At 43.5% G+C, this 72,089-nt stretch overlaps 1 protein-coding gene and 1 long non-coding RNA gene across 5 annotated transcripts; one reads left to right on the forward strand and one right to left on the reverse strand.

Moving 5' to 3' along the window:
• Window positions 1–4,730: 4,730 nt before the first annotated feature.
• On the reverse strand, window positions 4,731–40,885 carry LOC134479836 (ubiquitin-conjugating enzyme E2 R2-like). Of its 4 annotated transcripts, none has more exons than XM_063264533.1 (6): window positions 40,714–40,885; window positions 34,945–35,075; window positions 30,098–30,184; window positions 16,995–17,092; window positions 7,586–7,720; window positions 4,731–6,180 (listed from the first exon to the last, which is right to left on the reverse strand). In XM_063264533.1, exons 2-6 carry the CDS (start codon window positions 34,966–34,968, stop codon window positions 5,961–5,963), a joined length of 564 nt encoding a protein of 187 aa, XP_063120603.1. In that variant the 5' UTR covers window positions 34,969–35,075; window positions 40,714–40,885; the 3' UTR covers window positions 4,731–5,960. The 4 variants fall into 4 exon arrangements, with proteins under 4 accessions (XP_063120603.1, XP_063120602.1, XP_063120605.1 ...); XM_063264532.1 differs by having other exon boundaries at window positions 34,945–35,080; window positions 40,714–40,865; XM_063264535.1 differs by lacking the exon at window positions 34,945–35,075 and having other exon boundaries at window positions 40,675–40,865.
• Window positions 40,886–40,933: 48 nt separating this feature from the next.
• On the forward strand, window positions 40,934–54,788 carry LOC134479839 (uncharacterized). Its single transcript, XR_010053635.1, has 2 exons — window positions 40,934–41,220; window positions 53,256–54,788. It is a non-coding gene; the product is annotated as an uncharacterized LOC134479839 (long non-coding RNA).
• The last annotated feature ends 17,301 nt before the right edge of the window (window positions 54,789–72,089 follow it).

A 72,089-nucleotide genomic window follows, 5' to 3' on the forward strand; every position in this document is an offset into this window, starting at 1 on the left:
CTCTTAGTAAACACGTTTACCTGTTAGCCCCCTCCCCACAAGTCCATCTACATCTATTCTGATCCCCATGTCCTCCTGATGTGGCCCCTCTAGGTGTGGCAGTGCCTGGTGTAGCAGTCTGTGGGCAGTTGCAGGCCCTGTTTTGTATCCTTACAGGAAATTGTACTAGAGAGTCAGCTTCTTCACAGCCTTCTGAAGAAGTCCTGAGATTTTTTCTGGCTGATCAATTTAGGTCCCATGATTCCCCCCAATTAATAGCCAGGGTATGGGGTGGGAGTGAAAGGTGGGGATAGAATGTACTCTGTATCTTAAGCCATCTAGGCACTCTTTGGAATTGAGGGAGACGCTGTGGGGGAAGGGTAGATTCAGGATTGAATATCAAACAGACTCATTGGGAAAGAAAGGAATAGACTATGTCCCCGCTCAATCTCAATATTCTGCTGAATTTGGCATTTAATGGTCTAACAAACATCTCTCCTGCAATCCTTGTCTTTTAGTTTTACTCTGTGATCATTGAATATACATGATTTAAGTAGAGCTTATGAAATTCCCGTGCTTAAATCACCTTAGTAAAACTTCAACTTGAAGATAAGGCAGAATTTTTTTTAAATTTGGTTTATACGGTCAGCAGGTTATTTGTTAGTTATTTTTATATTAAGCCATTTTATTATGTTTTATATTAAAATATTTTTATTATATGCATAAGGGGTGTTTTGCCTGCATGTATGTCTGGGCCCTATGTGCATGCCTGATTCTTTCAGAGGCCAGAAGAAGGTGTCAGATTTCCTAGAACTGGAGTTACAAATGGTTCTGAGTCACCATATGGGTACTGAGAATTGAACCCAGATCCTCTAGAAGAGCAGTCAGTGCTCTTAACCAAGTAACCATCTCTCCAGCCCAATTGTTATTTTATTTTATTTGTGAGTGTGCAAGTGTGTGTGTGGGTGGGGGGAAGAAGTGGTGGGTGTGCATGTATAGACAGAGATAGAGAGAAAACAAAAGGGAAGAAGTGTGTGAGTGTGTGTTGTGTGTGTGAGTGTGTGTGTGTGTGTATGTGTAGACAGAGATAGAGAGAAAAGGGAAGAAATGTGTATGTGAGTATGTCAGTGTGTGTGTGAGTGTGTCAGTGTGTGTGTGTGCATGTGTGTGTGTATGTATCTGTAGACAGAGATAGAAAACAAAAGGGAAGAAGTGTGTGTATGTGTGTGTGTGTGTGTGTGAGAGAGAGAGAGAGAGAGAGAGAGAGAGAGGAGAGAGAGAGAGAGAGAGAGAGAGAGAGAGAGAGGAGAGAGATCAGCATCCTGTGTGCGAGAAACCTATTCCAGCATCAGCTTTTTAAATCTCCTGATACATTTTACACTGCCGAAGCTTCAGGAGACTTGAGCTGTTTCCAGTTTGACTGCGGTAAGACGGATGTGACTCCAACTGGGGAGAGCTGTAGGTTAGACAAGTGTTCAATTCCCAGCACCCCACAAGGCAGCTGACAACTGTCCCTAACTCCAGTTCTGGGGAATCCAACACTCTCACACAGAAACACATGTAGGCAAAACAACAACACACTTAAAAATAAATAAATGTGTGTGTGTGTGTGTGTGTGTGTGTGTGTGTGTGTGTGTGTGTGTGTGTGTTTTAAAAGAACAGCCTGTGAGGTCTGATAGGAATTATTTGCAAATGATTTGCATGGAGAGTGGTACAGGCAGACTATGAGGCCCGTGTAAGAAGAAGCATACACGTTTGGTGATGACACAGAAGGCTTTGGGAGGTAAAAGTATTCTGTATTGGTTGTCCAATATGGTCTCACACACCTATTATCCCGGCACTTGGGAGGTTGCAGCCGAGAGAATCGGGAGTTCAAGGTCATCTTTTGAACTATAGAGCAAGCTGAAGGCTTGCCTGGACTAAATGAGAATGTTTCAAAAAACAACAAAAATTCTACATTTTTATTGTGATTATACTTCTTAAAGCTTAAAATTGAGACACATCATCTGATAATGAGATGAAATATTCTAAGTTGTAGTTATTTGAATTTTATGAGTATGAGTGCCCTGTTTGTATGTAGTATGTGTGTGTGCCACATGTATGCCTGGTACCTGTAGGGGCAAGAAGAGGGCCTCAGATGCTCTGGAACTGGAGTTATAAATATTTGTAAGCTGCCATGTGGTTGCTGAGAATAGATTCTGGGTCCCCTGCAAGAGCAGCATGTGCTCTACCCACTGAGCCACCTCTCTAGTCTGAAAGGAGACGCTTTAAATCAGAACACTTAACCACCATGCGTGCTTGACAGTTAATATAATATTTCCCCAATATGCTCCTTGTTTGTAATTGCTTCTATTATTGTGTATTCAGCAACTTTGGCCTTAATCAAACAATTCCACTAAGGGGCGAATCAATGAAATGAATAATGAATGTTTGTAGATCTGCAGGCTATCTGGGAGTGAAAGACCCCCAAACTTGGGGAGACTCTCGCTCCAGTCACCGGTTGGGGTACACCCAGGAAACACGAGTAGCCAGTCTTGATGTAATGAGCAAGAGGCAGTTTTATTTACGAGATCTCGGGCTGACACGTATCCCACACAGGAGATTGAGTCAAGCCCCGAGCCTCTCTAGGCAGGAGCTTATATAGGGAGAACCAGGGGTTTCGTGTGGATACACATAATTGGCTTGTACAAAGGGTGCACAGTTACTTTTGGCACGGAGTTACATCAACAAAGCATACGTGTAATCTAGCATCTCAGCAAAGTGGGCAGGGCAACTCATCTCACTGCAGCAGGGGGATGACCCATCCTCAGGGAGTGAAGGAAGGGGATGGGGTGGCTCCAGATGGCCAGTGTCCTTGGGAGCTGATAGTGGGGCTGGTGAGCCCTATCTCAAATTCTCTCAGGCATGCCTGGACTTTGTTTGAGACTAACTTTTTGAAATTTAACACTTCAGGAGCAAAAGCTGGAAGTGTCTCTTTGCTGTGGCCCTGTTCAGCACAGCAGCTGTGGTCCTGAGTCAGGAGACTTGGGTACAGACAGTGGAGATTATTTCTTTAAATTTCAATGCTCACGTGTTCAACAGTAAACATTCTCATTTAGTAACAGATGAAACTTAAGAGGCCAGGAACTGCTGAGAAATCGCATTCATTGAGCAGTTTGAAGAGAGAATGAAAAAACCCTGAGATCAGAAAGGAAGGGGAACCATGGAAGGAGGAAGCATAGTTTACTTATGGAGGGTCAGGCCTTTCCAGTTCCCTTCTGCCCTTTGGTTCTTTCTGAGCTGTGATCTGAGGATAAGGAAGGACCCTGGCACACAAGAATCTCAACCCCCTATCCTTCTGGAAGTCTGGTTTCACAGTTGCTAAACAAAACTCTCTTTAAAGGCTGGGATGAAGCTGCAGGAAGCCACATGATTGACACCTGGGAACAAAGCCCAAGTGCCAGGAGCCCAGGGAAGCTCCATAAACCACCTCTGCTTGCACTCCTTGGCCCAAGTACATTGAAAGGAGCAGGAAGTCCAGACCATATCCAATGAGGAAGACAACCATTCCCAAGTTGCACACATCCACAATTATCACTATCAAGATGAGCAGCTCAATGAAAACCAAAATCTTAACACATGCACCCAGGATTAATACTGAATAATTAAAGGTGGCTACTTAAATAAAAACCTGGGATCCACCCTCTCCCAACAGCGGCCACCAGCAGTCCTCATTCTTCCCCATCAGAGCCATCAACCAACACTGGGATAGTTCTGTTTTCAGAACTAGAAATTCACACACACTAACTTCCACCACCACTCCCGGCCCCACCTTCTGGTGGAAAAAGTTATCCTACCTTTAAAATAAATAGCAACCAAGTGCTCAGTTCTATGTAAAGTATGAATATTTATTTCAGGCTTTAGATCCCAATCCATTCCAAAAAGCAAAATCTGATATCTCCTCAGAGTAGCTGCAGCCTCCATGTTGGATGGTCGCACAGAGGCAGCACATTTCATCAGACTTAGCGAGAGTAAGTCCCTGATGCCCACCTCAGCCCAGACTTAGGAAGGGAAAGAAACAAAACTCACCACCACGGGGCTGAAAAATGCACACGCACTAATGTAAAGGAGCAGCTAAACCTTGGCAAATTGGCTTTTTTTTAAGTTTGTTTTGTGGGTTTTTTTTATTTTATTTTATTTTATTTTTAGGTTTTGTTTTTTTTTCTTTTTTCCCCCATTTTCTTTTGCTACCCAATATATGCAGCACTTGTGGACTCCCAGTGGGCTCCCAGCTTTAAACACAATGTCTTAAACAGACTAATTCTTCAAGAATCTAGAAACAGACAAAGGTGTTTTGCTGTGAACACTCTGCAGAGATGGGGTTTTGAGGGGTGGTGGCTGTTGGTTCAGAGCTAAACAAAGAATTCACAGCAGAGGAATGCCGAACAGCTGAGAAACACCTAAAGAAATGTTCAACATCTTTAGTCATAAGGGAAATGCAAATCAAAACAACCCTGAGATTTCACCTCACACCAGTGAGAATGGCTAAGATCAAAAACACAGGGTACAGCAAATGCTGGCGAGGATGTGGGGAAAGAGGAACACTCCTCCATTGTTGGTGGGATTGCATACTGGTACAACCATTCTGGAAATCAGTCTGGAGGTTCCTAAGTAAATTGGACATTGCACTACCTGAGGACCCAGCTATATCTCTCTTGGGCATATACCCAAAAGATGCCCCAACATATAAAAAAGACACGTGCTCCACTATGTTCATCGCAGCCGTATTTATAATAGCCAGAAGCTGGAAACTACCCAGATGCCCTTCAACAGAGGAATGGATACAGAAAATGTGGTACATCTACACAATGGAATATTACACAGCTATCAAAAGCAATGACATTATGAAATTCATAGGCAAATGGATGGAACTGGAAAATATCATCCTGAGTGAGGTAACCTAATCACAGAAAAACATAAACATACATGGTATGCACTCATTGATAAGTGGCTATTAGCCCAAATGCTTGAATTGCCCTAGATGCACAGAACGCATGAAACTAAAGACAGATGATCAAAATGCAAATGCTTCACTCCTTCTTTAAAAGGGGAACAAGAATACCCTTGGCAGGGAATAGGGCAGCAAAGATTAAAACAGAGGCGGAAGGAACACCCATTCAGAGCCTGCCCCACATGTGGCCCATACATATACAGCAACCCAATTAGGCACGATGGATGAAGCAAAGAAGTGCAGGCCGACAGTTACCATATGTATATCTCTCCTGAGAGACACAGCCAGAATACAGCAAATACATAGGCAAATGTCAGCAGCAATCCACTGGACTGAGATCGGGACCCCTGTTGAAGGAATCAGAGAAAGGTCTCGAGGAGCTTGAAGGGGCTTGAGACCTCATATGAACAACAATGCCAAGCAACCAGAGCTTCCAGGGACTAAGTAACTACCCAAAGACTATACATAGACTGACCCTGGACTCCAACCTCATAGGTAGCAATGAATAGCCTAGTAAGAGCACCAGTGGAAGGGGAAGCCCTTGGTCCTGCCAAGACTGAACCCCCAGTGAACGTGATTGTTGGGGCGAGGGTGGTAATGGGGGGAGGATGGGAAGGGGAACAAGAATATAGAAGGGGAGGGGGAGGGATTAGGGGGATGTTGGCCTGGAAACCAAGAAAGGGAATAACAATCGAAATGTAAATAAGAAATACGCAAGTTGATATAGATAAAAAAAGTTAAAAAAAAAAAGAATCAATACAGTGATGGAGGGAAGAATGCAAGGATTCAGACATTCTGTGGAGGGAACTTCCTCTCCAGTAAGGTCCATAAAAAGGAGCAAACTGAGATCTGCAAGAGGAGTGAGTCATCAGGGGCTGTTTGCTTCCCACCCCATGAGTAAGTTTTTGCTGAGTGGCCACTGTAGATCCCCACTTGCTTCCCTCCCTTTGGCCTGAGATGTCAGGGCAGTACAGGGAACTGAAGGAACATGTCACGACTCCTCATTTCCAGAATCATCATCATCATAACAGTTGGCATCTTCTTCTTCCTCGTCTTCGTTATCAATGTCGTCGTCATACAGGTTGTCATAAAGCAAATCTGAGCTGTTGTCATTGGAAGGCACTTTAGTTTTGATGCAGTATTCTGCCAGGGTTGTTCGGACCTTCACTCCATCCTGTTCTGCTTCAGCTTTCATGGCTGAGACCTGTTTTCTGGACAGAGGACAACATAGGAACATTTGTAGAGGTCTGTCTATCTAGAGAGGGTCTCAGGCTAACCCACGTGGCTTCGCCTCTATAATCCTCCAGCCCTTGGATGGGAGTGCTGGATTATTAGGGAAAGCCAGCACACTTGTATTAGGTGAGTCTTATAACTGTGCATAACCAAGACTCCCTGTCACTCACATGTCTCAGGCCACACAGAGCAGACATCTTGCATCACGCCAAGGCTCTCAACCATCAGGCACCTTCGTGTCATGGAGAGTCTTTGCCCTAACACTTCAGCCTTGTTTGCAGCAAGGTCTCCTTCGTTTGCTGCTGCAGAGATCAGGCTAGCTCGAGAGCATTTCAAAGCTCTGTCCTCTGCCTCCCATCTCCTGCTAAGGGTTGGGGATTGTGGACACATGTGCACTACTGGCTCTATATGCGGGTTCTGAACTCCTGCACACGTGAGCCAGAGGCCCAGCATGCTTAGTGCCTTGCATTCATGCAGCTGATTACTAGGCCAGACTTTCCCCTCACCCTCTAGGTTCCCCCAGTCACTGAGTCTCCCTGTGTCTGGAGTGGCAGGGCCGAATGCTAGGTAAGAGGTCCTGCATCAGAGCCATGCCCTGCATCTGTGAAATGTGCAGGGCTGTGGGCACCACCTGACCTTCACCCTTTTCCTGCTGGGTTCTGTTTTCCATTGTCCTGTGAGGGCTTGGCAGGTAACAGTTCTGCCACAAAATGCTGCCTGCCTAAGTGTAAATAGCTTCTCTGCCTACGTGTAAATAGCTTCTCGCCTAAAGTACAAAAACAGCCATTGAGACTGGGGAGGCATGGCTACTGGAGAAACTGAAAAGAACACCACTTTCTAGAAACTTCAATTTGTTGCCAGGCCTTGAACATGGATGTTCTTGTAGCTCCTACAGGCCTTTACAGTTTACACTAAATACCTTCGATTCTTGATATGACTCACTCACCCCAGTGGCTGACCACTAAACACAAGCAGGGCACAGGGATGGACACTGTAATCCCACTACTTGGGAGGCAGAGGCCAGATCTCTGTGTTCAAGGCCAGGCTGGTTTAAACTGCCTCGCACCCATGCATGTACACACACACACACACACACACACACACACACACACACACACACACAGAGAGAGAGAGAGAGAGAGAGAGAGAGAGAGAGAGAGAGATACACACACAACCAAAACAAGCCCAGAAGTTCTATACTCCTGTCCAGTGAGTTCTCTTTACTTATTTTTTTTTTTTTTACTGTGCTTTGTTTCTGTTTTGGGTTCTCTTTCAATAGCTAAATTCATCAGGTTACTACTCCATAAATACAACTGAGAATTGTTCTAAAGTACTCAGAATATTGAAGTTTGAACTTAACCCCTTAGATCCAGAATGCCTTACCTAATGATCTCAGCGTACTCCTTGTCCTTTCCTTTGCTGTCCCTCCATTTCCTGAACATGACTGAAGCATCCACATTGGCTGGGGAAAAGGTGTTGGGCTCATTAAGCAGGGAGATTACACTCAGCACGATAGTCCTGAGAAGGAAAGAAGAACCCACAGTGAAGCTCCACGTCCATCATATCCACAAGCACAGTTTTTAAGAAACTACAGTTTTAAAGTTTTTCCCCTTAAAAAATTTCTGATGCAAATTTGAGGTCATAATATTTGATGACTTATGAAAAGTGGATTATGCAATTTTGTTTTCAGGGGCCAGTGAGATGGCCCAGCAGGTAAAGGAACTTGCCACCAAGCCTGCTGCTCTGCGTGGATCATTGAGTGAAAAGGACAGAGGACGAGAATGCCCCACAAGCTGCTTTATACTCCACGCCACAACATGCAAATATAAATACACACAGTAAATGTCATTTCTTTTCTTAGGACCAGAAGCCACTTCAACCACCAGAACTCCAGGTAGGCCACCCACACAGGACTACTCTGTGTCCCCAGAACCTCCCTGCTGGATCAGAGGCTCGAGAACTCAGCCCTGAACTCTAGTGGAGACCCCCCAGTTCAACGCAGGCCACAAATAACAGAAACCAAGAAACAAAATACCCATCCAACAAAGACAAACTCAGAAATCAAATGCTGTGCTCTAAGTGGACGTCTGCATAGAAGAATGAATATAGGTCCATAGCTACCACCCTGCACAGACCAAAGTCTAAGTGGATCAAAGACCTCAGCATGAAGTCAAATGCACTGAACCTGACAGAGGGGACAGTGGGGAGAGCCTTAGGAGACAACTTCCTCAACACAGCACCAATAGCATGGGTGCTGAGATCGACAATTAGTAAATGGGACCTCATGAATCTGAAATTTTTCTGTAAGAAAAGGGACACTTTCAATAGGACAAGACGGCAGCCTACAGGAATAGAAAAGATTTTCACTAACTCCACATCCAACAGCGGGCCAATATCCAAAATTATATAAAGAACTCAAGAAACTGGACATCAACAAACCATATAATCCAACTCTGGGACACAGAGGTAAGCAGGATTCTCAATAGAAGAATCCCAAATGGCTGAGACACACCTAAAGAAATGTTCCAGCATCTCAGCCATCGGAGAGATGCAAATCAAAATGGCCCTGAGAGTTCACCTCACACCTGTCAGAATGGCCGAGATCAAAACCACAAGGGATAGATGGCTCAGGCTGGTGAAGATGAGGAGCAAGGGGAGCGCTCCTCCATTGCTGGGGGGAGTGTAAACATGTATGACAGTTCCTCAGAAACTGGGACTAGATCTACCTCAAGACCCAGCTATACCACTCTTGGGGATCCATCCTTCCAAAAGGACACATGCTCAACTATGTACACAGCTTTATTCATAATAGCCAGAAGTGGGAAACAACCCAGATGTCCCTGAATTGAGGAATAAATAAAGAAAATGTGATACCTTTATATAATGGAGTATTACTCAGCTGTTAAGAAAATGATATCATGGAATTTGCAGGCAAATGAATGGAACTAGAAAAGATAATCCCAAGTGGGGTAACCCAGACCCAGAAAGACATCGTGGAACGTACTCGTCAGGAAGTGCATATGAGCTGTCAAGGGCAAATGCTAAAGTCCACAGACCCAGGAGGCTGGCTACATAACAAGTAGGGCTCTCCCTAGGAAGGGAAATAGGAAGGGAGTAGATTCTGCTGAGGAGGGAAATAGAGGGATCAGGGCACGGTGGGGGACACAGAGAGCACAAGGAGAGACTGCAGGAACTGGAGAGCATTTATGGGGTGATGTGGCAACCTAGTGTAGTGCAAGCTCCCCGGAACCCACGAAGATGACTTTAGGGAGGACTCCTAGTAACGGAGGATATGGAGCCTGAACAGATTGTCTTCTGTAACCAAGTGGTGGGCCTAGGACACCAACCCAGCCACAAGACCTTCCACCTACAATCTGTTCTTCCTGCAGATGCACCTGGGTAAAGGTGGCACAGAACTGGTGGGAGTGGCCAACCAATGACTGGTCTTCTTTGAGGCCCACCCCACAAGAGGAAGCCTATGCCTGACACTAACTGGACAGCCCAGAGACCTATGATGGGAAAACAAAACAAAAAACAAATGATTCCTAATGATGCCTCACCTACTTGTCATCAAAGAGGCTTCTTGGCAGCAGAGGGGACTGATACAGAGGCTCATGGCCAGACACTAAGGGGAGTGCTAGTCCAGGCTGGAGGTCTCCATCAGGCTCCTCCCTCACGAACCCCATAGAAATGGGGGAGAAGGAAATATGGGAGCCAGATGGGTCAAGGACATCAGGAGAACACAGCCCACAGAAACATACATAGAGGCTCAGAGAGGGAAGTGACAATTACAGTCTGCGTGTGTATGTGCCAGGTTGTCTGTATGTTATGGTTGTGTAGCTCAGTGTTCTTGTGGGTCTCATCTCTGACTCTCTTGCCTGCTCCTGGACTGTGATCCTCCCACTGGGCTGCAAGGAGGGTTTGTGCCTGGTCTCAGCCGTTATACTTGGGAGGTCTGGTCTTACTCTGAGGAGAGAGGTGTCTGTGTGTGTGTGTATGTGTGTGTGTGTGTGTGTGTGTGTGTGTGTGTGTCTGTGAGAGAGAGAGAGAGAGAGACAGAGACAGAGACAGAGACAGAGACAGAGAGACCGAGACAGAGAGAGGGTTGTGTGTGCGTGTGTGTGTGAGAGAGAGACAGAGAGAGACAGAGACAGAGAGAGGGGTGTGTTTGTGTGTGTATGAGAGAGAGAGAGAGACAGAGAGAGGGGTTTGTGTGTGTGTGAGAGAGAGAGAGAAACAGAGACAGAGAGACAGAGTGACAGAGAGACAGAGAGAGGGGTGTGTGTATGTGTGTGTGTGTGTGAGAGAGAGAGACAGAGACAGAGACAGAGAGAGACAGAGAGTGAGAATAAATTAAAAAAAGAAATTCTCAAATATGTTTCGGGGATAGAGAGAGGACTCAGTGGCTAAGAGCAAGTACTGTTGTTCTATACCCAAATCTGCTATGTAGCACCCAACACACACAATCCCACATCAGGCATTCACACAGTCGCTAACTCCAGCTCCTAAGGATCTGAACCTCTAGTCTCTTTGGTCACATGCATATACCCACAGACAGATACACAAATGCATAATTAAAAATCAAATAGATTTTTTAAAAAAACTGTTTTCCAGCAACCATCTGGCTAAGCCACCTAGAAGGCAGGGAGGAGTCGATGTGTGCAATCTCAGCACACCTGAGGTGCAGGAGCCAGAGCGAGAGCCTGGCTCTCACAGAAACCAAGGGAGTCACAAGGGAGAGAGGGAATGGCATGTCTGCTTTGAGGCCAGCCTGGTCTACACAGCAAGTTCTTAGACAGTCAAGGCCATATAGTGAGATCTTGTTTCTAAATAAATATTTAAATACATAAGTAAGCGAGTGAACTAAAGAAATAAACAGAAAACAGCCTGGCCTTGTGTTTCCCTCCCCAGGCCATACCCACCCACCCCGAAGAGCATTGAGAAAGCAAAAAGAACTCGTTCTTAAAAACCTGAGCGTAACCCAGGGATTGGTGGATGGGGTTTACAGGTTTAGTATAATCTGTCAGAGGTAAACTCCACACAGTGCTGCTGTCACTGACATCAGCTCTATATTCTACCCTGACTCTGCTAATTAGAAGGATCTTTGAAAAGGCAGACAGTAATACCAAAAGATAACCCAGTTAATACTGTCCTTATTGTATACTTCAACATGGAAAAGATATTTAGAGAGGACATCAGGGAAAGAATCCAGTTCTAACTGGAAGCAACACATGGTAAAAAAAAAAGTAGTTACAATGGTTGACATATTGGGTCTTTCTCTTTATGCTGCTAAAGCAACTGTGACATTTTAATGGTGTCGGCTGAGCAGTGCTGGGATGCTGTTGCTGATGTTCCCAGGACATAATGCAAAAACAAGGATTCCCTGGTGAACTGCACAAAAGTACAAAGTCTAAAAACTAAGACTGAAAGGCCAGCCTGGTCTACATAGTAAGTTCTAGGATAGCCAGAGCTATGTAGAAAGACCCTGTCTCAGAAACATCAGCAGCAGCAACCACAAAAGCCCCCTAAGATTGGGGAGGCATGCCTCTGGAGATCAAACAGCTCTCACGAAAGACAGGTAAGCAAAAAAGTAACTTAAAAATTTTGCATGAGTGTATGAAGTGTTGTGTGCATGTGTGTGCACACACGTCACATAGGTATAAAGGTGTCTATGTGAAACCAGTCTTCTCCTTCCACCTTTCCGTGGGTGCTGGGGATGGAACTCAGACCTCCAGGTTTATAAGGCAGGGCCTTTACTCACGGAGCTAAGCACGGTGGTGACACACACCAAGCAGTTGGAGGAAGAAGGCAGGACAATAAGGAGCGCAAACTTCAAAGTTGACATGAGCTACACAGACATAGCAACCTGAACAAACTACCCTGTCTCTCCAAAAACAAAACAAAACCCCTTCACTGTGCCCATTTTGCTGACAAATGCTTGCAGCAGACCCTGGATCTCTCCCTTTCAACAGGTTGTAGAAGACCAGACAAGAAACTCATACCCGCATCTGTGGCTGCTGGACTGGGTCCCCCCATTCACACCTACCAAGACCACTTTTCCACCCTTTAGGAAAAGGAGAGATGACAGGTACTTCTGGAGAGGACCTCAGAGAAAGCAGCTGTCAGGTCAGGCCACGGCAAGAACTAGAGTCGGTTTCTGGCCGTTTCCCACAAACAGGAGACAAAGGACCACTCACCAGCATTGTCCTCATGGGGTTCCTGGACTTCAATCCTTCAGAGATGGCAAAACCATCAAACTTCAGTAGATAACAACTGGATTTTTTTTCTTGTTTATTGCTCTACTCAATTCCCACAACCGTATGGACTCCAGCTCTTAAAAGGTTCCACATACTCTTTAGGTGACAAAAACCCACCCACTCACATGCGAACAGTCACAGATGTGAGCAAAACTAGACCGGATTCAGAGTTTACTGACAGTGCCTCGGTCAGGCAGGCTGCTAAACGTTGACAGTTCAGCAGCAGTGCTGATTGGAAGATCACCTGTCCATCTGACTATCTTTCACAGGTGGCATCATTACACCTGCTGAACATTTGGGAGGCAGAGGCAGCAAATACATGGCAAAGCAGTCTGCAGAACAAATGCTTGGCCAGCCAGAGCTACACAGGGGACATAGCACTTCCACAAGTAACCCTCAAACAAATCTAGCAATTTACCATCTTTAGAAAGAACCTCCAGGGCTGGAGAGATGGCTCAGTGGTTAAGAGCACTGACTGCTCTTCCAGAGGTCCTGAGTTGAAATCCCAGCAACCCACATGGTGGCTCACAACCATCTGTAATGAGATCTGATGCCCTCTTCTGGTGAGTCTGAAGTACAGCTATAATGTACTCATACATAAAATAAATCTTTAAAAAACCTTTAAAAGAGAGAACCTCCAAAGCGTGCTGGTGCGTGCCTGTAATCCCAGCATGCAGGAGATGGAGGCCCGAGATCAAGGTCAGCTAGGCTAACAGTAAATCCCTGGGTTTTTTTTTAAACAAACAAAACAAACAACAACAAAACAAAACCTTTGTCTCAACAAAAAACAGAAACAAAAAGAGAGAGAGAGAGAGAGAGAGAGAGAGAGAGAGAGAGAGAGAGAAAGATTCGCCATTGTTGCGAATCATGAGTGGACACGTTCCTGACTTGGCTCCCAAAGACCACCAGGTAGTGCCAAGCAGACAAGGCGGTTTCAGACTGAAGTAACAACCAACATCATGCAGCACAGAGACACAAGACCCAAGAGAGTAACCAGCTCTAAAGCAAAGGGACAAAGGCCGCAAGCACCCTAGGGTGTGACTCCAGAGCCGCCCAACAACAAAACAGCCTGGTGAGAGCAGAACACACCTCCCTGTTAGGATAAAGAGCTCTCCTCCCCTCTCTCCCTTCTCTCCAGAGAGGATCTTACTGTAGTCTTATCTTCATTGTGTAGACTGGGCTGGCCTTGAACTCACAATCTACAATCTCTACCTCTTGAGGCCTACGATTAAAAGTTTGTGCCACCACAAGTAACCAAGGAAAAATAGTGTGACTTCCTGGTAAACAGGAGGAATACAGCAGCATCCAGGAAGGGATGTAATGATTAAAAATCTCGTTCCAGGCTTTCTATCAGGGCAGAGGCTTATTCCCCAAAGTAAAGAATCAGAGACATGGAGTCAACACTCAGCCTCTAAAAAGAAGCACCACCAATACAGGGAGACCACTTCCTCAAAGCCAGGGTGTGCACCAGCCCTGCCTGAGTAATAAGCACCACACTCACACTTCAAGGGATAACCAGGATGGGGGTGTGTGACCAACTTTAAATGAACTCTTAAAAACTTATCCTCAGGATACCTCAAACTCCACAGGACCAGACTGGAAATGTAACAGCGACCTACAGTGTTCATCCCTACACTAAGTGCGGGAAACACAACAGAAGCAGGCATGGCCGCATCCCTGTAATCCCAGCACTGGGGGGCAGAGGCAGGTGGATGTGTGTGAGTTCAGGGCCATCTGGTTTATAGCATCACTTCTGCTGGGGAGTCCCTGCAGGTATCACAGCTGGTGGAAACTGAACCTCAAAGAGATGAGGATGAAAACTCACTACAACCTTACTTAGTCAGTGATGCTGGACCAAAACTTCCACAAAGTCTGATCCTGTGGCTTAATCTTCTTACACAGTTGAACACAGTAAAACCTGATGTAAACCAGGGGTTGGGGTGTGGTCTCCACATGACAAGTCTCACAGCAAAGCCTTGGGGACAGCTACATAAAAACTCCTTTACGGATGCCCGACCTCGGCAGAGCACCTGAGACCTTCAGTCTGAGGATCAAGGCTACCGACTGGGAACAGGACACGGGGCCCAGAGAGGATTCATAATAACCATAGGGTGGATTCTCATGATGGAGAACGCAGGGTACTTGGGTTTCTTTCGTAAGGATGAGTCCTCCTCACTGAAGGCAAAGCCCAGGATTAGAGCCGAACACACTCTGAGGATTTGGGTGGAGGCTGGCTCCTAACAGGATAGCAGGGGCCTCTGTTTCTCTCACTCCAAGATTCTGGGTAACCAGCCATCGTCCTTCTGTCCTCTGAGGAAAGCAGGCCTGTGCGCTCCACCGGCCTGGTTCCTGCAACGCTTCCTTTAAGCTTTGCCTCCTAACTACCCTTGCACTGGGGCCAAGGAGAACAAAGTGATGCTGGCCTGGTGAGGACAACAGCTGCTAAGTGACTAAGGGGTGTGCAACCCACAGTCAGAACACAAGCGGGGAGCACAATTTCAAACTTGTAAGCTGTTTGTTGCTAGACTTTCTCAATCCTTTCAGACCACAGCTGACCATGGGAAACAAAGTACACTGTCTGCTCACCTGCAGCTCACAGTAGCCTGGGAAGCAGAACAGGGCCCTCTCAGGCTGCCTCCTAGACACTTGATGACCTTAGAGTGGAATAAATGAAACTTTCCCTACTTAGTCTGTTACCATAGTCCCTATTCAAAGCCTTTGCTATACAGGGTTCTTCTCAAAGCAAAGAAGTAGAATGCATTTAAACAAAATGTTTAAAATATTTTTCATGTACTCAGCATTCAGATTAGATGTGCCATGTGGAGTGGACTGGGGCGACACACGCATGCAGCTGGCAGCTATTCTGCCCTCTGGCAGGGGAAGCAAATCGTCATCTCCCACCTGACAGCACACAGGGCCCCAGGCAGCTCCCTGACAGGTGCTGTGGAGCCGCTTTGCTTCCTCACTGACTCACGACTTTCAGCACCAGGGGAGCATAACAGAGACTGCACCTCACAGAAGCAACAAGTCTTTACCTTCTCTTTGTCTGCACCCCACCCCCCAAGACAAGCTCTTCCTGTGTGGTGCTGGCTGCACATGTATTATGCACAACAAGTTGGCCTCAAACTCACCGAGATCATCCTGCCTCTACCTCCAGAATGCTGGGGTTAAAGGTGTGTACCACGACACTGTCCACGAAGTATATTTCTTACTACATCAAAACCATAACTAGTTGGGCTGCCTAAGCTCCTCAGAATCACCCAGGTGGGGTTGGGATGTTGGCTGGAAAAAAGGAGCCTGCTACCTAATGAACAGAATTGGTTCTTGATGGACAGAGAGAACTGATTTCCATAGCTCTGGCCTCGGACCTCAGTACCTGAGGTCGGTCTGTCTGTCTGTCTGTCTGTCTGTCTGTCTGTCTGTCTGTCTCTCCCTCCCTTTATATATACATAACACAATTTAAACACAAAAGTTAAGGGATCTAATAAGGAGTAAATTCTAATGTAAGAAGAAGAAGCAGGGGCTAGACAGATGGCTCAGTGGTTAAGAGCACTGATTGCTCTTCCAGAGATCCTGAGTTCAAATCCCAGCAACCACGTGTTGCCTCACAACCATCTGTAATGAGATCTGATGCCCTCTTCTGGTGTGTCTGAAGTACAGTTACAGTGTACTTATATATAATAAATAAATAAATCTAAAAAACAAAATAAATAAATAAATAAATAAATAAATAAATAAATAAATAAGCAGATGAGGAAAATCAGTTCCCAACCAGCACTGCTCAGGGAGTCAACACTTCAGACTGATGCAGGTGCATGTGTCAGTCAACTAGGAACTGTACACATTCCAGAATCAGGTGCTCCTCTATCCCAACTCCATCTTCAGTTACCGTCACTACAGGCCGATGTGATGAGTCCACTGCCAGCACTGTGCACATCCTCCCTACGCCCATGCCCCATGCCCTCCTATAAACCTGAGCCGTCACAGCTGCTCTCTCTCTTATCCCCACTCAAAGGCCATCACCTTTCACATCCCCCAACTCTCCAATAAATCTGTTGTGTGAGGTCTGTTGCATGATGTGAATTCTGCAGTATTCCTTAGCATGCTGGTCACCAGGATACACTTTTACCTTGAAAGCCGTCCAACACACCCTCATGCAATAGCAAGAGAGAAAGTCACAAACGCAGGAAAGATTCTGTTCACAGTTTCAAACAGAATGAGACACACCACATATACGCCCAAACGAAGATTCAAGGAGCAGATGTCTGTACTCCCTGTGTATGCGGGAGGTTGAAGTAAGAGATTTACTTGAGTCCAGGAATTTGAGGCTGGTCTCAAAAAATAGCCAGGTTAGTGGTGGAACACACTTTTAATCCCAGCACTGAGGTGGCAGAGGCAGGTGGGATCTCTGAGTTCCAGGACAGCCACAGGGCTACAGAGAGAAAGAAACCCTGTCTCAAAAAATGAGCCCACCAACTAACCAACAAATAAATGAAAGCAAAACACAACACAGTTCACTCCATAGAACATCTTACCTCACATTCTGAGGAGGATTCCACCTTTCAGAGGGCAGCTCTCCACTCTGTGGGTCATCTACAGGCAGATGAAGGATTGAAATGCATACATCTCCTTTCTACAAGACAATGATACAATGTTCAGTAAAATATAAGAGACTGATACAAGCAAGGTGCAACCCCACACATCTGCAACCCAGGCGGAGGCAGAGGCCCAGCTGGGATACTATACAGTCTCTCTCTCTCTCTCTCTCTCTCTCTCTCTCTCTCTCTCTCTCCCTCTCCCTCTCCCTCTCTCTCTCTCTTACACACACACACACACACACACACACACACATACACACATGTGTGTGATTTAACCCATGCCTTGGTAGATATGAGAGTTTGAGGCCAGCCTGGGCTATACAGCAAATTCCAAACCAGCTAGGGCTACAGGTAAGAATCTGACTCTAATAAAACAGAACCAAAAACCCAAAAATGTGATGAAGTTTTTTATTAAAATTTCTCCATGCTCAATTTCTAAGTTGAAGAAGAATTAAATATTATAAAATTTTATTTGGACCGGGTATGGTGGCACATGTCAGCACTCAAGGAGACAAGAGGCAGGATGGTCACTCCAAGTTTGAGACAGCCTGATCTATATACATATTATGTTCCAGGCCACCTAGGGCTATTATTCCTCAAGCAGAACAAAACATATGGGGTAGTCTCCTAGATAATATTATCCCTATTTAGACCTGTTTCCCCTGGTTGACTCATGGCACATGTTGTCTAGAATGACTCCATCTGAATTACCACTTTTAAGCCAACTTTCTGTTACCAATGTTACAATTTTTTAACCATATCCAATAACTTAAGAGCCAATAGTCTGTAACCAAGGCATGCAGAGCATATTTATACTTTTAAAACCAATCAGAAACAAAAATGAAGTGGCTACACATATCTTTAATATTAAAATCAAACACCATTTTTACTTTTTCTAGCTGTAACTTTAAGAGAAGCACCCTGTCATCTGCTAAGTCCAATAATCAGTCATGGATTTTTCTGAGAGAAACAACCATCTGCTCCCTTACCATGGAAGGTGAGGAGCTGCTGGTGCCTTTAAGACTGACTCATGCGGTCTTCCTGGTTGCTGCCGCTGCAGAGAGCCCCTGGGCAGCACCCCACGAGCGAACCTGAGCCTCGGGACCACAGGTAAGACCAAAATTTCTGCTGCACGAAAGCTGCCTGGTGAGCTTGGGACACACGGAAGCAGAATTTCTCTAGGACCGGGCACGTTCTGTGTTTAGCGGAAGTCCCACACCCGCGGATCCCGGCCCGCAGCAGCTCTCTGCTCCCAGACCCGGTAAGAGAGAGACCCAATCACCTGGTCAGGTGGGCACTCCGGAGGCTGCAGAGCGGAAGAGACCACCAACACTGCTCACCCCTGCCCACATCCCTGGCCCAAGAGGAAACTGTATAAGGCCTCTGGGCTCCCGTGGTGGAGGGCCCAGGAGCGGCAGGACCCCTGCGCCTGAGACACCGCCAGAACCTGAAAGAAACAGACTGGATAAACAGTTCTCTGCACCCAAATCCCGTGTGAGGGAGAGCTAAACCTTCAGAGAGGCAGACAAGCCTGGGAAACCAGAAGAGACTGCTCCCTGCACACACATCTCGGACGCCAGAGGAAAAAGCCAAAGACCATCTGGAACCCTGGTGCACTGAAGCTCCCGGAAGGGGCGGCACAGGTCTTCCTGGTTGCTGCCGCTGCAGAGAGCCCCTGGACAGCACCCCACGAGCAAACCTGAGCCTCGGGACCACAGGTAAGACCAAATTTTCTGCTGCAAGAAAGCTGCCTGGTGAACTCAAGACACAGGCCCACAGGAACAGCTGAAGACCTGTAGAGAGGAAAAACTACACGCCCGAAAGCAGAACACTCTGTCCCCATAACTGACTGAAAGAGAGGAAAACAGGTCTACAGCACTCCTGACACACAGGCTTATAGGACAGTCTAGCCACTGCCAGAAATAGCAGAACAAAGTAACACTAGAGATAATCTGATGGCGAGAGGCAAGCGCAGGAACCCAAGCAACAGAAACCAAGACTACATGCCATCATCGGAGCCCAATTCTCCCACCAAAACAAACATGGAATATCCAAACACACCAGAAAAGCAAGATCTAGTTTCAAAATCATATTTGATCATGATGCTGGAGGACTTCAAGAAAGACATGAACACACTTAGGGAAGCACAGGAAAACATTAATAAACAAGTAAAAGCCTACAGAGAGGAATCGCAAAAATCCCTGAAAGAATTCCAGGAAAACACAATCAAACAGTTGAAGGAATTAAAAATGGAAATAGAAGCAATCAAGAAAGAACACATGGAAACAACCCTGGATATAGAAAACCAAAAGAAGAGACAAGGAGCTGTAGATACAAGCTTCACCAACAGAATACAAGAGATGGAAGAGAGAATCTCAGGAGCAGAAGATTCCATAGAAATCATTGACTCAACTGTCAAAGATAATGTAAAGCGGAAAAAGCTACTGGTCCAAAACATACAGGAAATCCAGGACTCAATGAGAAGATCAAACCTAAGGATAATAGGTATAGAAGAGAGTGAAGACTCCCAGCTCAAAGGACCAGTAAATATCTTCAACAAAATCATAGAAGAAAACTTCCCTAACCTAAAAAAAGAGATACCCATAGACATACAAGAAGCCTACAGAACTCCAAATAGATTGGACCAGAAAAGAAACACCTCCCGTCACATAATTGTCAAAACACCAAACGCACAAAATAAAGAAAGAATATTAAAAGCAGTAAGGGAAAAAGGTCAAGTAACATATAAAGGGAGACCTATCAGAATCACACCAGACTTCTCGCCAGAAACTATGAAGGCCAGAAGATCCTGGACTGATGTCATACAGACCCTAAGAGAACACAAATGCCAGCCCAGGTTACTGTATCCAGCAAAACTCTCAATTAACATTGATGGAGAAACCAAGATATTCCATGACAAAACCAAATTTACACAATATCTTTCTACAAATCCAGCACTACAAAGGATAATAAATGGTAAAGCCCAACATAAAGAGGCAAGCTATACCCTAGAAGAAGCAAGAAACTAATCGTCTTGGCAACAAAACAAAGAGAATGAAAGCACACAAACATAACCTCACATCCAAATATGAATATAACGGGAAGCAATAATCACTATTCCTTAATATCTCTCAATATCAATGGCCTCAACTCCCCAATAAAAAGACATAGATTAACAAACTGGATACGCAACGAGGACCCTGCATTCTGCTGCCTACAGGAAACACACCTCAGAGACAGGGACAGACACTACCTCAGAGTGAAAGGCTGGAAAACAACTTTCCAAGCAAATGGTCAGAAGAAGCAAGCTGGAGTAGCCATTCTAATATCAAATAAAATCAATTTCCAACTAAAAGTCATCAAAAAAGATAAGGAAGGACACTTCATATTCATCAAAGGAAAAATCAACCAAGATGAACTCTCAATCCTAAATATCTATGCCCCAAATACAAGGGCACCTACATACGGAAAAGAAACCTTACTAAAGCTCAAAACACACATTGCACCTCACACAATAATAGTGGGAGATTTCAACACCCCACTCTCATCAATGGACAGATCATGGAAACAGAAATTAAACAGTGATGTCGACAGACTAAGAGAAGTCATGAGCCAAATGGACTTAACGGATATTTATAGAACATTCTATCCTAAAGCAAAAGGATATACCTTCTTCTCAGCTCCTCATGGTACTTTCTCCAAAATTGACCATATAATTGGTCAAAAAACGGGCCTCAACAGGTACAGAAAGATAGAAATAATCCCATGCGTGCTATCGGACCAGCACGGCCTAAAACTGGTCTTCAATAACAATAAGGGAAGAATGCCCACATATACGTGGAAATTGAACAATGCTCTACTCAATGATAACCTGGTCAAGGAAGAAATAAAGAAAGAAATTAAAAACTTTTTAGAATTTAATGAAAATGAAGATACAACATACTCAAACTTATGGGACACAATGAAAGCTGTGCTAAGAGGAAAACTCATAGCGCTGAGTGCCTGCAGAAAGAAACAGGAAAGAGCATATGTCAGCAGCTTGACAGCACACCTAAAAGCTCTAGAACAAAAAGAAGCAAATACACCAAGGAGGAGTAGAAGGCAGGAAATAATCAAACTCAGAGCTGAAATCAACCAAGTAGAAACAAAAAGGACCATAGAAAGAATCAACAGAACCAAAAGTTGGTTCTTTGAGAAAATAAACAAGATAGATAAACCCTTAGACAGACTAACGAGAGGACACAGAGAGTGCGTCCAAATTAACAAAATCAGAAATGAAAAGGGAGACATAACTACAGATTCAGAGGAAATTCAAAAAATCATCAGATCTTACTATAAAAACCTATATTCAACAAAATTTGAAAATCTTCAGGAAATGGACAATTTCCTAGACAGATACCAGGTATCGAAGTTAAATCAAGAACAGATAAACCAGTTAAACAACCCCATAACTCCTAAGGAAATAGAAGCAGTCATTAAAGGTCTCCCAACCAAAAAGAGCCCAGGTCCAGACGGGTTTAGTGCAGAATTCTATCAAACCTTCATAGAAGACCTCATACCAATATTATCCAAACTATTCCACAAAATTGAAACAGATGGAGCTCTACCGAATTCCTTCTACGAAGCCACAATTACTCTTATACCTAAACCACACAAAGACACAACAAAGAAAGAGAACTTCAGACCAATTTCCCTTATGAATATCGACGCAAAAATACTCAATAAAATTCTGGCCAACCCGAATTCAAGAGCACATCAAAACAATCATCCACCATGATCAAGTAGGCTTCATCCCAGGCATGCAGGGATGGTTTAATATACGGAAAACCATCAAGTGATCCATTATATAAACAAACTGAAAGAACAGAACCACATGATCATTTCATTAGATGCTGAGAAAGCATTTGACAAAATTCAACACCCCTTCATGATAAAAGTCCTGGAAAGAATAGGAATTCAAGGCCCATACCTAAACATAGTAAAAGCCATATACAGCAAACCAGTTGCTAACATTAAACTAAATGGAGAGAAACTTGAAGCAATCCCACTAAAATCAGGGACTAGACAAGGCTGCCCACTCTCTCCCTACTTATTCAATATAGTTCTTGAAGTTCTAGCCAGAGCAATCAGACAACAAAAAGAGATCAAAGGGATACAGATTGGAAAAGAAGAGGTCAAAATATCACTATTTGCAGATGACATGATAGTATATTTAAGTGATCCCAAAAGTTCCACCAGAGAACTACTAAAGCTGATAAACAACTTCAGCAAAGTGGCTGGGTATAAAATTAACTCAAATAAATCAGTTGCCTTCCTCTATACAAAAGAGAAACAAGCCGAGAAAGAAATTAGGGAAACGACACCCTTCATAATAGACCCAAATAATATAAAGTACCTCGGTGTGACTTTAACCAAGCAAGTAAAAGATTTGTACAATAAGAACTTCAAGACACTGAGGAAAGAAATTGAAGAAGACCTCAGAAGATGGAAAGATCTCCCATGCTCATGGATTGGCAGGATTAATATAGTAAAAATGGCCATTTTACCAAAAGCAATCTACAGATTCAATGCAATCCCCATCAAAATACCAATCCAATTCTTCAAAGAGTTAGACAGAACAATTTGCAAATTCATCTGGAATAACAAAAAACCCAGGATAGCTAAAGCTATCCTCAACAATAAAAGGACTTCAGGGGGAATCACTATCCCTGAACTCAAGCAGTATTACAGAGCAATAGTGATAAAAACTGCATGGTATTGGTACAGAGACAGACAGATAGACCAATGGAATAGAATTGAAGACCGAGAAATGAACCCACACACCTATGGTCACTTGATTTTTGACAAAGGAGCCAAAACCATCCAATGGAAAAAAGATAGCATTTTCAGCAAATGGTGCTGGTTCAACTGGAGGGCAACATGTAGAAGAATGCAGATCGATCCATGCTTATCACCCTGTACAAAGCTTAAGTCCAAGTGGATCAAGGACCTCCACATCAAACCAGACACACTCAAACTAATAGAAGAAAAACTAGGGAAGCATCTGGAACACATGGGCACTGGAAAAAATTTCCTGAACAAAACACCAATGGCTTATGCTCTAAGATCAAGAATCGACAAATGAGATCTCATAAAACTGCAAAGCTTCTGTAAGGCAAAGGACACTGTGGTTAGGACAAAACGGCAACCAACAGAATGGGAAAAGATCTTTACCAATTCTACAACAGATAGAGGCCTTATATCCAAAATATACAAAGAACTCAAGAAGTTAGACCGCAGGGAAACAAATAACCCTATTAAAAAATGGGGTTCAGAGCTAAACAAAGAATTCACAGCTGAGGAATGCCGAACGGCTGAGAAACACCTAAAGAAATGTTCAACATCTTTAGTCATAAGGGAAATGCAAATCAAAACAACCCTGAGATTTCACCTCACACCAGTGCAATTGGCTAAGATCAAAAACTCAGGTGACAGCAGATGCTGGCGAGGATGTGGAGAAAGAGGAACACTCCTCCATTGTTGGTGGGATTGCAGACTGGTAAAACCATTCTGGAAATCAGTCTGGAGATTCCTCAGAAAATTGGACATTGAACTGCCTGAGGATCCAGCTATACCTCTCTTGGGCATATACCCAAAAGATGCCTCAACATATAAAAGAGACACGTGCTCCACTATGTTCATCGCAGCCTTATTTATAATAGCCAGAAAATGGAAAGAACCCAGATGCCCTTCAACAGAGGAATGGATACAGAAAATGTGGTACATCTACACAATGGAATATTACTCAGCTATCAAAAACAACGAGTTTATGAAATTCGTAGGCAAATGGTTGGAACTGGAAAATATCATCCTGAGTGAGCTAACCCAATCACAGAAAGACATACATGGTATGCACTCATTGATAAGTGGCTATTAGCCCAAATGCTTGAATTACCCTAGATCCCTAGAACAAACGAAATTCAAGACGGATGATCAAAATGTGAATGCTTCACTCCTTCTTTAAATGAGGAAAAAGAATACCCTTGGCAGGGAAGGGAGAGGCAAAGATTAAATCAGAGACTTAAGGAACACCCATTCAGAGCCTGCCCCACATGTGGCCCATACATATACAGCCACCCAATTAGACAAGATGGATGAAGCAAAGGAGTGCAGACCGACAGGAGCCGGATGTAGATCGCTCCTGAGAGACACAGCCAGAATACAGCAAATACAGAGGCGAATGCCAGCAGCAAACCACTGAACTGAGAATAGGTCCCCTATTGAAGGAATCAGAGAAAGAACTGGAAGAGCTTGAAGGGGCTCGAGACCCCAAAAGTACAACAATGCCAAGCAACCAGAGCTTCCAGGGACTAAGCCACTACCTAAAGACTATACATGGACTGACCCTGGACTCTGACCCCAAAGGTAGCAATGAATATCCTAGTAAGAGCACCAGTGGAAGGGGAAGCCCTGGGTCCTGCTAAGACTGAACCCCCAGTGAACTAGTCTATGGGGGGAGGGCGGCAATGGGGGGAGGGTTGGGAGGGGAACACCCATAAGGAAGGGGAGGGGGGAGGGGGATGTTTGCCCGGAAACCGGGAAAGGGAATAACACTCGAAATGTATATAAGAAATACTCAAGTTAATAAAAAAAAAATGTACATGTATGGGGCTACAGATATCTCTTGGTAGTTTAGAATGTTTGATGTGGAGCTGGAGAGATGGCGCCACAGTTAAAAGAGCACTGACTGCTCTTCCATAAATCCTGAGTTTAACCCCAGCCACCACATGGTGGCTCACAACCAACTACGATGTGAGCTGATGCCCTCTTCTGGCACACAGGGGTACATGCAGATAGAACACTTATGTAAAATGAATAAATAAATCTTTACCAAAATAAGGGAAAAAATGAATACTTAATGCCAGTTACTGTAGAAGACCTGAGTTTCTCTCACAACACACACAAAGTGCCTCACACCTCTCTGGTTTTAGGGGATCTGATGCCCTAACATGTCTGCACGAACACGGTCTATAAGCATATATGCAGGCAAAACACTCACATACATAAAATAAAAATGACCCAAGGCAGGGTCTCTGTTTGGTCCTGGACATCCTGGTACTCTCTTGGTAGAGTAGACTGATCTCAAACTCAGATCCACCTGACTCCTGAGTGCTGGAAACTAAAGAGATAAGAGATGCACTATCGCTCTCCAGCTAAAATAGAATTTTAAAATGTGTATTAGAAGGATACCATTTGTCCCTTTGAAGAAAGAAAAAAGCTTGTCTGAGCCAGGAATCCCAGCCCTCAGAAGTCAGAGCCAGGCAGATCTCTGTGAGATTGAGGCCAACCTGGTCTACAAAACGAGTTCCAGGACAGCCAGGGCTACACAGAGAAACAAGGACAACAACAGTGCACAGTTCTCCGTCCATGGCGGTACTCATGTGTATGAGTGTTTCCTGTCCGTTTGCTGGGTGTGCAGCCGGTGCTTGCGGAAGACGTAAGTGTATTGTATCTCCTGAAGCTTGAGTTACAGATGGATGCTGGGAATCAGACCAGAGGCCTCTGCAAGAGCAGTCGGTGCTCTTAGCTGCAGAGCCAGCTCTCCAGCCTTTTATGGTCCTTGTTAAAGGCCAGAGAGTAAAATGAACACAAGATAAATGTCAGCCTCCTTGGACAACAGAGTGAGCTACAGACCTGCAGCCCCACAGCTGAGAGTTCTCCCATCACAGGGAGCTGCACCCACAAACCCTCAAACTGTGACTCATCTGTAGATTCTTCTGTAAAGTATTTTGTTTACAGCAATATAGAAAGCAACTAGCTTGGGCAGTGATGACAATTTTTGGGGGGAAATAAAATAATAAATAGGGCGAGGAATGTAGTACACAAGTGTAAGCCAGCCACTGGGGAGCTGAAGCAGGACTGCCCTGAATGGAAGCTGCCTAAGCCTAAGTGTACATGTGTGTGTGTGAGTGTGCATGTGTGTGTGTGTGTTTGTGTGTGCGTATGTGTGTGATGCGTGTTTGTGAACATGTGTGTGCTGAGTGTGTGCATATGTGTGTATGTGTGCAATGAGTGTGTGTGATGAGTGTGTGTGCGTGTGTGTGATGAGTGTTTGTGATGAGTGTGTAATGAGTGTGTGTGCATGTGTGTGTGATTGTGTGTGTGTGTGCATGTGTGTGTGATGAGTATGTGCATGTGTGTGTGATGAGTATGTGTGCAGGTGTGTGAGTGTGTGTGTGATGAGTACGTGTGCAGGTGTGTGAGTGTGTGTGTGTGATGAGTGTTTGTGATGAGTGTGTGTGAGTGTATGTGTGTGTGATGAGTGTTTGTGATGAGTGTTTGTGATGAGTGTGTGTGTGTGTGTGAATATACATGTGCATGAGCGTGCACAGGGTGACGCAGGATAATGAAAACAGCATTAAGGGTCTACAGGGAGCTCTTTCAACAGCCATTCTCAAAACAAGGCCAAGAAGCCTCAGCCCTTAAGCACTGGCTGCTCTTCAGAAAACCCTGGTTCATTACCAATACCGCACGGCAGCTCAAGGGACCTCACACCTTTTTTCTGGCTCCACAGGCATTGCACATATGTGGTACACAGTCGTCCACACAGGCTGACGTCCATAAACATAAAAAGATAAAAAACCAAGATCCACAGCCGAGTACAGTGCTCTCACCTACGAATTCTCAGGATCTGGAAGGCAGAAAGAACAGGCAGAGGCAGGACTACAGTGACTTCACACCAACCTGGGCTACTGTGACCCTGTCTCAGTCTTACTCTCCCCAAACCCGGAGCACCAAACAAAAGGGGTATGTGAGGATACAGCATTGGGGTACATACTTTAACTCCCACCACTGGGAAAGACTAAGCCAGGACTCGAGGGTGTGCATTACCCAGGGCGATGCAGTGAGACACTGCCTCAAAATATCCAAAGTGTCAACTGTTTCTGAAACCTCTTTATCCTTTAAACTTTGTGTATGAGTGTTTGACTTCCTGTGTATCTGTGGTGCACATGTGTGCTTGGTGTCCATAATGCCAGAAGAGGGCACTGGATCCCCGGGAACTGGAGTTACAGACAGATGGCTGTGAGACACTGTGTTGGTGCTGGAAACTAAACCTGGATCTTCTGCAAGAGCAACAAATGCTCCTAACCATTCAGCTATCTCTCTAGCCCCATGTAACCTTTTTAAAATCTAAAGTTGCTGCAAAAATCATTTTTAAAAGTTTATGTCAGTGGCTTTTAATGTGGCTAAAACATTTCGACAATGAGAACAAAACATACAAATAGTGCACCAAATCTTAATTTTTTTAAGAATTTTATATTTAGAATGTCCATGAGTTTAACAACAATGAGATAGTTAATAACGTCTCTGGTTTATAAGGTCATAAAACTGCCACAGTATAACCTGTGTATGAAATCCTAGTGCATTATCTTTAGACTTGTCAGTTGATTCCTAGTTAGGATAAATCATTAAAGCTAGTATTACAGAAATTACAAGTTCTATAAGATAGTGGATATTTCTATCTTCCACACAGAGAATAACTCGATTTAGTAAAACCAACATAGTGAACAAGAACAATCAAGAAGTGAAGCAGAAAAGTGATTCCGTCTGTCTCACGGTCGAAGCTTTGCTGCCCCAATAACACCTAGCAAAGGCTGGGCCCAGGGATGTGCCCACTGTTGCTGGGATAGGATGTCCAAGTCCAGCACTGGCAATGTAACAGTGGAGAGAAAGGGAGAGGGAATGGAAAAGTTAACACAAATGACTTGCCAGTTCCAGGATTCAAATATATGTCTTTTCCAATTATATCTCACTACTATCAGACAGCAAATGCCTGGCTTGTTTTGTCCAAGCTAGCCTTTAGGTCCTGGGCTCAGGCTCTCATGATAGCAGGCTTTCCCATGCACTGTAAGCTGAGGTTCTAGGGTGGGGTAGGGTGAGGATGGTAATGAATATTTTATTTAAGTCATCCTATGTATAAGGTTTGTAGTCATTTGCATAAAGACAACAGTCCAAGTAGATTCCAGTTGAATGCTTTTGAGCACAGGAAAAATGTAACTAGAAAACTACTTAATAAAAAAAAAAGAAAAAAAAAAAGAGTCTCACTATCTAGCCCTATCTGGCCTGGAACTCTCTAAGCAAACCAGGCTAACTTTAAATTCACAGAGATTCACCTGCCCTCCAAGTGCTAGGATTATACTGTACAGCAGCATATCCTGCAGCCAATACATTTCTTAACTGTAAATAACAGTACAAAATGGAAAGGAATCTTTTTTTTCCCTCCAGAAGAGAGCAATACAGATGGTTGTGAGCCATCATGTGGTTGCTGGGAATTGAACTCAGGACCTCTGGAAGAGCAGACAGTGCTCTTAACCTCTGAGTCATCTCTCCAGCCCTATGCAGAAAGGAATCATACTGGGTAGTATAATTACTGATGGCAAACCCACATTGAATTTATTTTGTATTTAAAGATCCATCTTTAACCCTGCAGATAGAGGAATTGGTTCTAAGCATGAGATTGCCGGTGTTACAGACATTGCAGTATCCACCCCTGGAGATTCGAACACCGAACGAGAACAACAGGAACTCCACCTGGATCCTCTCCAAAAGCCGGGTGCACTCTTAACCGCTGACTCATCTCTAGGGCTCCAACTAAATTTCTTTTTGTTCTGTGTTTCTGCCTCATTTTTATAACTTTCATAAACATAGTATTTTTAAAAGAATTAAATTCACAATTATTACAGTAAAGTTTACAGCCTTTTTGGCCATAACAGTACTTAATAAACTATAATCAAAGTTTGATCCTCACACACCCCCATACAGGGTTTCTCTGTGTATCCCTGACTATCCCAAAGCTCTCTCTCTAGACAAGACTGGTCTCCAATTGAGATCCACCTGCCTCTTCTAGGATTAAGTGTGTGTGTTTGTGGGGGGTACCACAATTCGAACTCCATCTTTTGCTGTTTGACACGTCTGGATTTATTGGGGGAGAGGTGCCATGGTGTGTGTAGACCAGAGGACAACTCTGAAGAGTCAGTTCTCTCCCTCCACCATGCAGCTTCTGGAAACTAACTCAAGCTGCCAGGCTTGGTGGCAGGCGCCTGTTCTGGTTGAGCCTTCATGCAGTGCCTTAGTGTTATGATTATGTTAAATACTAAGAGAATATCACAGGCGCTGTTTCTGGAGAGGTAACCACACATCACTGTTGTCATGTGTATTCTAGCTAGAAAAACAAAAACAAAACTGTGCATGCCCAGAACCCACTTGGGAAGCCCCGAGGACAATGAAAGACAGCCTGAAATCCATCAGGAAAGTTGTGTCAAACCCAAATTAACCAGGAAGTGCAATGAAGACACCTCACAGGAGAGGGTAATGCACAGATTACTCAAGTACTGTCAGGATGCAGCCCGAAGCTAAGTATGTTTCATGTTTCAACCACCAGTTCTCCTAGAAATGCTGTCTTCAGGACATTAGCTTGTTCTCAGAAGATTTATTCCAAGAGGCTCGAATGCTCAGCTGTAACCCCTGACAGGAAGCCAGTCCAAATCAAGTGGATAAGTTCTCCGCCCCAAAAGCCCAGTCGTGCACAGCAACAGGTAACCCTCATTATGAGGGCTAGGGACACACACACAAATACATTTATATGACTTTATTAAACTTTTAAAATGCAAATGTTAACACACGAGCATTATAATCTTAGTAAGCTGCTAAGGCTTAATCTTTAACTGGATTATAATTACTACATATTATAATTAAACCAGACACTACAAAGTAGGAGTGCAAAAATCATGAATATTTCCCTGTAGTTAGAGCAAAACACACTTTTCTGAGATATCCAATCTACTTTAGAGGTGGGCGGGGGCTGTGCTGTTCTGACTGGGCCCAGATCCTTGTGCATGCTAAGCAGATGCTCTACCACTAAGCCCCCCTCTCTAGTCCAAACCACTTCTTTTCTGTGTGCTGATGATCAGACTCAGGGCCCTGACTGGTAAAGCCCTAACCTCTTGTTAAAGAACTAATCTGAAAAAACAAAACCAGACAGTTATGACAATGTCTCTTACATCATAGATGTTGGGGTGCCACATTTTGGTCAAGAATCTGAAGGTAGGTGGTGAATATAGGTAGTCAATCGGAAATTTAATACGTGCCTGAAAGAGAAAGACGATATGCTAATAAACAAGGCATTATTCGTTTGCCTAATAATTCATTCTTTTCCAAATAAACAAAATTCCTTTCTAATAAGAATAAAGTATGTCATAGTTATTAGCATGTTCTTTTAGCATCTCATCAAATACTGATATTAAATTCCCCAACCCAGAAGAATGAAAGGTAGGCTGTGCCCAGTGCTGAGGCTGCTGCTGCCAGGCAAGGAGGGACCCAGACCACGGCATACAAACGTGCACTCTGCAGCCACACCCGTCCTCATCCTCTGGCTACTGTTCTTATGCCAGACAAAACAACTGATACGGTTTTCTAGTAAAGATTACAGAATCAATACATTTTCTTTTTATTGCCATCATGCAAACATTATCCCCCCAATCAGAAACAATGCTGCTGCCCCCTTTGGACATCCTTTCCTTCCAGGGGTTTTCATTACACACTTCCCCTCCCACACTGAGCCTCGAGACTCCAGTTTACCTTCCAAAGCTCATAGTTCAAGCTCATACGCATCTCCCAGCACTAAATAAAGGTTTTAAAACTTACATGTAAATGTGTTATCTATGTACTGGATGTTTGTGTGTACACGTACCATGTGAGCCTGGTAGCTGTGGAGGTCAGAGAGGGAGAGTAGGCCCTGGAACTGGAGTTATGAATGGCTGTGAGCCACCTCATGGGAACTGGGAACCAAGCCTAGGTCTTCTGCAGGAGCAACGAGTGCTTTTAACCATGAGCCGGCTGAGTAGCTGGCTACTCTTAACACTTTCTTTAAACAGGCTCTGAATGCAGCTCAGTAATGAACACTTCCCTAGCATTCACTCCCTAGCCCTAAGTTCAATTTGAAGAACTGACAAAAAGAAAATTTTGAAATGTGGGTAATAGAGAGGCAAAAACCAACAAGGTATAACAATGTATGTACCACAATGTGTGCATTTATGTTAACAAAAGATGACTCAAAAGGAAATTTTAGCATGTAGACATATGAAATTCTATATTGCTTTTGCCTGTATCACATCATAAACATTTTTTAATTATAAAATATTCTTATGCTGGGCCAGCCTGGGCTACTTAAGATTGTCTCAAAACAGAAAGGGGGTGCAAAAAAAGATTGTCTCAAAACCACAAAAAGCTAGCCCAGGTGGGATACATCTGTAACTTGAGCATTTGGCACAGTGAGTTGAAGCCAGCCTGGTGCTGCTTTAGACTCTACAGAAAAGTAAGCACTTGTTTGGGCAGTGATTACTTAATAAAACTGGAACTGTGCATAGATTAATGTGGCCCCTTTCCAAAAAGATACCCAGTTTATGATGTAGTCCATATCTTATAACAAATAGAGCAATGTTCTGAGTGTGGTTATCAATGTTAAAATAACCTGATTATCGGCAACCAACAGATTGGGAAAAGATCTTTACCAATCCTACAACAGATAGAGGCCTTATATCCAAAATATACAAAGAACTCAAGAAGTTAGACCGCAGGGAGACAAATAACCCTATTAAAAATGGGGTTCAGAGCTAAACAAAGAATTCACAGCTGAGGAATGCCGAATGGCTGAGAAACACCTAAAGAAATGTTCAACATCTTTAGTCATAAGGGAAATGCAAATCAAAACAACCCTGAGATTTCACCTCACACCAATGAGAATGGCTAAGATCAAAAACTAAGGTGACAGCAGATGCTGGCGAGGATGCGGAGAAAGAGGAACACTCCTCCATTGTTGGTGGGATTGCAGACTGGTACAACCATTCTGGAAATCAGTCTGGAGGTTCCTCAGAAAATTGGACATTGAACTGCCTGAGGATCCAGCTATACCTCTCTTGGGCATATACCCAAAAGATGCCCCAACATATACAAAAGGCACGTGCTCCACTATGTTCATCGCAGCCTTATTTATAATAGCCAGAAGCTGGAAAGAACCCAGATGCCCTTCAACAGAGGAATGGATACAGAAAATGTGGTACATCTACACAATGGAATATTACTCAGCTATCAAAAACAACGGCTTTATGAAATTCGTAGGCAAATGGTTGGAACTGGAAAATATCATCCTGAGTGAGCTAACCCAAACACAGAAAGACATACATGGTATGCACTCACTGATAAGTGGCTATTAGCCCAAATGCTTGAATTACCCTAGATGCCTAGAACAAATGAATCTCGAGACGGATGATCAAAATGTGAATGCTTCACTCCTTCTCTAAAAGGGGAACAAGAATACCCTTGGCAGGGAAGAGAGAGGCAAAGATTAAAACAGAGACTGAAGGAACTCCCCTTCAGAGCCTGCCCCACATGTGGCCCATACATATACAGCCACCCAATTAGACAAGATGGATGAAGCAAAGAAGTGCAGACTGACAGGAGCCGGATGTAGATCTCTCCTGAGAGACACAGCCAGAATACAGCAAATACAGAGGCGAATGCCAGCAGCAAACCACTAAACTGAGAATAGGACCCCCATTGAAGGAATCATAGAAAGAACTGGAAGAGCTTGAAGGGGCTCGAGACCCCATATGTACAACAATGCCAAGCAACCAGAGCTTCCAGGGACTAAGCCACTACCTAAAGACTATGCATGGACTGATCCTGGACTCTGACCTCATAGGTAGCAATGAATATCCTAGTAAGAGCACCAGTGGAAGGGGAAGCCCTGGGTCCTGCTAAGACTGAACCCCCAGTGAACTAGACTGTTGGGGGGAGGGTGGCAATGGGGGGGATGGTTGGGAGGGGAACACCCATAAGGAAGGGGAGGGGGGAGGGGGATGTTTACCGGGAAACCAAAGAATTATTATTACGTATTAAATAAATTTAAAAAAAATGAAAAAAAAAGAGAAATGAACAAAGATTGATGCTGAAGACCATGCTTTTTGTTCATTGTCCAGATACATTAGAGCTATCTGCATTGTCTATACAATGGGTTTTTATTGTACTGGGTTTTTATTATTTTGTTATTTTTACCTAAAGCTGTTTCTCTGGGGTAATGACAAACATATTTTTAAAAACTTTAAATGTTTTTAAATTGTTTTATTATCTGGTTGAATTGAGATTTTTAAGACCATTATTTTTAACTTGAAATAAAAGTTTACAACTTGATATTTAAAAAAAAATAACCTGATTATACACACAGAGATGAAACCTTTTTGGAACCAGGCTATAGCTATCTATGTAGCCAAGGCTAGCCTCCAGTTTGCAGTCCTCTTGTCCATCATGTACTAACTAGGATTATGGGTATTCACCCACACACAGGAATTCTTTCTTTCAAAAAGTCGTTTTCTTACCTTGGGATATTTAGGTTATTCCTTGCTCTTTTGGTACGATAAATATCTTACAATATATGTTCTTGGCCAGAATTCATATTTAAAATATTATGAAATATAAAATAAGGGCCTGGAGAGACCGCTCAGTGGTTAGAGCGCTGACGGCTTCTGCAGAGGACCAGGGTTCAGTACCCAGCCCTCAGGTGGCTCACACCGTATGTAACTTCAGTTCCAGGGCATCTCACATTCTGTCCAGACATCCTTCCTCACTGCATTTATGTTGTACTCAGACATACCTGCAGGTAAAACCCTCATATACATAAAATAAAATAAACTGGGCTAGTGAGATGGCTCAGTGGTTAAGAGCATTAGCCATTCTTCCACAGGTCCTGAGTTCAAGTCCCAGAAAGCACATGGTGGCTCCCAACCCTCTGTAAGGTTGCCCTCTTCTGCCATGCAGGTGTACGTGCAGCAGAGCAAACAAACAAAGAAGAAGCACATTTTAAAAAAAATTAAAAAAAATCTGTTGCAAAAATCCAAAGCAAGGACCCTTAGGAGTTCCATCATAAAAGCAATGAAAACGCTGTATAAAGATCAGCTACTTCACAGGGCTAGGAAATAACCAACACCAGGCCTGGCAGCACACATCTGTGGCACACGCACTCAGGAGGTCAAGACAGAAGGGCTGGCCTTCTTTCTAGAGGCTAGTCACAAGAGAGCAGGCCTTTCCAAAGAACAACTGAGTCTAGTCCAATCTGCTATTGCAAAAGCTTTACAACAAATATTTTATAAATTCAATATAAAAAATTATGATGGGGCGGGATGTCGGTGTGTGGGCAGGCACTGGAGAGAACCTGCTCAAACCACATGACACCCACATCCCACCCTTGAGAACTGTCATTTATCTGCCCCTTCTACAAGTTTTCTAAAAACCTCTACTTTCTGAGAGATGTCTATTTATCTAATTTGAAGCAGGGCCATCATGTAAACAGTTCTTCTCGTGGCTTTTGCTGAAAATTACTGCCTAAACCTATGTTCAAAGTTACCCTAGTCAGAGCGCGCGTGCACACGTGGTTTCTTTGAGACAGGGTGTTTCTGTTTAGCCCTGGTCTCAAACTCACAGAGATCCAGCCTGCCTCTGCCTCCCAAGTGCTGAGATTAAAGGCATGCACTATCATGGCCCTGCTTAAGTGTTTAGTTCTTTAAGAATTAAAGTGCCTAATAAAGAATATAATCTATTAGAATTGTTGCCCGAATTAGCAGAAGAAAAAGAAATGAGTGAACGTGGACCAGCAAACAGAAGCCTAAATTAGCCAAGGTCATAATGAACCATAACATGGGGCCTGAGATACAGCTCAAGACATCTCTGGCTTCAGACTCTTGGTTGTTTCTCTAGTATCTCAGAAATGGAGTGAGGGAACTGTGAACTGAAAAGTAAGATCAGGATCTCAATGCTAGAAACAACAATTTTTTAAAAAAGATTTTAAATACTGAACCTTGACTGAAGCCAGGGCCAGCATCCCCTTGAGGTGTGGCTTTATGAGGAGGTCAAAGACTCTGCATTCTGAAGGAACTGAAGATGTTGCTCCTGGTCAGCTGGTGCGCTTATGGGAAGGCAATGAGCAATCTGGACTGACAGGGTTTAAGAGGTTAAAATAAAACCAGAATTAAGGAATCCAGACAAGCAGGTCAGTTAAGCCATCAGCTACCAGCCACCAGGACATAGTGACACTTAGTATTGCAAAGGGTATCTGAGCTGGAGTCCAGGAGCTCAGGGGTTATCAAGGTGGCTGGCTTCATCTCCAGATAAATGGTTACATAGGAGGGAAACTGGAGCAGCCAATGACACTTTGTAGCACTTCTCTTTGCCCTACTGACACTTTAAGCCACATCTACACTGGCCTGCTCCTAATTCTGACAGACAGTTCTGATGATTCTCACTTCATTTTAATAGTCCAGACCCTCAACTTTGGTGCGATGCTGAGCAGCCTATTTACTAGTTTGTGACCTCATTCCTCAATCACAGGTACTAGACTGCATTCCACCTCTGACTTTTCTTCTGGAAATATACTGAGCAAAGAGTAGCTAGGTCAGTGGGAAGTGCACTTGGCTACCATACACAAGGCCTTCAACCTAAAACCTGGCACTGTCCACCTGCCCCCAAATGTTGTAAAGTGTATTCAGCTTCTGTCCATCATGAATAGGAAGTACTTCCTGGAGGCTATATTCTTTCTCCCAAACCGAGGATCTCTATGGACCTCTTTCCACACAATCACCTAACAGACAAACACAGCTGAACATCTGGGTATGTGCTTTGAGTAGGGCAAAATGTACTTAAGGCACACAAGCTTAATAAGCTACAGAACCAGGAATGTAAGCTACTCTGTGTAACCCTGGGAAAGTCTCTGAAACTCCCTTCAAACCTTAGTTCTACTCCTTACCCCCCTTTATAGAACTATGGTAGTGAAATCTCACCAAATTGCTGTCCAAGTTATAGGATGGGAAGACGGCTCAGTGGGTACAGTGCCTGCTGTGCAAGCATGAGGACCTGCATTAGGGTCCCCAGCAGCCACACAAGCTGAACCTCTGTACTGCTGGTAGATAAGCCAGATCCAGGATGATTCTGGGGTCCTTCCAGCTAACCAGCCAGGCTGAATAACATGGCCGACTCAAGTTTCAGGGAAAGACCCTGTCTTCAAAGCAACGTAGAGAGCAATGGAAAACACCCAACTCCAGCCTCTGGCCTCTACACAAGCATGCACATGACAGCATACCCAGAGACACATGCAGACCTACACCACACACAATAATGCATGTATTAATCAAAATAAGAAACTGACATCCACTGGGCATTTCCTATGTGCTGGACACTTCTATAATATATTACATATGCTAACTCATTTAATTCATAAAATAAGCCTGGCTTATCATCAAAACCTTATTATAAAGAAAATAAATACAAAGCTTTAGGAACTCATATATGATCATATTTAAGTAACTGTCTTTATATTATTTATATAAAGTTTTCTCTCCTCTCTATATAAAATGCAACTCAGATAACAAATGTTCTGCCCATTCCATTGCAGGGCAGGGAAATGCTAGTCTCACAACGAACAAGAGTTGTATCTTTGTTGTTCTATATTAAATAAGACAATTTTCTTACATGGAGGTTTTGTTTACTTAGTTTTTTTTTTTTTTGGGTCTTTCAAGACAGAGTTTCTCTCTATAGTCTTGACTGTCCTGGAATTCACTCAGTACACCAGGCTGGCCTCAAACTCAAGAGATCTGCCTGCCTCTGCCTCTCAAGTGCTAGCATTAAAGGTTCATCACTAACTAGAAGGAGAAGAAGGTGGATCCTTGTGATTTTTAGGCCAGCCTCATGTACAAAGTGAATTCCAGGACATCCAGGGATAGACAGAGAACCATGTTTTGAAGGGGGCAGGACGAGGTATGTCATTAGACACAAGTTTTAAAGAAAAGAGTCTTGGGCTGGAGAGATGGCTCAGTGGTTATGAGCACAGACTGTTCTTCTAGAGGTACTGAGTTCAATTTCCAGCAACCACATGGTGGCTCACAACCATCTGTAATGGGATCTGATGTGCTCTTCTGGTGTGTCTGAAGACAGCTATGGTGTACTCATGTACATAAAATAAATAAATCTTTAAAAAAAGTTTCTCCTTCCCTTTTTGGAATTATGTCAATTATAACATTAACATTATACATTTTATGCCTCATCTTTCTGACATGGTTTATCATGTAGCTCTGGCTGTCCTGGAACTCATAATATAGACCAGGCTGGCCTTGACCTCACAGAGAACCACCTGCTTCTTCTAGGGTTAAAGGCTTGTAATGCCAGGCCCATATGCCTCTTCTTTCTAATGCTTTCCCCTTGAGGCCCTTTCTCCTAACAGACCTTATTTCTTTTTCTTTTTCTTTTTCTTTTTTTGGAGCTGGGGACTGAACCCAGGGCCTTGCGGTTGCTAGGCATGCACTCTACCACTGAGCTAAATCCCCAACCCCAGACCTTATTTCTTGAAAGATAATTCTGTGTTGGCTTCTGAGAACCAACCCATTCTTTCCCTCTTATACCTAATAAAAATAAATAAAACAAGTGGACAGCAACTGGAACAATACCCACAATTGTCCTAAGGCTGCCACAGGTGCTATGGCTAGCTATATAAACAACAGCAGCAAAAACAGGAAACCCTGACAAGGCAGAGGTCAGAAGGCAGGAACCATAGAAATGTGTCCTCTCCCTCCAAATGCCTACCGTCTTGGTTAGGGTTTTTCTGCTGTAAACAGACACCATGACCAAGGCAAGCCTTATAAAGAACAACATTTAGGTTTAGTCCATTATCACCAAGGCGGGAGCATGGCAGCACCCAGGCAGGCATGGTGCAGGAGGAGGTGAGGGTTCTACATCTTTATCTGGGCTGCTAGCAAAATACTGCTTCCAGGCAGATAGTATCTTAAAGCCCACTCCCACAGTGACACACCTACTCCAACAGGGCCTCACCCTCTAATAGTTCTACTCCCTGGGAGGAGCATATACAAACTGTGACACATACCCCAATGCAAGTTTACAACCACCTGTTAAGCATGCACAGCTGAGGCTCTCACACAAAATACTTTTTAAAAAGTCTCAGCAAAAGGTAATTTCCAATGCCATGTAGGTCTTATAATTCGCCTTGGGAAAACTGTTTCGGCACTGAGCTTTAAGAATAAAAATCACAATAACTAGGTACAGTAGCTCATACCTGTAATCAGGCAAGTGGGCACTTAAGTCAAGAGTCACATGAATCTATCTGGACTATGCACTGAGTTACTAGCCTGAACTATGGCATCAGCTACTGTCGTCTCACTCAACTGCCACGTGCAGGGACCTCAGGACATTCTTTGGGAATATGCAAAAGTGAATGAAATCCCCCTGATGACTACTGGCTTGTTATACAAAATCAGTCCAACTCTTAAAGTATCTGCTAGTGAATAATACAATAAATATTCATAAGCTTGAATATTTACTACATTTCCTGGGCTCACCATTTTGTTAATTTGCCTTTTCAGTTCCATATGCATTTTTACCATCATCAGGTATAATGGGTCTTAGTAGATTCCACTTGGGTGTTCTACTGAATTCTCTCTCTCTCTCTCTCTCTCTCTCTCTCTCTCTCTCTCTCTCTCTCTCTCTCTCTCTCTCTCTCTCTCTTTCCTGAATTCTTGACCAGAGTTCTTCCAAAACAAGCATTCACACAAATTAGTTCTTTTTATTTTGGTTTCAGTTTTGAGATCTGGCCTCATGCAGTTCAGGCTGGCCTTGAACTTCTGATCCTACTTGCCTCTACCTAGGAGTATTGGGATTATAGCATGCATGTCCCCATGTCTGGTCATTTCATTCAGTGCTAGGGATCAAAGGCAGGGCTTTGTGCCTGGCAGACAAACGCTGTAACCAACTGAGCTACATCTGTAGCCCCTACACAAACTAAATAATCGTCAGCAGCTTCAAACTCTGTCAACTAGTCAAATAGACAGCAAGTGAGCAGTATGATTTAGTATATAACACATGCCCGCCCATCTACAGCCAGAGAGAATAATCACTTGCGTTTCTTAATTGACTGATGCTGCTGTCGCCATCCTCAGCTGTCCTCATGGAAAGCTAATCATCCTAAACATGCTTAACTTCCCAGTGTCGGATTCAGCACTAATCACACTTCACTACTGGTCAATGGCTGTCCATCTAGTTGCAGTTTCAGGTTTTTTTTGTTTTTTTTTTAATGGTATTGGTGTTTTGCCTGCATGTGTGTCTGTGTGAGGGTTCCAGATCCCCTGGAACTGGAGTTAGACATAGGTTGCTGGGGACTGAACTCGGATTGTCAGGAAGAACAGCCAGTGCTCTTAACTGCTGAACTATCTCTCCAGCCCTTCATTTTCATTTTTAATTTTTTAAAAACATATTTATTATGTATACAGCATTCTGCCTGCATGCATGCCTGCAAGCCAGAACTGGGTACCAGTATACATGGTTGTGAGCCACCATGTGGTTGCTGGGAATTGAACTCAGGACCTCTAGAAGAGCAGACAGTGCTCTTAGCCTTTGAGCCATCTCTCAAGCCCCCCTCACTTTTAATTTCATAAAAAAATTTTTATGAGAATTTGATCTCAATTTTCTAGGTTATTTTTAAAAACTACTTCCCTGTAAGTCGAGACTTTTATGAGGAATGTAATCTGATAATGTCTATTCCTCTCACATAGTTACACTGTGATGGTGTAACAGAAACAATGCTTTGCCACTTAATTTGATGACAACATCCTCCATTGTGCCTGGAGTCTGCCATTTGAAATCAACTTTTGTCTTTTCATTTTTCTCTCTTTTTGGTTTGAGAGAGGATCTGACTCTAGCTGGTCTAGCCTCACCCTGTGGCAATTCTTCTGCTCCAACTTCCTGAGTGTTAAGATTATGAGCATGAGCCACCAATGGGTTAAGAAATGATTAAAATAAAAGTTTAAATGCCAAATACAGCAAATATACATGCCAGTCAATACCAGCAACACAACTACATCAATATCATTTTTCCTTTTTTTTTCTTGGACAGGGTTCTCATTGCAAAGCCATGGTCGGACTAGAACTCATTACATAGACCAAGTTGTCTTCAAATGTGGTCACCCTCCTGCCTCTGCCTCTGCCTCTGCCTCTGCCTCTGCCTCTGGGGTGTTGAGTGACAGCTGTGAGCCAGCACAGCTGACTCCATTAGTGGGATTTGTAATATACCATATGGCAGCATGAAGAGACCACCATATGTCTCCTGTGGAAACCACTCAACTTTGCCATTGGAGAATTAATAAATGCAAAGCTCTAGCAAAATTTTTATGGACACTGAAATTTAAATTTCATATAATGTTCATGTGTCAAAATATTATTCTTTTGTGTTTAATCAAATTCTCTACCCCATAGATCTTTCCTTCCAACTATTGAAATAAGGCATTCTCCTTTACTCTAAAGAAAATTTCTTTTACACACACTTACACACACACACACACACACACACACACACACACACACGCAGTGTGTGTGTGCACATGGGAGAATAAGTGCACTTCGGAATTAGAAGGCAGTTTGGGGAACCAACCCCAGGCTGTCAGATTAGGAGGCCATTACACTCACATGCTGAACCATCTCACTGTCCCCGTAGCTTCCCTTACATTAATTTTTAATTTGTTGCAGCACTTACTCCAACAGGACAAGCTTGCTATCAAAACTTGCCGTGTACCTTTAAGCCAGGCAGTGGTGGTACACATCTTCAACCCCAGCACTTGGGAGGCAGGATCTCTGAGTTTAAGGCATGCCAGCCAGATCTACAGAGTTCCACATCTTCTTTGAAAATGTGCTTAATGGAGCTGAAGAGGTGGCTCCCTGGTTAAGAGCATTTGCTGCTCTCTCAGAAGACGGAAGTTTGGTTCCAGGTAGCCATGACAACTCACAACTGCCTGTAATTCCAGCTCCAGGGGACAATACAATAGAACATCATAAGTGAAAGCTGTTTTCATTTATAATATTTGTAGTATAGTATAAGTCTTTTTGAACTGATGTAACAAAAGTACCAGAAACTAAATAGCTTTTAGAGGAATTTTTTTTCTATTCTGAAGGTTGAGAAAAATCCATTCCCAAGTGTGTCTATAAAGACAAAGAGAATGTATCCCAGGTGGTGGTGGTACAGCACTTGGGAGGCAGAAGCAAGCAGATCTCTGTTGAGTTCGAGGCCAACCTCATCTACAAAGTGAGTTTACAAATCGCCAAGGCTATATAGAAATACCCTGTCTCAAACAAATTTGAACTACAAAAAGGGATTTGAGCATGGTGGTGTATGCTTTTAGCCCCAACACTGAAGGGAGGCTAGCCTGTTCCAAATGAGTTCCTGAACAGCCAGGGCTACACAGAGAGACTCTGTCTCCAAAAGAATCAAGGGGAAATTGGGGGACAACTCTATATAAAAATAAGTATATGGAGTTTTATGTGGTTTTGTTCATTTGCCTGTCTCTGCCTCCCCAGCACTGGAATTAAAAGACAAATTGACATCATCTTTTTTTTAAAATTTATTTTATGTATATAAGTACTCCATCGATGTCTTCAGACATACCAGGAGAGAACATTGGATCCCATTACAGATGGTTGTGAGCCACCATGTGGTTGCTGGAAATTGAACTGAGGACCTCTGGAAGAGCAGACAGTGCTCTTAACCTCTGAACCATCTGTCTAGCAGATAATATGCTTTCTTAATATGATGTCGGGCATCATGGACAAAATTCATATAAACTGTACCAGAATAATACTCTGAGTAGTTCTTTAGCTGATTGAGGCTGAAACCACGTAGGTGGTCAGTCACCCACAAAGGATAGTTATATAGGACAGGAAATCCAACTGGCTTCTGCCAGCCTATGTTCCTACCTGATCTCAAAGATGTCACAATTCTTCTACACTGTTTCTCCCAAGTCACTTTCCTGGGTGATCAGTTCTCTCTGCTTCAGAGTGTCCTGCATTGTTTCCTCTAATCCTTCCTTATTCTGGTCATTAGATGAGTGTACTGTCAATGGAGGTATGCATACCTGTGTGCACATACAAACACACACAGACACACAGAAACACTAATACACACTCCCAAACACACAACACATGTGTGTTCACACATTATAAGCATAGTACATTGCAGTCAAGTGTTTACTTTCTGAGGTAATCCTTAATATAAAGACCCCCCAGGATTCTCTGAAGGCATAAAAACAAATGTTGAGTGGGATATGTACATAGCAGGCATAGCCTATAGCCTATAAACAACTCAGTCAGTGTTGTGCTGTCCTCCCATAAACCAACATAGAATCATGGTTCTTGCCTTATTCCCCAATCTGGCTTAGCTCGTTCCCAAGGCTGTGTAGAGCAGGCTTGTTTCCCAGCAAAGGATCGTATGTTGGTGGTGGATTAGACTCTTGTTCTTGTTCACTGTTTCAGACTTGCCCCACAGTGTGCAGCTTCTTCTAATAGCAGCTCTCTTTACCTTAACTTGAATGATTTCGTGCCCAAGGCTATTGGAACAGAATCATAGGAAATCTCCATACCCAGGATACAAATGAACAGTTTTTCTCCCCATAATGTGATTGTGTCACAGATATTTTGAGTAAGTAAGTAAATGCTTGCATGGATTATCTTACATTGAGTCATAATCCATGGAATGGCCCCACCGTATAGTACATTTTCACTCCCTTGGCTGATGGACATCTGGACAGATTCTCCTTCAGGGCTGCTTGGGGACCACCACAGCACTGATGTGCCCTAGTTGCTCTGTTGACACCTACTCCTTGTTCTGTAATCTTTGGGTCAACTAAAACTTTTGTTCCAATTTCTGTACATGGCTTCTCATAGGCCTACCTGTTCTTACACTACCAGACCTGTCTTAAGATCCTCATTCCTCCTATCCCGCACTGAGGCTGACTTTAACTCAGAGAAAATGATGTTGATTAACAGCCCTTGCAGAATGCTACACAGATAACATAGGGCAGTGGGGGAGGGTGTTAAACTTTTCACTCTTGAAAATGTAAGCTGGAAAAGTACTTGACAGAGGGGAAGGAGACGGCCCATGGGCTGTAGAGTCTTTAAAGGTGTCCTGGTGTTTACTTACTGAGTTATTACTGCCCAAATCTCACGTTAGCTGTGACAAAATAGCTCTAGATCTTGATCGATCTATCTGGAGGAAAATGATTACCCCAGTAGAGAGACACTGCTTTTTCACAATCCTATAAACTGCAAGATGGACAGTGGGTGTTCTCTACAGTGGTGATTGTATCCTACTAGGAAACATATCCCAAGATACTCAAGAAAAAAACAAAACAAAACAACAATAACAGAAAAGCATGAAGTCAACAATTATCACTCCCTCCCAAACTGTGACTTAGCTCCACTCTTGGCTCAGGCTGTTCCAACTTTGTATCCATGGTTACACTACAGATAAAGCCACAGGAAACAACTAGTATCTCCATTATGCAATCAATAGAAAGAGCTAGGGTTAGCTTAGGGTTTACCATTATCTCCTGTTACTCTTGCTTATATCTGAATGAAACCTAATTGTTTCATTTAGGTAGTTTAAATGGATTTAGTTTTTTGAATACTTAGACTCCTATTATGCTACTTGGTCTAGTAACGTGATTCTCCAGCCTTACTACGTACCCTGCTCATCACAGAGTGAGGTTTGCCCCAGTTAGAAGGCTCATGTACACCTGCATCTGATGGTCCTTTGACTCTCTCCCTAACACCAACAACTAACTTAATTGCTTAGAGCCTTTCTGTATGGAGACCTGGAAGGTGGCCTCTGTCTAGCTGCCTTCTGAGCTGTAGCACTGTGGCTTTGATTTTGGCTCCAGTCATGTTTCTTTATGCATCCCATTTATTAATAATGTCCTTTGACCCTGTCTGGATGATTTTTACCATTTATTTTCCTCTTTGCTTATCCACTCTCTTGTAAAACATCCTAAGCTTCTTGACAATGGGTTCAACAGTGCATTTTCCTTTAGAACAGGCCGTGAAGTTCTTAGACCAGAATGGGCCTAAGATTGTCCCAATATGAAGACTTATGAAGAGATCAATTCTCTTAGTTTAATTTAAACTGCATCCTTTGTTAGGGTGCTCCACAAGCTAAAAGATCAATAGACATGCTAATGTGGACATGGGAAACCTTACAAGGTATCATCCTTAGACAAAGAACTACATGTAACTAAGGAAAGCTGAGATTGGAAGAAAATAGTCCTCCTCATGACAAGAATCCTAATTGGTTATCCAATACCATGTGGCTATCCCTGAAAACATTCATACAAATAACAGAAAACAATTCTGCTACTTGTATTTATATATTTATGTGTTTTATGTATCATATTGCATATATATGAATGATCAATGATATAACATATGATATATATATAGATAGATATGTCTATCTATCTATACATACATACATACATACATACATACATACATACATACATACACACATATGACAATCTTGTTTAAAGAAAAAGAGGATGTGAATTTGAGATGGACCAAGTGGGCATGTGAGGAGTTAGAAGAAGGAGAGGGGAGGGAGGAGGTGATAAATTACTTTTTAAATTAAAGTTTACATAAAAGTAGCTAGAGGCTAAGTCTTAGTCAGCATCAGAATTGACCCCAGCATTTTCCTTTCCATCCACCAGCTATGACAGATAAAAATGACTAAGAGACTATACATCCCATTTCTTTCTTGTTCCTCTTCATTTCCTACGCAAGCAGTGAGACAGCTCCTTAGGACTATGGTGTATCACTTTAAAATTGCCCTGGAAAGGTCTCCTAGTAACTGACACAGAAAACTGCACCTCCACATCACAAGTAACTCTGCATCCACCCAGAAATCAAAGTTTCCCAAACCAGCCTGGTCGTGTTTCTTTTTCCCACTAGCGTGCTCTAACAAGTCAGGTTTGGGCTCACAAACCCTGCTTCTGCCACTACCTGTCGTCTTTCAAAGCCAACTACAAGATTAGAAAGTACAAGACCCATGAGAAGCCTAACTACTGATACCTCCTACAAGTTCACAGTCTTCCCTCAATCCACATCCCGCTTTCATAATTTGCTATACTTACACTTCACTATAATCACTGAATCACACTATTTATCATGGAGAAAGTGTGCAGATCCAAACCAGCCAAAGTAGCAAAACACAGGACAGTCTTCCTGAGGAGGTTCCAAATGAGTTTTTCTTCTTCCTGTAAGTGCACGTGAACAACTCTGGGCACTAACGAGTAAAAATCACAGAGCACACACAGGCAAGAGAGTACATCTAAGCTTCTATTTTCAGAGTCTGAACTGGGTTTTTATTACATGCACAAGACTGACTAATTGGTAACATGATGGAAGCTGGTCTCTAGATCAACTGAACCATGTGGCTCATCGTCCCCAGCCTGGTTTACATAGTTGGCTTTCTGGAATGGTCAGACTCCACTTGGAATCACATGAGTAGCCTTTTAAATGTGGTCAGTTTCTACTGAAATACGAGACTCCCATCATGTGTGGCATAGACTACCAAGGTGAGAAAAGAAATTAGCTATCTTTTTGGATGAAGTCAAATTGCTTACCGTGTAACCTACACCTCACACTTTAAACACATAACTAACTTAGAATAAGTAACTGAGCCAAAGTTAAGAGCTAAAGTTATGGGCTGGAGAGATGCCTCAGTGGTTGAGAGCACTGACTGCTCTTCCAGTGGTCCTGAGTTCAATTCCCAGCAACCACATGGTGGCTCAGAATCATCTGTAATGGGGTTCTGATGCCCTCTTCTGGTGTGTCTGAAGACAGCTACAGTATACTTATAAAATAAATAAAGCTTTTTTTAAGTCATAAAAAGAGCTAACATTATAAAACTCACACATTAAAACATAGGTGTAAATTATCATGACATTGTATGTGGCAGTTTTCCTGACTGTGTCTCCAAAACTGCAGTATCAAAAACAAAATAGATAAACATGACTTGACTGTATTCATGTTTAAAATAAAGTTCAATGTCAGAGCCAAAGGAAACTCCAATTCCCCTGACTCCAAGAGGCAGTCCAAACATCCAGGTATGAGCTCAGCCTGGACTACAGGAGGGTTTCTGGTGGTTAGATAATAGCCAGCATTCCTCAGGAATTGGGAAACTCATTGCCATCTATCAAAGGCAGAGGGACAAATGGCTACCTGTGGTATCTGTCAACACACCAATGCTCATGCTGGCCTTCAGGCTCCTTCAGTATAAAAAGTACCCATCCCACATTTCCCAGTCCATGCGAGCATACTAGCCCTTCCCACCTCTTCCTCTGCCCTAAATTTTCTATAGGTACTTATTCTCCTTTTAATACTGCTATTCCTCTCTTCCTCTCTCTTCCTCCCTCCCACTCCTTTCCCTCCCTCCCTCCACCCCTCCCTCTCTCTGAAAAACAAAAAGAAACACCCAAAAAGATGAAAATTGAAACAAACAAAACCAAGAAAATAATGGCCAAAATAAAAGAGAAACTATACAAACATTGAGTTTGTTTTGTGTTGGACAACTACTCCTGAACCTGTTCTTAAATGTGGTTGATATGCCCAGTGACACCTCACTGGAGAAACCTGAATTTCCCCTTACAAGTGGGCATTAATTGCAAATAGCTTCTTGGTTAAGTATAGGGCTGGAGAGATAGTTCAGCTGTGAAAGGCTAGGTTCACAAAGAAATACATATTTTGAGTTTTGATCTCTTTTTAAAAATCAGGCCATTAGTCCCACCATGAGGTCTCAGAGCCCCACCCTCTTTACCTCTTCAACTTTCCCTCAAATGATATCACATCAGGGATTACAACCTTAACCATGTGAATGCTGGGGAAGACAGCACTTGGTCTTCCCACCTTTAAGGGAAGCTTCCTTCTGGGCCAGCCACACCCACCCCAGGGTGCATCCTGGGCTGGCTTCCCAGCACAGTGTCTTGGGCATCAGCTCAAAGAGAAGCCCAGGAAGGACTTGCAGTGGGTCTCACATTGCTGCTGACCTCCAAGCGATGGAGAGGAGGTCAAGGAGAGGGGAAGAGCTGGACCACAAACTCTAAAAGTACCATAGGAGGACCAGAGATGAAAATGGGTATAGTGTGTGAGTCACTATAATGGACAGTTGGACAGACAGGGACAGGCTGCAACCTGCTCTGTGTCTTCAGGGTAGAGTGAGAAGGACACAATAACCTATGTGCTTGCAGAGTTCATCACAAGGAGAGGAAAAAAGACACTGCTATTCATGAAGATAGACCTCTGGGACAGATAGCAGTAATCCACTTAACTTGACCCCAGGTTTCCCAAATTTACCTAAGGACACTTATTAACCCCCTCAGGGAACCTTCCTGTAAAGTTTAGTCCAATCTTCCTATTTCATTGGCTTAAATTTCCAATATTTATACCTACAACCCTGCGTGAGTATCTGCATTAGTAACAGCTGGATTCTGGAGCTTTAAGTGTCAAGAACCTCTACACCTCTAATTCCTTTCTTCCCGTAAGACGTAATTAAGGCTCAAACTTCCTAAAGTGACATTACCAAGCACCACTGTGGATTGACTACTAGCCACATGGTTAAATAAAGTGCTTTAAATATTTTTTTAAAAATATCAATTCAAGAAATGATGATTGACTGGCTCCTGGAGTCATCCTCATGCACTTTTCTCAGGAGTTACCAGGACACAGGAATAGCAGAGGCAGAAGTTGATGCATGAGGAGCACCGGCCAGGGCCCAATAGCTGGCCGTTCTCACACAAACATTTGGTGTCATCACCAGTCCCTTTTCACCCAGAAGCTGAGCCACAGAGAAGTATTATTGCCCAAAGTCTTGACTAGCCACAGATGGGGAAGGCTCTCAGGGAACTCACTCCTCACTGCCTCTCTGTATCATGGGCTACATAGCACAGGGGTCTGGTCAAGTAGTGAGTGCCCCTGTGTGTTTAATGAGCTGGGGCTGAGATAGAGTGGGTTCCTTGAGCCTCTTACTTTGGTGAGCATAATGGCTGTTATTGGTGGTCTGATTATAATCAGAGTGAACTATAATCCAGAAACGGAGGGTACAGCTATGAGAGATTTTTTTGCTTGGTTTGAAATGGGTGAGTACACTTCTAGTCCAGACCTTTGAGGAAGACACACATCTTTAATGCAGATCTTGAGATTAGAAAAACTTTAATCTGTGCCAAACCTTCTGCTGGAAGTCTACGTAAAAGACAGAGACAGAGTAGACTTCTGCTCTTTGGTTGCTCACCCTCACCTTGCTAGACTACCCATCCCTTCACTGGTACTGGAACCTCCTTCTTCAGGATTGCAGTGTATACTGCAGACCAGATATGATGAGACATCCTGCCTTGTGGACTGAGCAACAACTGGATTCTTGGACATTCCATTCACAGCCAGCTGTTGTTGAATTAGCTGGACTGTAGCCTATAAGTAATTCTGATAAATCATATATATGCAATATATACATATAATATACATATACACATATAATGTACATATAGAATATACATGCACACACACATAAAGTACATATGTATACTATAATACACATATAGTATACATATAATACATGTATACATATATGCATAAATAATTATATATAACAATATATACTATATAAATAATGATATATGTATTATTCATATAGGTATGCACATATATACATATGATAGATAGATAGATGGATAGATGGAGAGATAGATAGATAGATAGATAGATAGATAGATAGATAGATGATAGAGACTCTCTCTATGATTCTGTTACTCTAGAGAACCCTAACTAATACAGGAAGCCTCTGTTTAAAGGTGCTACTGCTTACTCACTGTACCACCCAGCACAAGCCAGTTCACCTGCTGAGAAGGGATCTTTTGCCATGTAGTATCAAAATGACAGTGTGGCTCTTTAAAGAAGTTTGATCCTCTAGCATGTTGGCCCCAGCAGTGCCAAGGAAGAATTACAGGGCAGCTTTAGCCACTCTCACTGTTTTTCTGAACTGTCATTGAATTTCCATTTAAGATATCCATGGCTGGCTAGGGTATAGCTCAGTTGATAGGAAGCTTGCCTAAACTGCTCTGAAACCCAGACTCTAAAATCAGGTGAGCCTGAAATCCCAGGGGAAGAGGCAGAAAGGATCAGAAACTCAAGGTTACCCATGAGATCTTCCTGTTTTTATGAGACCCTGTTTCAAAACAAAACAACAAAACAAATGCCTAAAAGTCACATGGTACTGGGTGCTAAATATGTAAACCTAGCCATTACTCTTGCATGGACTTACTGTTAGCCTGTTATCAGAATCCTTCTTTGCTAAGAACACTCCAGGTGTTTTTGTTTGTGTTTTCAGGGCAGTGTCTATTCAGCTACCCTCATTACCCAGCAGTTGTGTTAAAGGCAGGGGGAATGGTGGTCTTAACTGGGTGAAGCCAAGGGTGCAGTGGGCAGTGGGTCTCTGTCTCTACCTTCCCACACTAGCTCCTGTGAGGACAGTTCCTGGGTCTGGGCCTCTTGGTGATTCCAGGAACTTCCTGGACACAAACAATTCAGAGTTTCCCTGCTGTATGAGACAAAGAACATTGGTCTCTTGCCTAAATTTCCTGCTTTTGTGCCCAGCACCAACCACTAGCAACATTGGATTTTTACATTTAAGTCCAGTCAATCTTTCAAAACAAACAAACAACAAAAAACAAAACCAAACAGAACACCAAAGACCACAACAACAAAAACAAACCCAAAATCAAATTTTCATTTCTTGGCCACAGAGGCACGTTTCAAGTGTTCATTGGCCACAGAGCCAGAAGAAGACAAAGCGAGGGTTTGGAATATTCCATGGAATTGCAGACACAGTTAGGGGCATGTGCTGCTTCTGGGATCTGTCCCACGTGCCTTATGAAACCTCTGTCCTCACATACTGCGATCCCATTTCTTCTCAGGCCATCACATTCCGCTCAGATCTTGCCCCAGGCCAAGCTCTTCTTTGTTATGAGAACCCAACATGGAAGCCCCGTGTCTATGTTCCTCCTCTGGGCCTTGGCTCAGTGGCACAGAACATGAGTGTAGCCCAAGGGGTCCTCCTCCCTTCCCACTCGTTAACCTGGGCAAACCCAGCAGTGACTCTGTCCATTTGCACTGTGTATCCCTCTAGCCTTGCTGTAGTTCTCCAAGCAGGACCGAAGAGGGACCCTCCTTGTCCTGGACCATCTCATTCCTCTCTGGGTCAGAAAGACCATCAACAGCTGCAACGTTTCTTATCTCAAAACCACACAAAGGACACAACCCTGTGACCTGGAGGAGATCTGAGGCAGGGACACAATGGGCCTGACCCAGACCAGAGAGGGCTCCAAGAAGCCCATTGGCTTTACCCTCAGTGAAAACCTAGAATTCCCTCATTTCTCCTCCACCATTCCTTACTCTTGAGGTGTGGGCTCCCACAGGCTCTCAGAGCCTACTGTTGGCTGTGACCCATCGAACAGCCCGAGTCCTTCTTCAGAAATATACTTTGAATCCTGGATCTCATCCCTTCAGACCCAACCATTACCCTCTTTCTTCTGCACAGGAAACTACTTTGTATAGCGCCCAGCCTCCACATCAGGTAAGCTCTTCCCCACTGCCTCCAGACCTCAGCTCCTCCACTGTGCTGCCCAGTCCACAGCTCAGCCTGCTCTATAGCTGGCCTCTTATTCTTCCAGAGACTGTGAAGAACAGCCTGTGTCAGGACTTTGGGCTTAATCTCACACTGCCTGCTGGGTTTGCCTCATTAAACCCTTGATTTCTCTCTTCTTTCCGGCTGCAATCAAATGCCGCTTAACTGAGAGGTCTTTTCTGTCCACCTGTCCCAAGTGTCAATCCTACCTCCACGGCTCTGCCCTGAAGCCCTTTCCTTACTCCATATCTACACCAAGGTTACCCCTCCAGTGCTGCCTCTTTCTCTTCTTAGCACACATGCCAAGGCCCATGTCATGCTGCACATTTATACATTACTGTGACGCTCTCACTAGAATATTGATGCATAAAGAAGGAACGTTTTCTATCTACTCAAACTACTGGAATATCAGTACCATACCTATGGAGAGACCTGTGAGCTAGGAAGCTGGAGGTAAATATCATTATCAGGAGGAAGGACGGAAGTAGTGTTCTTGTTTGTGGAAGAAGCATATGCAAAGGCCCTGTGGTCATCACAACTGAATTCTGGGATCATTGTGGCAGAGATAGGGAAGTAAAAAGTGGTCAAGGGAAGCAGCAAGTATGTCTTCCAGGCTTTGTGGGCAGTGGTAGGGAGCAATGGGCAGAGTATTAAGGTGGGTGGGTGAGTCAGTCAAAAGTTGAGAGCTCACTCTGAAAGTTCTGGAAAGTGGGAAGGGAGGGAGGGGCTCTAGAACAGCCAAGGAACAATTCTGGAACATCTAAGGGAGACAAGGTGGGACTGGAAAGTTGGGATTCCCATGGCTAACAGGTCCTTTGTGCTGCACTCTCTGTTTCATGAGCAATGTCATGTTAAAAAACAGAGAAAAAAATGCCTGTGTAAGTATTAGATATTGTAGCCATTCTTATAGTACTACAATTACATTTTATGACTAAATGGACTCAGATAACTAAGGTAAGTAAGGTATGATTCATGTGAATGTATAAATGTTCACAAAATGGCTGCACCTGGCGTAACTTCTACCTGGGAATGAATTTCTTGATTTGTGTCTTTGATCTTCACATTTCTATTCATTATGAAATCTAAAACCTACCTGAAGATAACACACAGAACAGACTGGAATGTCTATGCAACTGAGGCTCACAGGACCAGACTGTAGTCTTGCTTACACATTTGAAGCACTGACTGTTCGGCTATCTCCTGCGCTTTTTCAAATTTAAATAAAAGTCATTGTTTAAAAGATTATTCATTTTTAAAACGTAAATGCTCTACCGTTTTGGTTATGAGGAGAGTCTAAAGCATTCTTTTCAAAATTAATTTTTTCAATATCAAGACTACCTTCTGTATAATACTTGTTCATTTAAATAAAAGGAGGTATAATTACAGAGGGCAGAGTGTAGCTCAGAGGTAGAACCCTGGCCTGACATACTCAAGGCTCGGAGGTTTTATCGATGGTTTCGCTTCTCCTGCTTTACACACTGTAGGGCCCTCTGTGCGTTGTCCTGGATTTTTTCTTTTTGTAGCTTACCTCCTCCTCCTGTTTCAACCTCTTGCAGAGGACTGAGTTTTCTCATTCTTTGCCTCCTTCAGAGACACACCACTTTCATGAGCCCAGTCCCTGGCTCTCACCTGCACTTCGAAGGAGTCAGGTCCTACAGTCTCCAGTTAAGTAAGAAACAACTCCTCTTCCTCACAGACTTTGTGGTTTTGGTTTACTTTTAAAACTTGAGCATACAATTGAACTCAGCCGAGAGAACCCCATCACGGACAGTTTGCGGAGGAGCCTTAATGTGATCCGAGTGTATCTTACTACTTATCTATTTTACTTGGACATTCTCTCATTTATTCCCTATTCTCAGTCTCTTGTTTCCTTCCACCTGAACTTGTGTTCTTCAGATCTACCCAAACTGATAGCTGGACACATAAATAGTTTATTTCTTATAATAATTGAATAAAGCATTTTATTCATTTTATTTCTCCAGGACCTCACACAAGGGCATTAATATTGCTCCAAGTACTTTGTTGTGGTGAAAAGTTCTGCGATGAAGCTGTTGGCTTAGATCTGAGTCTATTCTTTCCTTCATTCAGCATAGATTTACTGGATACCTATCTGTGCTAAATACAATGAGGATGGGAACAGGGTGTAATCAAAAATAAATACAGCTTCCCGCTGTTTTAGTAAGGGAAGAAAGGACACTATAAATATATAATGCTCTATATAAAGCAAAGAAGAAAATAAATCAGGATAGGAAGGCAGAGACTGGCGAGGTTGCTATTTAGATGGAGGGCTCAGCAGAAGACTCTCTGAGAATGGAGTGACATTTGAACAGAGATGAGATTGAGGGAGAGTAGCCATGTGGATATCTGGAAATGGAATATTCTGGGGTAGGAATTAGCTGAACCCTGAGATGGGAAACACAAGGCAGTTCTGGAAATGGCATTGAGGAGCTGAGAGAAGAAGGAGGGAGGGAGGGAGAAACAGGAAACAGGAGGGAGCTGGAGCCATCAGATGGGATTTCCTCTACCACCTAGAAACTTTGGGTTCTGTTTTGAGTAGGAAGGATTTTAAAGAAAAGAACGAGATCTGACTCAGAGCTTTTGTTATTGCTGTTTGAAAGGTCCTGCTCGCTAGCAGTTCAGTAGAGAGAAGCTTTCAGAGAAACAAGGAAAAGAGGAAGTGGCCAGACAGGATGCCATGACAGTGGCCTTGCTGCAAATGGAAGAAGGGATATGTGTCCATGCAGAACTGGTAGAGGCGCTGGGGCCTCAGGCCAAACAAACATGAGGTGACTGGAAAGGTGGGGAAATAGCTGAATGAAGAGTGGAGGCCACAAGGGAAGACTCAAGCGAGAGACACAGAAGCTTTCCAAGGGCTTCAAGAAGGATGACATCAGTCAATGCTGATGGGCCCAACAAGAAGGCAGAATATAAACAACTCCCTGGAGATATGCTGCTGTAAATGAGCTATAGAAAGAGAAGTTCAAACAAAGACATTTTCTTTCCTTTATTTATTCTTCCTCCCCTCCCCCCTTCCACTGTTTCTTGTGTCGGATTACAACACTTGTTGATGTGAGTGATACTACAGCGTAGGAGAGATGGGCAGCACAGAGGCAACCTAGAGAGCAGACAGGCGAGGAAGCCATATAGGGGTGTGGAGTGCACAGACACACACTGAGGACTGCCTCACTGAGACAGACGAAACACATGCACATTGTTTTCCTTTCACATTCTCAATTCAGTAAGAGAGGTGGCCAACTGAATGCAAGGCAGAAAAAGAATGGATTACAGGAGAAAGGTTCAAAAGGAGAAGGGAGGGGAGCAGAGAGCTGGCCAGGGTAGGGAAGCCACCAGAGGCCTTGAAGAACAGCTTGTTCAGCTGTCAGGTGGGATGGAGTTGAGAGTGAGTGGGGACTGCTAACCCTGGAGTTGTGCTTAGATGTCAGGGCACTGTGCTGGGTGACATATTCATAGAACTACATTAGTTTCTCCACATCCTCCCAGTGCCTTAGACAGTCCACAGTTCTAGTCTGTGGATCCTACTCAGGCAGTACAGTGGTTGCCTGGGACACTGAAGTCCCGGGATCAATCCCTATAGTAAACCACGTGAATCTGGTATTGTGGCGTCTGCCTGCAGAGTAGTCACAGCTATGAAGTGGAAGTTTCTGTTTGTGTCATGCGATGCAGACTCATGTGGTATTTTGCTTAGGCAAGACCTGCAGCAGGACAGGTGATGTTTGGAGAGAGTATACATACATAGGACTCAACAGACAGTGATGGGGTGCTTGCACAGCTAGCCTTGCAATGTTTCGTTGGTCTTCAGTCTTCACTGATCTTCACTTCATTGAGAGAGGTATGGCAGAGAGTTTCTCCTGGCACCCCAGCTGGTTCTGGTCACTCCCATAGTGGAGGACTGTCTGTTTCTGCTAGATCATACCTCCACTGCTGATCTGTATTTGATATCCTACCACTACCAAATTGGACTGCTGGTATCTCAACAACAAAGACTGGAATCACCCCCAAAGACCTACTTCTATTCTGGTCCACATACCCTTGTCCTAGTTACCATTTTTCTCTCCAACCTTTGGACAGTGGACTAGAAGGAGAGTGGGTCGAAGCATTTGAGGATTCTTATTAAAGTAGATTTTGAAAAACCTAAGCCTACACAACTCACTGCAGGGACAGAGCTGGTGTGATTTCTTAGAGTGGCTTGCAGTCTGTAGTTCAAGTAGCTCAACAATGGCTGTGTAGGGCTGGAGTCCTGGATTTTTGGGTTTTAGCTGATTCTAGACAGTCAAGCCAATAATCAACAATGTCCATCATAGCCTTAAGCCAGCATTCAGGAACTGAAAGCAAGAGGATCCGAAGTTTGAGGTCAGAGCCAGTGTGAGGCTGTCCTGCGCCACCTGAAACCTTATCTCAAAACACAACCACAAAATTTTTTTTTGCCAAACTTTGAGACAAAATGGTGCTTCCCTCTGTAGTTTGAATATATCTGAGCACTGAAGTTGATCCTCTGTCCCTAGGCCTGTTGGTCTCTCCTATTCCCCCTTCTGTGAAATGTGTATTTATAATCTGTCCTAAAATGGGCTCCCTGAAAATTCTCAGACACAGGCTAGTCTATAGGTCATTTATTCAGAAGCACAAGCAAGGGAGTGAGGACATCACAAAAACAAGATCTCTTGTTCAGAAAAGGTAGACAGGTTTACCTTGCTAACAGGCTTCACAAAAAGATAAACAGGTTTCTGATGTAACTTTTTATTATTCCTTTATTTAAAGAAATAATAAATTATTTCCAGACTGTCTCAACCTGGCAGCCTCAACCCACCAGCCTCCAATAATGACACAGAGACTTACTATTATTTATTAAGATTAGACCTTATAGTTTAGGTTCATTCCCAACTAGCTCATATAACTGAATCAACCCATTTATTCTAATCCACATTCTGCCACGTGTCCTGTTATCTCTCCTTCAGTCTTGGCACCTGTTTCTTCTTCCTTGTCTGGCTAGTGAATACTACACACACACACACACACACACACACACACACACACACACACATACACACATACACACACACACACAAACAGACATACACACACAGACCCACCCTCCCACACACAGACAGACACACACAGACACAAACACACACACACAGACACACATAGACACATATACACACAGACCCCCACACACAGAGAGACACAAATACACACACAGACATACAGACACACACATGCACACACACACAACACACACACACACACACACACACACACACACACTATTCTGTCCCAGAGTTTCTCTCTCTACCCAGGTGTTCCCCTTTCCTCTCCTGCCCTGCCATAGGCTGTCAGCTCCTTATTAAAGCAAACACTGAGACAAGTGATGCTTCATGAAAATGATAGCAATGTTCAGACTGTACTCAGCAATCTGCTGGTACAGAAATCAACATTTGAATAATACAAAGAAACCTTTACACAATGCACAAGAAGATTATCCCCACAATAAAGGACTGCTCTCAGCAATCAACAACTGTCTTATGGGAAATGGTTAAAGAGGAAAAATGGTTTACAGTTTATGAAAGTTATGAGAGTCAAAGAAAGTAATTTCATATCTGGGGATATAAAAGCTTAAGTAAGTTATAAAAGTATGAAGAGAAAATGATTTAAGGCATATGAAAAGTGAGAAAATTTTCACATTTCTTTCTCCTTCTATGTGCCTGGAGTGCTGGGGGATATTGGTCATGTAAGATAATAGGCCACATGTTCTTGCTTCTTTAAGCCAACTTGGTTGCCCTAACTGCACAGCATGTGCTTCATCAGAAGTAGGCAGGAGGTACATCATGATGGATGCTTGCCCCTGTTGGACAAAGACAGAAAGCACATAGCCTTGTGGGTTTTGCCTCTAGAAGTCTCTGAATAAAGTAGTTCTGGCTACTCTGGGAATCCTGAATTTGGATCTGACCATTGTCCATTGTCCTAGATAGTATTTAATAATTAAATGTGGCTCCAAATTTCTGGTTATGGTCTTGTGCTGCCTGGTGGAAATAAGAAAACATCATGTTCCTCAAGGGAGAAGTCCCCAGGAAGGCAGCCCTCATGTTATACAATGCACAACAGCAACCTGCTTATTAGCTTTCTTTCTTCTTCTGATACCCCTCCTGTTGTGAGTCAAAGGTGAAATGTCCTGCATAGCCCTTCATGTTTGAAGACTTGGTCTTCATCTGGAGGCTCTCTAAGGAAGGATGTGAAATCTGCAGAAGGTGGTGGCTTGGAGGAGGAAGTGGGTTCATGTGGGGGATCGCCTCAAGGTTTATTAGCCTGGCTTCACCAGTTGGTTGCTCATCCTTTTCTCCTTCCTGAGTATGGATATAATGTGCCCCGAACCCTCTCCGTCCTGCCACTGTCCTTCCTCACCAACACGATGGACTGTGTTCCCACAAACTGTAAGCCAAAATAACATTCCTTGTAGGGAGCGATGTGGTCTAAAAAGATGGCACCAACATCCGGTACTCGATTGTGGTAAACACCTGTGCAGCACATGTGTTGGCATACCTCCGGCAGCTATCAGGCCGGGGCGATATTCATGCTAATGAGGTGCTTCATGCTCCACCAATCCCTGGAGGACAAGTATACAACCATAGTCTGTTATGTTTATAAGGCGAGCGCCCTTGCTGCTCGGGGTCCCCATATCAACAATGCAATAAAGGCTGTTGAGAAGAATCCGACAGTGTTGCGTCTTCCTTGCTGGCCGGAGTGGTCGCGACAATTCCTTCATTACGTTTCTTCTTGACAGATTTATTTATTTATTTATTTATTAGAACAAGAAAAATAAAAACATACTTCCTCGGTCCTTCAGACTGTTGTACTGAGGTCACTTCCCACACAAACTACTTTCACTTCACTTCCGGTTTCAATTATATATTGGAGACACTGATAAATCAAAAAGGTGTCACAATAATGGAAATGATTTTGTTCCCCAGAGGACATTTGGCAATATATTGGAGCCTTTTTTTGTATGTATGCTCATAATAGCTGGAGGACAGACTACTGTCAGCAGGTAAAGAGTAGAGGCAAGCGATATGGCTTGTTGTGATTTTTAAGAAGCTGTCAGACCAAAGAATTTTCTCTTCAGGTCCAGTTTGGTGAGCCAATTAAGTTATGGGAGATACTTATAGAAGTATAAGTGACCCAAAGGCAGTGACACTGCTGGGAAGACCCTGAGGGAACTTCTGGGTAGCTATGCCCCCAGAGAAGCCTTATTCTGGTCACGCGTTTACCCCTATGGAGTCAGGACTGGAATCACAGGGGAGAGAGGCTACTCCTGAAGATCTCACAGGAGCCCCAAGAACTCATCTCTCTCTGGAGTGCATGCTAACAGGGCACATGGGGGTCTCTGTGAGTCATGATACTGAATCAAGATGGCAACGACTACATTCGACACGGAGGAAACAGTTACACAGTACTGTCAATTAAACTACAATGCACAGCACAGTCCACACAAGAATTTCCAGGCCTCAATTACCAATTATACCTACAAGTGGGAGATCCTGACTTCATGTACCTGGGGTTCATGGCTCCTAAACTCAGCTCAACACATTACCTTAGAAATCAGGTAAATATCAATTTTGGAGAACAAGTTCACATAGGTGATAATCCAGACCACGTCAGTTTCTGCTCTGTTACAATACAGCTGGAATTATTGGGGAGAAAGGGGTGTCATGGTGAGCCAGCCCTTAGCTACATGTGAGAGAAAACGGCAATGGAAAAGGGGACACAGTTGCTGCTGGCTTAGGACAGCATGCAGCATGATTGGCAATGCCAGTAGGACCACGGAGGTTCCAAAGCAGGGCACCAGGTATGAAGATTCTCACACAGTCATATATTTAACCACTGAAGTACCATGTGTGCATTAGGAGGCTGGAGAAAAAGCTCAATAAATAAAGTTCTTGCTTTGAGGACCTGAGGTCTATCTCTGGAAACCAGGGCTACATAGTGCTATACACAGAAGAGTGGAGACAGTCATATCTTTTTTTCTTTTCCTCCATTTTTATTAAGTTGGATATTTCTTATCTACATTTCGATTGTTATAACTTTTCCCGGTTTCTGGGCCAACATCCCCCTAACCCCCCCTCCCATTCTCTATGGGTGTTCCCCTCCCCACCCTCCCCCCATTACCGCCCTCCCCCCAACAATCACGTTCACTGGGTTCAGTCTTGGCAGGGCCAAGGGCTTCCCCTTCCACTGGTGCTCTTACTAGGCTATTCATTGCTACTTATGCAGTTGGAGCCCAGTGTCAGTCCATGTATAATCTTTGGGTAGTGGCTTGGTCCCTGGAAGCTCTGGTTGGTTGGCATTGCTGTTCATACGGGGTCTTAAGCTCCTTCAAGCTCTTTCAGTCTTTTCTCTGATTCCTTCAATGGGGGTCCTGTTCTCAGTTCAGTGGTTTGCTGCTGGCATTTGCCTATGTATTTGCTGTATTCTAGGTGTGTCTCTCAGGAGAGATCTACATCTGGTTCCTGTCAGCCTGCACTTCTTTGCTTCATCCATCTATCTAGTTTGGTGGCTGTATATGTATTGGCCACATGTGGGGCAGGCTCTGAATGGGTGTTCCTTCAGCCTCTGTTCTAAACTTTGCCTCTCTATTCCCTCCTAAGTGTATTCTTGTTATCCTTTTAAAGAAGGAATAAAGCATTCGCATTTTGGTCATCCTTCTTCAATTTCACGTGTTCTGTGCATCTAGGGCAATTCGAGTATTTGGGCTAATAGCCACTTATCAATGAGTACATACCATGTGTGTTTTTCTGCGATTGGGTTACCTCACTCAGGATGATATTTTCCAGTTCCATCCATTTGCCTATGAATTTCATAAAGTCATTGTAGTTGATAGCTGAGTAGTATTCCATTGTGTAGATGTACCACATTTTCTGTATCCATTCCTCTGTTGAAGGGCATCTGGGTTCTTACCAGCTTCTGGGTATTATAAATAAGACTACTATGAACATAGTGGAGCATGTGTCTTTGTTATATGTTGGGGCATCTTTTGGGTATATGCCCAAGAGAGGTATAGCTGAGTCCTCAGGTAGTTCAATGTCCAATTTTCTGAGGAACCTCCAGACTGATTTCCAGAATGGTTGTACCAGTCTGCAATCCCACCAACAATAGAGGAGTGTTCCTCTTTCTCCACATCCTCGCCAGCATATGCTGTCACCTGAGTTTTTGAACTTAGCCATTTGAGACAGGCGTATCTTTAGGGTATATCTAATTAGTTAGCTCCAGGCTAAAAGGAAACCCTGTCTCAAAGGAAGTGCATCCTGAGAAAGACACCTGAGGTAGTCCTCTGGCCCTTGTACAGATAGGACTCATGCAAAACAAAGAGATAAGTAGAGCAATGTGGCTTGTTGCCTTGCTTCCCTGTTATAACACACCCTACTAAAGCAATTGAAGGAGGGAAAGTCATATTTTGGCTTATAATTCAGGAAGACATTGGAGAGAAGGGAAGGGATGAGTAGGAGCAGGAGGCTTACTGTCTCCTTTCAGCACCACTCAGGAAGCAGAGCAGGACAAAGAACAAAGTGTGACAAGGCTAAGAATCTCAAGGCTCACCTCCACCAACCCATTTTCTTTAGTGAAGAGCTACCTCCAAAGGCTGAGCAACCTTCCCAGAGAGGCCACCATCTGGGGACCAAGTGTTCAGTACACTTAGGGTGGGTATTTCATATTCTAAAGATACTTGTGCTATTTTAACACACCCTATCTGTACTGGTTGCTTTTCTGTTGCTCTTATAAAATGCCATGGCATGAGTATTGCTCTTTATCCTCTGCTTCCACAGTGTGGATAGGATTGGTGTGGCCTCGAGCGTCCTGCGCCTACCTCCAGACACACATGGTACTAATTACAATGCTGTGATGGTTAATTTCGATTTTCAGTTTGACAGGCCTTAGGATCACCTAGGAAACAACCTCTGGGGTGTGTATGTAAGGACATTGCAGGGAAGCTTGATGGGTGGGACCTGCACTGTGGGTGCGAATGGAACAATTCCATGGACTGGCCATGATTTCCCCACCATGGTGGACAATATCCTCAAACTACAGGCAAAATAAGAGCGCCTTTCCTCGGCACATCACCTTTGTCCGGTGTTTTATCATCCTCACAGCAAGAAAAGTAGCTAATACAGAAATATTGTTACTGAGCAGTGGGCTGACCCTCTGCTAACCTGACCCTATAGATCATAGGTTGACCCTCTGTTAACCTGACCCTATAGATCGAGGCTTGCAGAACTGGAAGGTGTGAAGAATGTGAAAAACTTATTGTCATCCATGGGGATTTAGAAGACCAGAATGCCTAAGAAACACAAGCAATGGAGACCCAGCTCATGAGGTTTCAGAGAAGAAGAAACTGGGCTAGGTGGCCTTTGTGTCACATGTGTGCCAAGAACATAGCTGAAGCTGACAGGGTGCCACGTTTACTTCTTCCCTAAGAGATATTCCAGGAGACTGCAAAGAGATGGAGTTCTCACCCCTTAAAAGCCCATGGATATAGAGCACCCACCACATTTCCTAGAGGGCTAGAGATGCCTGCAGAATGGAGCAGATATTTGTTGTGTGATAAAGTTGTCTTGGGAAGATGCAGCACAAATGTCTCTTCACCCCACATTGGGAACCCACAGGAGACAAAAGTATGGACATGACTGAAGACCAACTTGGTAGGGCAATGAGTTTTATTGGACCTACTTATAGGCATATGTATCTGTGTGTGTATATACATATACATACATACATACACACACTATATATATGTATATATATGTGTATATATATACATACATATATATATACATATACATACATATATATACATACATATATATATATATATACATATACATACATATATATACATACATATATATATATATATATATATACATATATATATATATATGGGTGAGGGGTTACTTGTAAAAACACAAATGTCTCAAAGGCAGCTGCATCATTTAGGCCCATCCTGTATGAGTGACAGCTGGGAAACTGGAGCACCCTGCACAGGTTAGAGTGTGACCTTTCCAGGTACCTCTGGTCTAAACCTCTTCCAGGCAGCTCAGCTGCTTTCTGCTTTTTTCCAGGCAGCCTGTGTGGTCTCAAGAGTCTTATTTGCAGTTCCCCTTAGTTGGTCTGAGAGGGAATCTCAGCTTCTATTGCTCACTCTGGCAGGGAGGGGCCTGGTGAATCTGGTCAGTTTCAGGTATTTCCTAAATCTACTTTGAGTTGTTTATCTGCCTGTTTAAGAAGCCGTCTGTAGGATAGAGTGTTCCAATAGCAGAGAAAGCTGCTATGCAACAATATTCCTTCTGAATTCCAACACGTGGCACTGATTGTAAATATTAAACCAAGAGCCCATCAGACTTAGTTGTGGGGCCCAAGGTACCACAAATCAGAGTGTTTGCTTTCTAAAACAGATCTTGAGACAGAATAGTACAGGGACCTGAGTGACTATGGGGCCCCTGCTTTAACTAACTACTGTGTGCTAAAGCCCCACCTCCGTTGTTCTGCCTAGATGCTACTCTTAGTTTCTATATTAAAAAGAGCAGAGGACTTGGTCTAATTTGAACTTGCACTGGGCTTGTGCTTGCTGTCATAGCCACTGTGAATGCTTTTGTCCAGCTGCCGTGTTGTGTCCGGAGGACACAGCTTCTTGCATTCACTCGCTGCCTCTTACAATCTTTCTGTCCATCTTCCACAAGGGCTTAGGAAGAAAGGTAGAGTACAGATGTTCCAGCTAAGGCTCCAGCAGGTGCTCAAGGCTCTGACTCGATTCACCTTGGTCAGCTGTAGCCACTGGGAGATGGACAGTAAGCGTTCTTTATTTTTTCTTTTATTGGATATATTTTTTATTTACATTTTAAATGTTACCCCTTTCCCAGTTCCCCCTCCAGAAACCCACTGTCCCATCCCCCCTCCCCCTGCTTCTATGAGGTTGCTCCCTCACCCACTCACCTGCTCCCTCCCACCTCCCCACACCTACATTCCCCTACACTGGGGCATCTAGCTTTCACAGGACAAAGGGCTTCTCCCATTGATGCCCAAAAAGGCCATCATCTGCTACATATGCAGTTGGAGCCATAAGTCCATCCTGTGTTCTCTTGGTATGATGGTTTAGTCCCTAGGAGCTCTGGGGGTTCTGGTTGGTTGATATTGTTCTTCTTATGGGGTTGCAAACCCCTTCACCTACTTCAGTCCTTTCTCGAACTCCTCCATTGAGGACCCCGTTCTCAGTACACTGGTTGGTTGTGAGCATCCATCTCTATATTTGTCAGGCTCTGGCAGAGTCTCTCAGGAGACAGCTATATCAGGCTCCTGTCAGCATGCACTTCTTGGCATCTGCAATATTGTCTGTATATGGGATAGATCTCCCAGGTAGGGCAGTCTCTGCTCCATACTTTGTCTCCATATTTCCTCCTGTGAGTATTTTTGTTCCCTCTTCTAAGAAGATCTGAAGCATCCACACTTATTAAGCACTGTGGTGGTTTGTATGTGACTGGCCCATGGCTTGGCACCATTAGGAGGTGCGCCCTTGGTAAAATAGGTGTGACATTGTTGGAGGAAGTGTGTCACTGTGGGTATGGTCTTGTCCTAGCAACCTGGAAGCCAGTCTTCTCCTATTTGCCCTCAAAATAGGGTGAACAACTATCAGCTTCTCCTACACCATGCGGGCCTGGGCACTGCCATGCTCCCACCTTGATGATAATGGACTGAACCTCTGAAAGTGTAAGCCAGCCCCAATTATATGTTGTCTTTATAAGAGTTACCGTGGTCACAGTGTCTGTTCATATCAGTAAAACCCTAACCAAGACAACCACTGGTAAGTCAACTAAACTCCAGTGGAAGGCCACACATCCATGACTATATGGGCACTACAAATAGACACAATGAGAGAGAAAGAGAGAAAGAGAGAGGGAGGGAAGGAGGGGGGAGGGAGGGAGGGAGGGAGGGGGAGGGAGGTTGGGAGGTTAGGGAAGCGGGATGGATCTGGGAGAAGTTGGCAGAAAGTAACTAATTCTGGGATATTCTCACAGAACTCCTAAATAAACCCCACAAGTATAAAAAGTGAAAATTAAAAAGGCAAACATCTTTGCTACATCCCTATTCTTCCCTGCACAGTCTTCCCAGACTAACCCTCACCTTAGTCCTGAATTTGTCCTCTGTGACTAGGTTCAGAACCCTTTCATTTTATTTCCTTTTCTCTGCTGTTAATTTAAATCAAGCTGCACTCACCCCAAATTCGGAGGCCACTGGCCTTTTTCATGTTCTCTTGATTTTCTAATTTGTTGTCTGTACGTTATAATGTATATTTTGTGATAATTCTACAATGCCTGAGACCTTTGTGGCACAGCACCGTTTTCAGAATGAAGCTTCTGATCTTTAATACTCTGTGCAGAGCTTGGCATGGTTGTCCCCTGTCTGCCTACTTCATGTGTCACATGCCTTTCTTCTCCATACTTGGACATCAGAGTTTTTAAAAAGTCCTTCTAACCAACTGCCTCCTCTCTTCCATTCTGTATGTTTCTTCCTTCTGGTTATTTTTCCTTGGCTCATGCCTATCCAGTTTTCAGATTTCTACTATGTTTAAAGTTTCTTCTTAACCCACCATTCCTTGTTGGTTTTCGTTTTTGTTTTGTTTTTTTTTTTTTTTTTTTGGTTGTCCTTTTGTTTTTTGTTTTACATCACTGTGTTTACAGTGTGTTTTGTCTACATGCCATCTACATATGTAAAAGCTCAACTTTTTCCTTTGTGTTTGGCAGATGCCATGCCTGGTACACAGCCACTCACTCTTGTCTTATTTGGTAACAGAATTCCCTGTTTAACAAGATGCATGACTTACGTGTGTCTCAGAGCTAAATGCAATGTGAGGTAACAAATGGCCAAAGATGTGAAAATGAGAGTATGTCCATTCACAAAAATGTCTTTCTTCAGCCATTTCTCCTTCCCCAGATAGAATGACAGACTCTACGGCTAGACACTAGCTGTCAGTCTGGACCATAAAGTGGAAACTGCACCCTGGAGACAGTTGCACAGTATGTAAGATAGAAGATGAGTGCTGCGGCTGCAGGTACTATATCATTTTAGATTGTCTACATTGACATCAGAAATGACTTCTGTAAGGCATAAGACATCTTCATTTTGGTTTATTTATTGTAACTTGCCTGTGAAACTCATCCAAACTGATTCTGTGTAATTAGTGTCTCTGCCATCAGAACAGGAACTGTAGTGAGGGCTGGGACCATCTGTTTGGATGGTCTCTTTGTTTTCGTTTGTTTTAGAGACCAGAACTCACTGTGTAGTCTTGCCTATCTCAAACTTCTAGGGCCCAACAGAGCACCAAATATCAGATCAACACTTACATGAACATTTCTAGAAAGAAAAAACTGGGGAGGGGGGACCAAATGAAGCAGATAGCCTCAGGGAATAGTGTAGTAATATAGGAGTCCCTTTTAATAATGCATCTGGCAGCCTTGCTCCATAATCTGCACATACTGTGCACACATACACCCTGTCTGAACAGTGTACCTGGCAACATAGGACTCCTCACTGCATCTCACTATACATACACCCCTCTCTAAACAATAGTTGAATTACTGTTCCCCTAACAATAACTAAATCTAGATAATTCCCATTCAAATATTCAGTGTACCCAGTGTAGCCAGTATGTAGGATACAAAGACTCACCTGGTCTGAATTGGTTGGAGAAATATGCCCAGTAAGTCAAACTGTGTCCTTCATGGGAATTTTTAGGGAGAATCCTCTTGAGAATCCCGGGCCAGCCCTGCCAGGGGACCTGGAGGCATGGCGCTCCTGCAGACTCCTAGCCCGGCCGCTACCAAAAAGCCACAGTCTAGGCTCTCTCTGTATTTTTATTTCCCTCTTGCGGTAAGAGCAGTTCATATGACACCTAGGTTAGCTGTGATGCTTTGTGTGCGCTTGGTCCAGGGAATGACACTCTTAGGAGATAAGATCTTACTGGAGTAGTTGTGGCCTTGCTGCAATGGGTATGGCCTTGCTGGAGTAGGTGTGTCCCTGTAGGTGTGGGCTTTAAGACCTTTGTTCTAGCTGCCTGGAAGCCAGTCTTCTCCTAGCTCACTTCAGAGGAAGAGGTGGAACTCTGAGCTCCTCTGACCTCACATCTGCCTGGATGCTGCCACGTTCCTACCTTGATGATAATGGACTGAACCTCTGAACCTGTAAGCCAGCTCCAATTAAATGACATCCTTTGTAAGAGTTACCTTGGTCATGGTGTCTGTTCACAGCAGTAAAACCCTACCTAAGACACTAGTCCACTGATAGCTTTGGAGTGCACAAAACTCTATTGTCAATGATAAATGCTCTATTGCATTGCACTCTGAAATGTTATATGTGTTGAGTTTCTTTTCCCATTCCTCACCTGGGGACGATATTCTCATTGTGTTCTCTGTTTCTGGGTTGACTCTAACAGATATAGCTCATACAATCAGGACTGTTGCCAGCATACCTGATGGCCCAGAATAGAGAAAGGGAAGAATATTGGCTGGTGGCCTGGACCTTTCAGTACCAGTCCTGCAACCTGGTGGTTGGCGTCCAGAGGAAGGCACAATGCTTCAGGAAGGCAAAAAAGGAATCTACTCTTTGTCAACTGACTTCTCCCTTCCTATTGGCAAGTTCCACACATTTGCTAAGTGTGCCTTGGGACTCAAATTTCTACCATGAGAACAGAAGTGTTTGTCACATAGAATGCTTGCTAACATACCCACCTATGGAAGGCTCAGAGGATAATGAGAAAGCAACAGATATACCACTGTAAATGCCTCTTGCAAGGTTTTGGTTGGCTTAAAAGTACTCACAACTTCCCATTTCAGGGCAGACTTCCAATCATGCCTGCTCCTGCAGACCCCTAGCCGGGTCACCGGTCCGGTCCTCAGGGACAACAAGCCGGATGGCCTGCCCCGCCAGAGTAGCATCGTCCAGGCAGGTAGGAGACCCGTATCCATCCTTGGGCTCATTCTCCCTGCCCAGGGGAAGCAGTAGCAGAAGGAGGCAATGCAAAGTGAGCCCATTGTGAAGGGAAAGCGAGGGTTCAAGGATGTTTGGAGTGCTGAAGCAGGGATTGGAAAGCCCATGGCATTGGGAAAGAATGGAGAGGTGATCTGGAGTTTGCATGAGAGCTGTGCTCTGCTCTGACATCTCCAGAGCAACTTAGGGCTGTCACCTCTCTCCATATTGACTTGGAATTAAATGGCCTTGTACCTGCCAGGGCAGGACAGGCTTTTCAGAGGCAGCTTAGCCAGGTGGCACACTCCCTGTAATGTTTCTATCCTATGATAAAGGACAGGGATCCTGTGAAAATATTTTCTTAAAACTGCAGGCAATGAAGGTATATTATCTATTAGATTTCTTCTGATCTACTTGTAATTGGTTGCCCCTTGCAAATGATTGTACTTGGAGGATGTAAAATATCCCTCCTTCAATTACTCGGAGAAAGAGAACATAAAAGAAAGGGAGACATAGACGAAAAGATCTCCTGGGAAGAATACAAGCAGGCCACCTATGGCTACTACCTGGGAAACCCTGCTGAATTCCAAGATAGCTCTGGTCATTACACCTTTTAAAAGATGCTTCAACAAAATAAGAGGAGGTTTAAGGCTTCAGACCTTGATGGTGACCTGAGAGCTCCTCAGGAGGAGTTCTCTTCCTTTCTGCACCTAGAAGAGTTGGAACATATGAAGGAGATTGTAGTTCTAGAAACTCTGGTGGATATCGACAAGAACGGGGATCATTTGTGGACCAGGATGAGTACATTGCAGACATGTTTTCCCAGGAGGACAATTGCCCTGAGCCAGATGAGGCTTTGTCTGAACAGGAGCAGTTCAAGGATTTCTGATATCCTAGCAAGAATGGGAACCTGGACTAGGATGAGATTCACCACCAGATTCTCCCTCAGGACTACAACCACACACAGGCTGAGGCCCAGCATCTGGTGCATGAGTCAGACAAAAACAAGGATGAGATGCTAATCAAGGAGGAGATTCTAGACAACAAGTACATGCTTATGAGAAGCCAAGCCACCAATTATGGGGACGATATTACCAAAAATCATGATGAACTTTGAAAGACACTCATCGGCATGTGGATCTTGGGCTTTCTGCAGATGTTCTGGGTGATTGCTACAGTTGTCAACTGTATAGCAATTGTGTCCCTAAACCGTGAGATTATACCTCAGATTGGGGTAAAAATTATTTTTTACTCCATACTTACTGGAAAATAACCATCACTATTTATTCCAGTAGGATTTCCCCTTAAGCACATTAAACTCTTGGCAAATTGTAATTTTCTGAGGGGATGCACTGCATGATCTCCTAGACTCGTTCCCTACTTATTTAATTAATGGACAAGAAATCCTGAAGGGGTTCTATAATTTAATGTGAGTGGTGGGGACACTGTGCAGAATAATCACTATGTATTTGAACTATTAAATTTTGGGATTTCTTAGTTGCCACTGTTAAATGTAAAGGTAAAGGCTTGAAGGAGTCAATGTTATATTGTCCTATGTCAGCCAACCTTGGAGCAGGCATGGTATTTCAAATTCTTTATATTGGGAGCTGCTATTGTAAATGGTATATATACTTTTGTGAATTTTCCTGTTTGGACCTGCTAATGTGCACAATAAACCCACATCTTTGTGGTTTTGTTTTGCTTTATTTTTAATACTAAGAAGCAGAGTTCCCTGCAGCTAAATCCCATGGGAGAGAGAGCTGGACCCTGAGAAGTGTGCAGACTCCTGAGAAATCAGTGGTGACAACATTCCAACATTCCCTCTGCCCAAGAGAGAATCGCCTAGTGCCAACTGTGCCCCCTGGATGCAAGGACCCAGGAGCAATCACAGACAGGATCCTTCTGATTCCTGTCTGCACCTAAAGGTCAAAGACGGTCACCAGGAACACCTACACACTTGAGTCCCAGCACCTGTTCTCAGAACAGGTTGAAAGAAAACAAGAAAACAAGAGGGTCAAGCTACTCTCAGAAAAAGCAAGACAAGCAAACACCAGAGACAACCCAATGGCTAGAGGCAAGTGCAGGAACCTAAACAACAGAAAGCAAGACTACTTGCCACCATCAGAGCCAAGTTCTCCCGACAAAGAAAATACTGGATAAGTAAACACACCAGAAAAGCAAGATTTAGATTTAAAAAAATCACATTTTATAATAATGATGGAGGACAAATAACTCCCTTAAAGAAATATAGGACAACACAGGTAAACAACTAGAAGCCCTTACAGAGGAAACACAAAAATGCCTGAATGAATTACAGGAAAACACACCAAAACAGGTGAAGGAATTGAACAAATCCGTCCAGGATTTAAAAATGGAAATAGAAACAATAAAGAAAGCACAAAAGGAGACAACCCTGGAGATAAAAAAAACCTAAGGAAGCGACAAGGAGTCATAGATACAAGCATCACCAACAAAATACAAGAGATAGAAGAGAGAATCTCAGGGGCAGAAGATACCATAGAAAACATCGACACAACCATCAAAGATAATGTACAACACCAAAAGCTCCTAGCCCAAAATCTCCAGGAAATCCAGGTCACAATGAGAAGATCAAACCTAAGGATAAGAGGTACAGAAGAGAGTGAAGATTCCCAACATAAAGGGCCAGTAAATATAGTCAACAAATTATAGAAGAGAACTTCCCTAACCTAAAGAAAAAAATGCCCGTAAACATACAAGAAGCTCACAGAACTCCAAACAGATTGGACCAGAAGAGAAATTCTTCCTGTCACATAATAATTAAAACACCAAATGCACAAAACAAAGAAAGAATATTAAAAGCAGTAAGGGAAAAGGGTCAATTGACACATAAAGGCAAGCCTATCAAAATTACACCAGACTTCTCACCAGAGAAAATGAAAGACAGAAGTTCCTGGAAAGATGTCATACAGACCCTAAGAGACTACAAATGCCAGGCTAGGCTACTATATCCAGCAAAACTCTCAATAAACATAGAGGGAGAAAGCAAGATATTCCATGACAAAACCAAATTTACACAACATCTTTCTACAAATCCAGCCCTAAAAAGGATAATAGATGTGAAACTCCAACAGAAGGAGAGAAACTATGCCATAGAGAAAGCAAGAATATAATCTCTTTGCGATGAAATGAAAACAGGGACACACAAACATAACATCACCTCTAACAATGAAAATAACAAGAAGCGACAATCACTATTCCTTAATATCTCTCAATATCAATGGAATAAATTCCCCAATAAAAAGACATAGACTTAAAGACTGGATACCTAAAGAGGACCCATCACTTTGCTGCATACAGGAAACAAACCTCAGAGACCAAGACAGACACTACTTCAGTGTAAATGACTGGAAAACAACTTTCCAAGCAAATGGCCCAAAGAAAAAAGCTGTAGTTGCAATTCTAATATCTAATAAAATTGACTTTAAACTAAAAGTCATAAAAATGGTAAGGAAGGACACTTCATAGTCATCAAACGAAAAGTCCACCAAGATGAACTCTCAATCCTAAATATCTATGCTCCAAATGCAACAGCACCTAAATTCATAAAAGAGACCTTACTAAGCTCAAATCACACATTGCACCTCACACAATAATAGTAGATTTCAAGACCCCACTCTCATCAATGGACAGATCATCGAAACAGAAATTAAACAGAGACATAGAGAAATTAACAGGAGTTATGAACCAAATGGACTTAACAGATATTTATAGGACATTTCATCCTAAAACAAAAGAATGTAACTTCTTCTCAGCCTCTCATGGCACCTTCTCCAAAATTGACCATGTAATCAGTAAAAATACAGGCCTCAACAGACACAAGAAGACAGAAATAATCCCATGCATCCTATCAGATCACTATGGACTAATGCTGGCGTCCTATAACAAGAAAATGACAGAAAGCCCACATATACACGGAAGTTAAACAACAGTCTACTCAACGATAACATGGTCAAGGAAAAAAATGAAGAAATTAACGACTTCTTATAATTCAATAAAAAAAGAAGGCACAATATACCCACACTTATGCGACACAATGAAAGCGGTGCTGAGGAAAATTATAGCTCTGAGAGTCTCCAAAAATAAACAAGAGAGAGCACAGATCAGCAGCTTGACACATAACTAAAATGCTCTAGGAAAAAAAAAAGAAGCAAATACACTGAAGAGGGTAGAAGGCAGGAAATCATCAACCCTGTGACTGAAATCAACCAAGTAGGAACAAAAAGGACTATAAAAGAATCAACAAAACAAGGAACTGGTTCTTTGAGGAAATCAAGATACATAAACCCTTAGCCAGACTGACCATAGGAGACAGAGAGTGTATCCAAATTAACAAAATCAGGAATGAAAAGCAAGGCATAACAACAGAATCTGAGGAAATTAAAAACAATAATCAGATCCAACTACAAAACCCTATATTCAACAAAACTGGAAAATCTCAAGGAAATGGACAATTTTCTGGACAAATATGAGGTAACAAAGTTAAATCAGGAACAGATAAACCATGTAAACAACCCCACGACTGCAAAGTAAATAGAAGCAGTTACTAAAAGTCTCCCAACAAAAAAGAGCCTAGGACCAGATTGATTTAGTGGAGAATTCTATCACACCTTCATAGAAGACCTCATACCAATACTGTCCTAACTATTCCACAAAATAGAAACAAATGGAGCACTATCAAATTCCTTCTATGAAGCCACAATTATGCTTATCCTACAGCACACAAAGACCCAACAAAGAAAGAGAACTTCAGACCAAATTCCCTTATTAATATCAACCCAAAAACACTCAATAAAATTCTTGCAAGGTAAATCCTAGAACACATCAAAAGGATCATCCATGTTGATCAAGTATGCTTCATCCCCCCAGCCTGCAGCAGCTCACTGCTCCCAAACCCCTTGGGAGAGATAGCTCACCGCACGGAGAGGTGGGCACTCCTGAGACTGCAGAGCAGAAGAGACCACCAACACTGCCCATCCCTGCCCACATCCCTGGCCCAAGAGGAAACTGTATACGGTCTCTGGGTTCCTGGAGATAAGAGCACAGGAGCAGCAGGTCCCCTGCGTCTGAGACACCGCCAGAACCTGAAGGGACCGACCAGATAAACAGTTCTCTGCACCCAAATCCCGTGGGAGGGAGAGCTGAACCTTCAGAGAGGCAGACACGCCTGGGAAACCAGAAGAAACTACACTCTGCCCACATTACTGATTCCAGAGGAAAACACCAAACGCCATCTGGAACCCTGGTGCACGGAAGCTCCCGGAAAGGGCGGCGCAGATCTTCCTGGTTGCTGCCCCCCAGGAGAACTCATAAGCAACACCCACGAGCAAACTTGAGCCTCCTCGGGACCACAGGTAAGACAAACCTTCCTGCTCCACGCGACCTGCCTG

This window comes from Rattus norvegicus, chromosome 7 (assembly GCF_036323735.1).
Source record: "Rattus norvegicus strain BN/NHsdMcwi chromosome 7, GRCr8, whole genome shotgun sequence".
NCBI classification, from domain to species: Eukaryota; Metazoa; Chordata; class Mammalia; order Rodentia; family Muridae; genus Rattus; species Rattus norvegicus.

Bases quoted from the DNA above. Each gene is read 5' to 3' on its own strand.
- LOC134479836 (XM_063264533.1), bottom strand. From the start codon at position 34,968: ATGCTGGCCCTGGCTTCAGTCAAG. The intron at 7,721-16,994 runs GTAAGATGTTCT...TTTCCTTCTCAG, and splicing joins AATCCTCCTCAGAATGTGAG to GACTATCGTGCTGAGTGTAA. The intron at 6,181-7,585 runs GTAAGGCATTCT...TCCTCTGTCCAG, and splicing joins GAGTACGCTGAGATCATTAG to AAAACAGGTCTCAGCCATGA.